The following is a 59,290-nucleotide window of genomic DNA, read 5'->3' on the forward strand; positions in this document are numbered from 1 at the left end:
AACAGAACAAGCCAAAGTGGCAGGAATAGAATTTCTCTTAGGATTTTCTTTACATTTTTTGAGAATCGAGTGCAGCTGGGGGAGGTCTCCAGGCACGCCTTTTCCTGGGCTCACTGACATTGTCAAACTGTCATGGTTTGGGGCAGGTATTCCAAATGAACAGGCCATTCTAACATGAACATTTTTTTTATTTAACCAGATTTCTATTCCACTTAATCAAGAACAAACGCTCTAAGCCCTTTTCATAAACCAATAAGAAATGTTCATAATAAAAAACTGATAAAACCAAATTTCCAAAAAAAGAAAACATAAATTTTATCAAGCTATACATAAAAGCAATAGTTTTAGAACAAATGTACAGAATAACATTACATGTTTCTGTAAACTTGCCTAAACAAAAGAATTTTTAGCAGGCACCAGAAAAAATACAGTGAAGGCGCCTGTCTAATATTAATCCTTTATGGAAATCATTTTGGAGTAGGAAATTCATGCCATCTGTGTGTATTTAACTTTGTGCTAGTTTGCACACATGCTGGGAAGCTGCAACCAATTGTGGCTCACCCAGCCTGCACATGGACACGAAGGAAACTATACATGGTTTCCTTGTAACACATTGGGGTCTGGATGTGGGTGGTGTTATATGTATTACAGACCCTCCAAGTGTCCCTATTTTCCAGGGACATCCCTGATTTAGAGAAGCCACCCCGGATTCTGATTTGATCCCAGAATGTCCCACTCTTCCTTAGGATGTCCTGATTTCAATTGGAGAAATGTTGGAGGTTATGGCGTTATCTGACCCCCAAACCATCTGAAGGCAATCCTGTACAGGGATTTTTTTAATGTTTAATGTTTTATTATATATTTTGGAAGCTGCCCAGAGTGACTGGGGTAACCCAGTAAGATGTGTGGGGTATAAATAGTAAAATTATCACTATGGAATGGTACGTCCCTATTTTCATTGGAGAAATATTGGAGGGTATGGTATTATGGTACATGTGCAGCATGCAGGAACCGCAAAGCAGCTCTCTCCCCCTCCCTCTCTCTCTAAAAAGACATCCTTCAGTCATGTGATCCTGCTCATGGAGCTCTCCAGGGAGGCAGTTTCAAAGTACAGTGGTACCTCGGGTTACATTCGCTTCAGGTTACAGACTCTGCTAACCCAGAAATAGTACCTTGGGTTAAGAACTTTGCTTCAGGATGAGAACAGAAATCATGCTCTGGCGGCGCGGTGGCAGTGGGAGGCCCCATTAGCTAAAGTGGTGCTTCAGGTTAAGAACAGTTTCAGGTTAAGAATGGACCTCCAGAACGAATTAAGTACTTAACCCGAGGTACCACTGTAATTGGGCAGTAGGGGAGGGGGGAGCCGGGAAGGATGTTGAGGATGAAGAAACTACTGAGACAAAAGGAGTAGGTGACAGGAGAAAGTGAGTTTAGGGCAGTGCAAGCTGACCAATTAGGGCAAATGGGACACTGCCCCACCAAGCTCAGTCTGTTGGCCAGATGGCTTTCACCTGCCTGCCTTGTTACTTAAAATCAGATGGTCATGTTGCAATTGATTTGTAAGGAAACCGAGGAGGCGTGATAATCCAGGGTATGTCTATCAGTATATCCAGTACTTTTTTTTTCTTAAAAAATGTTTAAGGGTACTCTCATTTTGACTCAAGAAAATCACCATTTTATAGTTCAAATTGGGGAAAATAAATACAGTAAATGGACAAAAGTGTAAAGATTCACAAAATGTTTAGGGGTATGCATCCCCCTGTGTTCCCCCCAGAAAAAAGCACTGAACATATGTCCCTCTGTACAGTCAGCTACTTTCCCCCAGGATACACCATATAATTTGTTTTCTTCCCCAAACAGCATTCATTTTCATTACAATTTGCATTTTGCAAATGAAAATGCACTGCCATTATGTCTGTCTGAGACAATGTAGTAGCTCAGCAAGGCAGGAGGCTCTTTCAAGGTGTAGGCATTTTTATATTAACATTTTTTAAGGTTAATAACAGTGCATATCTCTGAAGGGCAATCAGCCCAGAATTTTTTTTCACAGGCCTGGGTCTTCAAGTAATGATGGCTTTAGCCAGGGAAAATTCTTCTAATGTATAATTATCAAAGATCCTTCAACAATCCAAGCAGTGAATGGGTCCTCAAAGGGCTTTTAGTCGGTTTTAGAAACATTACAATTCCTCTTCATTTCATAAGACCTACTTCTGAGTTGTGAATGTGCCACAACTTATTGAAGGTAATTATTTGTCACCTCCTGAAATTTGCACGTCATTAATGAAATGTGAGTTAGCAATTTGCTCCTTCTCTTGATTCCATAGAGAGGCAGACACCAGCGCTTGATAGGTTAATGGCCTGGATCACAGATCTGGAGAGAGAAGGGCTGTCATGGAGTTTTTTCTTTTTTAACTTCATGGATATTGGGAAGAAACAGGAGCCTTTTAAGGATGCCAAGTACAACCTCCTGACCCACACGTCCCTACAAGCATGCATTTATGAGGAGCTTCCTGGGGCTCCTAATGCAAAACACTGGGATAAATTCAAGAAGTCTCACCCCAAACATTAAGGGGGAGGAAAAAACTTTTTCTTCATCCGTCACCTCAATTAAAAGCTCCCTGTTTATTTGTCACAGGCAGCTCAGCCCATTTGGGATTTGGAAAGAAGCAGCAAACAGAGCAGTGAGTCTGGATTAGGCTGTTAAAAATAACCTTGCATTTCGCTCTCCCCACATTCCTGTAAGATGCTTAGGACAGGAAAAGCAGACTTAGAAACCAATCCCTTGCATTTAATAACCACTGCATGGGGAAGGCGGGGGCACTGGTGAACGATTTACGGCTGAGAGTTGGGATGGCAAGATTCCTCCTTGGCTTTGGTTCCCATGAAGTTTTATGAACCTTGCGTCTTTGTGCTTGTGACCTCGGTTAGATTGTGAAGATGTCATTGGGGCATGAGACAGGCAGTGGGAGGAAGTTTTATAACTTCACAGGACTTTCCCCCTGAGATCAAACCATGGATGGGGAAATAAGACTCAGGCATCCAACATTTATGGGAAATCATTCCCATTTGAAAATGCATGCTTCTAAGACAGCTGTTAAGGTCTGTGCTCACAAACTCCCTCCAATAAACCCCACGTACTATGATAATATTACCATCTGAAAGTTCGTCTGCCTCGGTTTCAGGAGACATTACTTCTGACCAAGCTAGGGGGTAGGGGAGACAGACATGCCCTTTCCAAGAAGAACCCCCATTCATTAGCTCCTATGGCAACAAATCACAGGACCTGTTGGGCAGTTTGACCGCTTAAGCAGTCTCTTTTTGCAAATAGAGTCACAGGGCTGAAGACACCCCCAACCCATTTAGCCCAATCCCAATCACACAACAATAGTGTTGAGCTCTAGAGTTGGAGATAGGGATTTGAACATAAGAAGAACCTGCTGGATCAACCAAAGGTCTATCTAATTCAGCATCTTGTTTCCCACACTTGCCAACCAGATGTCTATAAGAAATCCACAAGCAGGATGTAAGGCCAACTGCACTGTCCCCATGTGTAATCCCCAGCAACTGGTATTCAGAGGCATCCTGCCCCTGTATCTGGAGGTATCATATAGTCATTGTGACCAGGAGCCATTCGTAACCTTTTTGCTCCATGACTTTGTCTAACACCCTTTTAAAACCATCTAAGTTGATGGCCCTCATTGCCTCATCTTGTGGAAACAAGCTCCATTAGTAACTATGCACTGGCTTTGTTCGCACATAACAAAACCATGGTTAGGCATGTATGAGTAAATCTGCTGGTGCAACTAGAAAAATGTGGACACTGTGCTCCTCCCATGCGCTTGATGCACTAGCCAGAGCTAATACAAAGTTTGGCTTGGCATTATGTGTAAACTCAAGCATATGGTTTGTCTCCCCCAAACAAGTCATGATAAGTAAGCCCAAAACAAACCTTGTTTACAATTGGTTGCTTGTTTGGAGTGAGACAAACCACAAGCCCAGATTGGTACACAATACTAATCCAAACCATGGGTCCCTATAATGCTGTAGGTACAAGAGTTGGGGAAGAATAAGGCAGCCTTGATTTTCAAACTGCACACCAGCAACCTTAGTCATTTACACTTACCCATGGTTTGGCTTAGTATCACATGTGAACCAGGTCAGAGTGTTTGAGGAATTTGATCTTTGTGGATTCTGATTTGAACAAACATGAGCTGCACCTCACAAACTATTGTTTGGACTAAGTTTGCTTTTCTTGAACATTCTAGTGTCATTATCAACTTTTTTTAAAAAAAAAACTTTTTAAAATGAGAGAAAAAACACTGAGAAATGCATATTGAGATTTTTTTTTTAAAAAACTGTTTAAATATGAATTTAAAAAATATTCAGATTATTAATGCAGAAACATCATGGAATGGACTTAAGAATGAACACAGACAAAAGTTATATGGATGGGAATAGACCATTGGTAGCTGGATTGGGTAAAGCTCAGCCCTGTGTGCATATTTTCAGCCTCTAAGCTCAGTCTATTTGTTTGGCATCTGGAACATGTGTTTTCTCTGAAGCTGATGACTTATTCCTAGTGCAGGCCTGCCACCTTCTGGAGAACACTAGCCTTTCAGCTTGTCTTATCAGGTATACAGTACACAGACAGAATACCAGTCAGGCTGACCTACTATGCACAGGGGGGAAATGTGATTTGGAGTAGCCCTTGGTGAGAAGCAGGGATTCAACATACCTGGTGCAGAGAGCAGATTTTTGCTTTGCCACCTGAGGTCATGATAGCAGCTGCATCTTGAACATGATCACTGTTACACTGGACCAGAAAGAGGCCCATCAATTCTAATAATAATTGCCAGCAGCAAATGTGGGTTGATTCACACAGCGCTTGGGCGCATGCTTTGCTGCATATCTTTCCCCCCATTCATTTATATCTTTACCCAACCTGATCTCAATAGTTCCAAGTAGGCGACAACACATTTAAAATATGAATACATATGAAATACTAAATGAAATAGAGAAAAGCAAACCTCTAGCCATGAACATCAATGGAGACAGAGTTTACAGCCCTATCAGGGGCAGCCCCTGCTCTAATATGTTGTTTCAGGACTCTCTACATTTAGGTTCTATACCTTTCAGGGGCGTAGCCAAGGGGGGGCAGGGAGGAACAGCTGCCCCTCCAAGTCAATAAAAATAAATAAAAATACATAGCTAACTGCCTCCCCTAAAAAAGATCCTAGCTACACCCATGATACCTTTAGGTGTCTCTTGACTGCTTTGGGTGAAGTTACAATGCTGCTGAAACTGGCAACATGTCACCATTTTAGCACCCAAAATCTGTGGCCTTGCTCTGCTTAATTGTAGGACTGGTTCTGAACGTCACTAAGAAGCCACCAATATCTAGCGAACCACAAGTGTTTATGTGCGTTGACTAATGGGCTGCACAAAGAATTCCTGTAGTGATACAAAATGGCCACAAGGGACCGACTTCACATATTCCAGACACGATCTGTAATTACAGAGCCTTGCAGACCTGGACTTAGAAAACAGTAAACTTACATTCCACATAATTCAAATACAACTGTTGATATACAGCTCTCCGTTAATAGCACCTGCTATTTTTTATTATTATAAAAAGATCATGCCTTTCCAGTATTGCCTAGTTTGGCTTTTGAGAATGGCTTGAGCCTTCAGTCTCACCATCATCAAATGGATAGACTGGACAATTTATCTGTGCTTTGAGAAGCACCCTCTGTTGAGCAATCCAGGAATGAGAAACCCTTTTCAGCCTGAGGACTTTCTTCCCTTCTGGGTAACCATCTGAAGCAGTGCTTTTCTTCAAGAAAAAAAAGGTGCCTGTACTGTGTACCCTTGAGTACCCCCAGGGGAAAAAAGCACTGATCTGAGGGCTACATACCCAGTAGTGGTCAAGGCCAGTGGCAAAAGTGAGTGGAGCAACAAATGTAAAATTTGCCTTGTAGACTGGTTTCTATGCACACTCACATAGCCCTCCATCCAGACAAGCAAGAGGTGTGATCAGAGTTCAAGGACATGTTCCAGGCAGGAATAATGTATGGGGTGTGAAGCTGGGATAGTGAGATGTGGAGCAGAACCTGGGGAAGAAGGCATGTGGCCTGGAGAAAGCTCTAAGGCAGGCTTCCTCAACCTTGGCCCTCCAGATGTTTTTGGCCTACAACTCCCATGATCCCTAGCTAACAGGACCAGTGGGCAGGGGTGATGGGAATTGTAGTCTCAAAACTTCTGGAGGGCTGAGGTTGAGGAAGCCTGCTCTAAGGGCCAAATAGAAAAGCCACATTTTGCCCCAAGCCTAAGGTTCACCACCCTGCTTTATGATTTACGATAAAGTGGCAACTTCATAAAATATACTATTTGCCATAGAAGGAATGAATGGTTGGTTCTTTTTGTTGTAAGGTCTCAAGTCTTAAAGATGAACCATTTGCTCATCCATTTCATTAGGGAAAATGGTGACGATGGGGGTATGGAATTTTCAAGGGTTTTAATCAGTGCTTTCTTTTTATCAGTGCTATTTTTCTAGAAAAAGAGGTACCGGAACTCACCATCAACCCCTCTTAGAATGGCAATGGCTGAAAAAAAGCCCTGATTTTAATACTCTGAAATGGCATTAAAATGAAGGTTTCTTTGCTCTGCACAGCCTGAGACTTAAGCATAGCTACCTGGTTTTACCTATCCAGAATCCAGCTGCTTTGTGAGGATATGAATAATGTGTCATGCTAAAGCGTCAGTGGCAGCACTTCACAGTCATTTTTGAAAGTAATGCCAAAACTGAATCTTGGTTCCACAGCAGCAGTCTAACCTCATTTGCATATTCTTACCCAGCATCCTCAGGGTTTTGCTTCTCATCTTACAGTAATTAAGAGAGGATCAGTTTTTAAGAACAGCCTCATCCAAGTTATGCTCACAGCAGCAGCGACTGAACAACTCAGGAATACATTCGGGATTTGTTTGCTTATGAAGCAGATTTTGCAGGGTATTTGTCATTGTAACTTTATATTAGAATGGCGGATGTGCTTTTTGCAGAATTCAGTCAACAAATGATAAAATATTTGTATGTTAGTACTCTTAATTACCGGTATATATGATTCTGGGTTTGGGAAAATATAAACTTCCAAAGTTCAAAGGTTTCTTCAAAATTAGAATCTGTAAGTAATAATACATTTTCTGGCAAAACAAGACTTCCTTCAAGAAAACCTGACTACATGGCAAATATTTGGGGGAAATAAATACTATATATTTTTACAGCGATTGGGTGAGGAACATTTTTGTTTGCTAGATAATAGTTCAGAATGGCTGTTCATGACTCTTTTCGGCAGCTAATTACTAGCAGGTGGTTGGATATTTCTGTAGTATGCATTATCCTCTCTATTTTTAAAAAAGAAAAATCAATACTATTTTTTCAAGAGAAAAGTTAATGCTTACATGGAGGGAGGACATTTGCATTAAGACTGATGGTTGCAAAGATGTCTAAACCTTCTCTTTCCAGTCATGCCCTTGGTGCTGCTATGGGACTAAGAAGAAGCTTCCATTGGCACTAGTGGAAAATTCTCCCCCTAAGCCTCATAGCCACATATTTGTCATGATCTTGGCTGGGCGCGGGAGGATTAAATTTGGCCTTCCCTCATGATACAATTCTGATGAAAGTCAGGGCTCCTTGTGCTTAAGTATTGGATTAAGATGCAGAGGGCCTTCTCGGTAGTGGCGCCCACCCTGTGGAACACCCTCCCATCAAATGTCAAGGAAATAAACAACTATCTGACTTTTAGAAGACATCTGAGGGCAACCTTGTTTAGGGAAGTTTTTAATGTTTGATGTTTTATTGTGTTTTTAATATTCTGTTGGGAGCCACCCAGAGTGACTGGTGAGACCCAGGCAGATGGGCAGGGTATTATTATTATTATTATTATTATTATTATTATTATTATTATTCTGCTTCACACATTGTGTATTTAACATAGCATGCACTTAGGCCAGTTGCCAAACTCTATATAGTAAGAATGTAGTTGAAAAAAATTATTATCCTCTGAAAATTTTAGCTCTTTTTGTACAGTCATATTTATATAATTCACTACTTTCTCCCAAAACTTAACATTGTACAAACATGTTTTAAAGAAGCATTATCTTTATTACATCTCCAACAAAATGCTGATCTACTCTCGACATTGTCCTCTTCCTAAAATTTCTGCTAGCAGCTTAGAGAGAAGTATGCAGAAACAGTAGATTCACCATGAGACAAAGCAGAATGGTACCTCGAACGCACTGTTATGTTTTATTCTATAACAGCTGGTTGGGTAGGTGGTGGTTCCCATTGGGAAAATGACACATGCCAGCCTTCTCCAGACTGGTGACCTGCAGGTGCTTTGTGCTGCAACTTTAACCAGCCCCCATCAGCACATGCACCAAGTATTTGGAGAGCACCAGGAAGGCAGCAGGTTGGCAAAGTCTGGCATATAGGAAAGGGTTACTCCTCCACCTAAGCACTCTTGTCTTAATTTGAATTAAACTTCTCTTAAATAAATGAATAACAGGAGGTCCTGTTCACAAATCTCCCCTGCCACAGCTAGCTCAGCACACATCATTCTAAGGGAATATGTGCTAGAGCCAGCACATGCCTGAGGTACACCAGCCTGGAATGAATGTGCTTCTGTTGACCTTACATCTGCCTAAGATTTGGTCCTAGGCATGATGCCCAACTGAGGACATTTGGGAAGACTGCCCTACTAATCATTAAACAGGCAGGATGGCGGATTTATGCTCTCTAAGCTCTTTTAACAGGGATTTGATGTGAACTTGGTTCTGTCAGTTGGCTCTGGGGAAAAGACTCCTCAGCAAGGCTGTTACTGTTCAACGCATGCTTTTTGTTGTTGTTGCCTCTCCTCCTGAACCTCCTCTCGCTTTAATACAGAATAGCCTTAGTAAATCCAGCTCCTTATCAGAGCTGACCCAGTGGAGCTTGTGCTGGCTCTGTCACTCTCTATCAGCCTGGCTCACGCTGCTCCGCTAGTATCTGTGAACTGTGGGAGAACAGCAGTTTCATGATAGGCTTGGAAATGCTATTAATATGCAGGAAGGTTTGTGAGCATAAAGCCCTGTGCTAGCAGCTCGGTTTCAAAGCTCTTCGCTACAGCTAAGAACCTATCCCAATTTCCTAATCCCAATACTCAGTAATTACTCAAACATTATTCTCCTGGCTGGTCTACTTCCTACATTTACCCTATTCTTTCAGACATTGGATGCATAGATCCTTGAGCATTGCCTTTTTTCCTGTGGCAGTGACAGAAACAATCCATGCAATGACGCATCTGAAGGTCACACCATAAATTTGTGCAGTCAGTCAACTAAAACCTCCCCCCCCCATAGCATTAGAAGACTGCTTGCATGCCTGGAAACCTTTTACATCTCTGCAACACTGCCCACCCCTCAAAGACTTCCTTTCACACACACACACACACACACACACACACACACACACATGCACACATTTGTGAGTGAAAATTAGCACAGACTGAGATCAAGCCTTCATAACTCAGATTCTAGCTGGACAGAATGCTTTTACAAACACCTGGAAGAGAAATCCTTGGGAATGTGTTGAGTCAGCGCACCTGAGAAGAGAATGCTGCTGACATATGGAATAGCAATTTGAGGGACATTGAATCAGGCAGCTGAGACAGGCCTTTAGCTATCCATTCCAAAGACCCCCTTCTTGAAAAACTGGTAAGTGAACAGTGAACTTGATGACCTTTAAGTGTCTTGACCCTGGGGTCAGACTCCCCTTTTTCAGGGGATGAGGCTGGGGATTTGTGGTGTGAGAAGGAATTGCCATCAGGGGCAGCCCCAGAAGCATCTAACCGACAGGAAGTACTTCTGCAAGAAGATCATATGGTGCTGGTGTTCCTCTGGGTCAAGGACATCTCATCCCTTTCTTCTGACTCTGAGGAACCCAGTTCAAAAGCCTAAATGCAACTACTAGAGTCTCTCCCACTCAGCTGGAGCAATCTAGTCAGATGGGCGGGATACACATAAACAACAACAATAATGGCAAAGAAGGTTGGACTCCTTTAAATGAAAGGCTCTTCTCAATGAAGGCACAGCTACCCACTCAAACTCCTGTTTAAGGCTTGTTTAACTGCTGCTGGAGCAACACCCGAAGTCTGCTTGCATGAAGTATTCAGCCCAAGTCCTGCCTGGAGCTGTCCATGGTATTCTCTGCTGATCTCATGAGGTTTGTTTGGAAAGACAGCCATTCATGATCCTAATTAATAACCAAGGACAAAAATAAATTCTCCATGCCAAAGTATGATGTAAAACATCCAGAGGCTTTGTCTAATAGCACTACACATACCATAGATTTGGGAACAAACCATGTAATTCTTCTGGTCCCAAAGCTTTTAAACTCATGTCTTGAGGGTAGGTTTGAACTTCAGGCTGCCAATTTCACAGCCATTTGGCTTATGCAAGCAGCCTTCCCTTTAGTGCTATTTCTTTTGCTGCCACTGGGCTCTGCTGGAAACCTTCCCTGCAGCACCCGTCACATCACAGCTGATGGGCTTTTCAGAAATGCATCCCCTGCCATTTGAAGGTACTGTGAGGCAGCCAATGAAACGAACACAGCAAGGGAGCATCAGTTAGTTGTTAAAAAGCATTTCTCTCTCTCTCTGCTCAGACAATGTTTCCTTTGAAACAGCTGCCACTTCCCAACCTCTCACCCTAGATTAATCCCTTAGGGCAGCGGTTCTCAACCTGTGGGTCCCCAGATGTTGTTGGACTACAACTCCCATCATCCATAGCTAGCAAGGCCAGAGCTCAGGGACAATGGAAGTTGTAGTCCAACAACATCTGGGGACCCACAGGTTGAGAACCGCTGCCTCTCCTGCTATATTCCCTAGCTGATACGGCAATTGCAGCTAGCCAGCAGCCGGCCTTTCTCCTTCCTTGACTTCTCTTAGGGACAATTCAAATGGACACCTCCCCTCCCACTGTTGCCTCCAGTGGCTGCTTGGGGGAGGGTAACAGTTTCATTTTTCTTCCCCATGTGTTGGGGAAAAAGCAAGAAGAGTTAGCACATTGATTCACCCCAGTGCCCCAGGAATAAGCAGTGGTGGTGTGTTAATGCTGCATACAATGGGAGAGACCATGCAAGAACCCATACATTAATTCTAGCCATTTATGGGTTGCTCTTCAGTGACAGTCATGGGTCGATATGCTTTGCTTAACCTACAACTGGCCATTCTCTCAGAGGATATACTTCAAGTGGTGAATTAATCGTGACCTGCAGTTGTGACAACACTTAAATTAATGTGCTCCTTGGCCCCCAAAGGTAAGGGCCCCTTTGTCAAGTACAGGAGAGGATTTCAGCTACTGCTCATGATTCTACTCCCACCAACACCCCCTGGTACACCTGGCTGAATTATATGTTTCCATAAATTGAAGATTAGAACAGTAAAAGGACTATTATTTTAGAAGTGTCAAATTTGCTTGATCTTGTCCTGGCTGAAACTTTCCTCTCCTTCTCAAAGGAACAAATCAAGCTTATGCCTATCAGTGTAACTTTCTCAGCATTCTATCTTCCAGCAGAATGCACTTGATCTAAATCGTTCCTTGATGGATATCAGTGCAATGTATTGAAATCTCTTTTTTTGTATTAACTGCCTATTCAGTTGTCAGAACTGCTTTTAAAAGGGGAAGAGGATGGCTCTCATTCATGCAATTACAGACATTTAGCTGACAATGAGCTGGATCTCATTTCTATGCTAACAAGTGTTCATTTACTCATTCATGGACTGGAGCAGAATTACTATTTTTAAGTCCCTTCCAAGAGAAAAGAAATACCATTCTTTAAGAGTGACAGCAGTAAAATAAATGAGTGGGAACTTGGTTTCTTTCGTCATAAAAAATTCAAAAAACAAGCAGAATGAAGTGTGGAGAAATCTGCTGTCCCAGATGCATACCATGTTAAAACATATTTTTTGTTAATTTGTACAGCCATCCATGCCTTACTCTATATAAAGCCTAAGGGCTTCAGTGGTCAATAGCAGCCAATTATATGAGGGCTGTCGAGTTTGTTGTTCTGTGTTTTCCTGCGCCTTTGGTTTAACAACAGCCGGACATATGTATAAAAATGAAGGGAATGCAGTTTCATCTCTATTCTTCATCATTTTATCCCTTTACCTGTCAGAGGCAATGGAACAGGACCAGGAACAAAACTGAGATTAGACAGTGGAAGTCTTATGGGAGTACCATTCACAACAGTCCATTATTTGGCTTTTCTTTCACAAAGACCAGGCCCTATATTTTTCTGCATTAGCAGGAACAATCAATCATCAGTGTACAGGTGAGACCCCTTCCCTTGTTTAAAAATACATCTGGTAGGAGTTGAAAAGCAGGTTAAATTTGCTATGTTTCCTAACCCTGTCCCAATGCATTTCATTTCTATGAAATCAAAAGTAACTTTGAATTAAAGATGGGGCACTATTAACTGTCTTTCATTCCTGTCTTCTGACCAAAGGAAAAGAGCAAAATGTATCACGTTTATTTCATTTTGACATATTCCCTCCCTTTTCAGATAGTAATATTTTTGTATTACCCGTAAAGAGACATTCCCTCCTTGGCTGGTGGGTTTCGTTAGCAAATATTTGGGTACTACTGTCGGGACTGGGCTAACCATTATGCCAAGTATTGTACAGAGCAGGCTTCAGCTACCATAGTTTAGTTTTCTGGCTCACCCCAATGTGAAATGTATTAAGGTCGTTTATTAGGTTTCTGCACTGGGCTTTTAGAAATCATCTCCAGAAACTCCCAGGATGGCTGTGTTCTTCAGGATAAAAACCCAATCTTGAAAGACTTAAACCTTGTAAAGTTGACCTAAATAGTGAAATTTGTGAACATTGTTTCTTGGGGAAGGAAACAAGACCTTCTATCTCCCAAGCAAAGCCAGAAAAGTTCAACAGAGCCTTTGTAACTTATTAATCCTGATATATGTGGTCCAATTCAACTGATGTCTCATGGGAAAAACTACAAAATGGGAAAATAAATTTTCTGCTTGTATATGCTGTTGATATAATTTTGGTTACTGAAAATAAACAAGATTGAAGAAGAAGAAGAAGAAGAGTTTGGATTTGATATCCTGCCTTTCACTCCCTTTAAGGAGTCTCAAAGCGGCTAACATTCTCCTTTCCCTTCCTCCCCCACAACAAACATTCTGTGAGGTGAGTGGGGCTGAGAGACTTCAGAGAAGTGTGACTGGCCCAAGGTCACCCAGCAGCTGCATGTGGAGGAGCGGAGACACGAACCCGGTTCCCCAGATTACGAGACTACCGCTCTTAACCACTACACCACACTGGCTCTCAAAAGTTGTACAAAAGTTGTTGAATGTTTAAATAAGAAAAAATTGAGAATTTACATGCTAAATTGAAATTGATTAATTCAAACAAGGCACATTGAGAAGGGGACTGTAAGAAAAAGACTGGGGCCTAAATTGAATAGTAGAGTGCCTGGTATCTGATGGGCAATCTCATCCTTTATTTCCACACTGTGGCTCCAGACCAAATCATCTGTCAGGAGAGCTATGGCCTGGCCAGGACGCAGGCCTGGCTAGGACACAGGCCAACTGGTAGCTTGACCAGCATAAGAAACAGAATTTAGCCTGAAGTACTGCAAGGAAGTCAACTGACAAGGCAGAATGGGATTAGAAGAGGTTGCTTAGGAGAGGCATGGAAGTTTGGGTTCCCACTTGCATTGTGGGGCACTATCACACAATATGAATCTGCAAAGGATCTTCATGTTTTTGCTTGGGCCTGATGATTCTTACAGGTAACACTTTTTTAAAAGCATAATACCCCTAAATATCTGGGCAAATTATCAGGGCAAATAATTAAAAACTCTCCTCCACAGTTAAGGGAAAGCTAAAGGCCCTAGCTCAGCAGTAGAATATCTGCCTTGCATGCAGAAGGTCCCAGGTTCAATCCCTGGTGTCTCCAGGCAAGGCTTGGAGAGATTCCTGTCTGAGACCCTGGAGAGCCACTGCCAGTTATTGGTAGACAGTAATGAGCTTAATGGACCAATGGTCTTGACTTCCTATGTTCCAGTGTAATACAAGGCTGGCTTGCAATGCTGCCATTCTCTCTTTGCAAGCAGTCAGAGAAAATTCAGCCAGGAAAATCAAGCAGAGACATGGCCTCCTTGCATCTGTGCCCATCTTATACCACCAGGCTGATCCTGGTGGAGAACTCGGTGGAAACAGATGCTCTGCCCCTGCCCATTTGTTTTGTGCCTCCCTGCTTCAGTGCTTCAGGAAACAGAAACATCTGTACGACGGGGAGAAGCAGCAATGAAAAATAAAGGCTGAGAATGCAAAAGGAGTGTGTGCAGGGCGGCGGCTGCTTCTAATTTTTAGAAGACAAGACAGAAGAGTCAATCATTTCTGAGGCTGAGCAATTTTCAAAATCTTGTTTTTTACTATTGCACTAAAAAAAAATGAAACAGGAAGTGGAAACCTATAGAAACAAAGAAAAAAACCCCAAATTGTTCCACAGAGAAGATGGTGCTAATATGTGTGTCCAGGCACACATTGTTCCGCTAAAAAAAAGGGCAGACATTAAACTAACCAGAAGGCGGATTAACAGCAAAAATTAGAAAGGTGGTGCATATATTTTGCACTTTTGCACTTTGTGAGGCTTCATTTGAAATTGGCAATGCTTTCCGCATCTGTGGATAATGTCTCCTTTTCTGCCTGGCAACAGAGTCCCCATGCTTGTTTCAGAGTCCTCATGTTTATCTCCGTCTAAGCCTCCTTGTGCTGAAGGTTGCCAGCTTCAGACACAGAGCAGGCTTTTGAGCCTTTAATATTTGTGCAGTGGCGGTGGCAGGAATTAACCAAAGAAGCAGGATCGCTCATTGCAGTGCTGTGGTAGCAAGAAATGCTATCCTCAGGATCAAATACTTCTGCTGAATACTCTCCATAGCCTCTTCCCAAGGAGAATGCCACCCAAAAGGGAAAGCAGATCTTACACAACACTATGGGATCAGAAAAACCATGGCTTGTTTTGCAGATTCGCTCCTTATTGTGCTTCCCATGGGATTTCTGGAAGTCTGTGTGGAGTGTTTCAAAAAGCTGCGACCCTCTGTTTATATATAAAGTTGCAGTGTTTGTTGGTGTAGAGCTGCTTCGTGCTAGCTTGTTCCACTGGTCATTGGATGCTCCCAAAGGACAGGACATTGCACACCCAGTATTCGTACAAGGTTGCCAAGAATTGAGAATGTAGCCCTCATCAAAGTCGCAAAGTCATTTTGAGGGTGGGGAGAAAGTACCTTTTAAAAAAGGGGAGCCCTTCCCTTTCGACCTCTCACCCTCTCAGCACTCTCTGCATATATCCAGGGACCAGCTTGTTCATATCTGCCGGGGTAGATGACAAGAAGAAGGTTCACTGATGGAAATCACCACATCCTGAGGCTGGGACTCCTGGTGATTGTGCGTCCCCCGAATCTCGCCCATCTCATTCACATTATTGCTGATGCAGTTCACGTCGCTCTTGTTGTTGTTGTCATCAGCGTTGGGACCAAACATCCAGTCTGCAATCAGAACAACAAAATGTAGGAGTAAGTGCTGGCAATGAAAATGGGAAGGGGAGCGAGAGGCTGGTATGGTTGATGTGTAGGAGGAGCAGCTTATTCAGGGTTTGCTTTCTATTTAGCAATCTACCTGAAAAAGGGTATTTATGTGGGGAACCTTAAGCTTGGGGGCTGAATGTGGCCCTGCAGGCCTTTCTATCTGGCCCTTGGAATCCCCCCTAGGCCACACCCCCTCTCCTCAGACCATGTCTTTAACTGGCTCTGTTCCAAGTGCTTTTTGCCTGGTTGTAATCAGTCCTTGAACTCTAATAATGCCTCTTGATTGTCTGGATGGAGGACTTACTTTCTCTCTCTCTCTCTCTCTCTCTCTCTGGTGTTTCTAACTATATTCTCTCAACAACCTCCCTTCTAGGTAGGTTAGGCTAAGAGCGTGATTGGCCTAAAAGTCTCCAATGAAGCTTCATGATGGAACAGGGAATTGGGTGAGTATGTCTGGTTCAACTGTGGCATTTTATACCAGATTGGATATCTATATGTCCTGAAGCTGTTTCACATAGCTAATTGCTTCCTGGGTATTCTAATGTCACACAGTTTCTTGTATTAGTTCTTCTGCATCTGTATCCAATGAAGTAGGATAAGTTTATTGTGGTGCTGCTGGTGTTGCTTTCTGGGTCACAGCCACCGTCAACAGCCTTCCAGTCATGATTTTGGTATTGCTATTATTATTTTAAGAAACACGTAGGGAAGGATAAATTTCCATCCATCAAAGAGGTGTCTTTTAATAATTTTCCTGAGGACAGGGAACTTGAACAAAATAGATATGCTGAGAAATGGAAGAAATTAGTAGGTATACTTTTTAAATGAAAAGAAAGACACTTTACTAACCTAGCACTGAATTGTTTGGTCCCCAAATGTTCACTTTCTCATGGTTGTCTCAGGGCTCCTGTTTCCTTTCTACATGGAGACCATCATCACACAGTGTTTGCCTCATAAAAATAAGCAACCGTTTTGCAATCTCTAATGCAGTTCATGGAATACAAGATACACATAGTTTTAACAGAAGATGTTGCCAACTTCTTCTGTTGGGAGTGCATTTCAGACCACAAAGCAGTGTGGTCATAGTCAGCAGCTGTAAATATTCAGATGCAGCGAGGGAGTTTTGTATCACTAGTGACTGTAGCAACAGTACTAGATATTGCAACAGATACAGCTGGTGTTACATTGCAGCTGTAAGGGAGGGTGTTCACACACAAAAATGCCTCTGAGTACCACTTGTGGTGGCGTAGCACCCACGATGGTCTTACTACTCTGCACTAAGTGGAGTTCTTATAACTCCCCGCTTTCATTACTGAGGGAAAGTGTTTGTACAAAAATAGCCCCACTAGTGTTCCGTGGTCTCTGGTGACATGGCACTTGGTTTCAAATATGTAGGTCTAAGACAAGTCTACTCTGGAGATAATTACCTGTCTGGGCTCACACACCCCCCCACTCACTTTCCTAGGGGACTTACAGCTACTGTAATCTCCCCAAGCAAGAATGTATTGGAATCTCTTCCCTAATTAAACATCCCTGGGGATTTTGAATCCCCAGATCCCTAAGCATCTCCCATCACTCAGCTTTTATTCAGCCCGTCAGCCCTTCTTGGCTGTCTGAGAAAGAGAAAATCTACTCTTCATCTTCCCGAGGAAAGACTGCGGAATGCAAATGAAAGCGAACTGTTAATTCCCAGGGGAAATAAAACCAAATTAGGTCTGTCAGAAGAGACTTGCCACTTGAAGTGTTCCTTGCTGGGAAGTAGCCTAATATTTAGCAGTGCTGGAATGCAACCTATGTGTTTGCTGGAAGTCACAAAGGGATCATGCGGCTGCACTAAGGTCCTGCTTGTGGGCTCTCCCTGGGCATCTGATTGGCCACAGTGAGAACAGGATGCTGGACTAGATAGAGTTTCTTATGTCCTTAAAGCATTGTGACCAGTGGATTTGTGCCCACTGACACCACAAACAGAAAGGAATGATGCTGCAGACATGGAACTATGGTGTTTGTTTTCTATATAACTTGCTTGGTGCCCATTGGTCAGGAGTGACTCAGCCAGAGAGGCTGAGAAGGCAATGGGGTGCTAAAATTTGGAATTGAAAAATTGAAAAGGGTAGACCAGCAGCCAACAGCACAGTAAGGCTGCGCTGCTCACTTGACCTCCATCCAGCTGAGTCACTGCAGCATACCAAGATGTAGAGGGGGAAGGAGCACTGGTGGAGCCAAACCGCTGAGCCCCTCCCTTTCTCTTGCAGCAGCAACTCAGCCAGATGGAGGCTGGTGAGCAATTTAGCCCCACCATGCTATCCACTGCTGGAGTAGGCAATTAGGAAGGGAAGGACATTAACAGTCAAAATGAGAAAAGAGTATCCTGGTCCTGATCATTCACAAAATGACTTGTGATGCTGCTCACCATATAATAACGTTAACCTGCTACAGCAAATCCAATGAAGAATCTTGTGGTACCTTAAAGACTGACAGACTTATGGCATAAGCTTTCATGGACTAAGCTCTGCCACATCAGATGCAGAGTTTTAACTTTGGAGGAGGGAGCAGAAATCTGAAGACTGCCAACTCTAATACAGGTTATTTGTGCACACTAAAAAATATCTTTTGAAAAAGCATCTCCAGAATCTCCCCCAAAGGCAAAATAGAGGCAATGATTTACCAAGAAGAAGTACCAAAAAAGAAAGACTGTTGAGTAAACAGGAACAAAGATAACATATGTATTACTGATATAAAGCTTTAGCTTATCTGTTTTCTTCCATATATACTTAGCCAGAACTTAAGCCAAACCTCCAGGTTCTCCACTAGGGAGATGGCCGTTTTGGTGGTGGTGCCTCAGTCACAGAATGCCTTCCTTGATGATACTTTGTATTTTTTTTTATTTAAGCAATTTCTATATCACTTAGCTACAATAGTTACTAAGTAATATACAATAGAGAGCAATACCTTAATCTCTCCAGGCCTTTTAGTACCATGTTTAGTTCTTGAGACAGATTATTTTAGGGATGTGGCTTTTAGAATAGTTTTATGTTGAATAGGCTGGTTTTTATGTGGGTATTGTAGTGAAGGTAAGTGTTCTAACTTGGTTGATACTGTCTGAAGTTTGGGCAAATTGCCCAGAGGATGTTGTTAATGGCCAATCAATCTCAAAAATACATATATGAAAGGGAAGTGACTGTCGCAGAATAGCAAGTGGCAAACAACCTACTGAGAAAGACAAAACCCATGGAAGAGATGAGAAAATGGTTAAGGATCTCGGTTCAGTTTGCATTTTAATGCGAACCTACTTAATTTTTTTTATAAGATATTTATTAAGGTTTTTTGAAATATTACAGCGAACCGACTTAATTTGCACTTCCTGAAATAATGCATGAACCAAAACACAGCCATCCTTCAAAATCCATAAATCTCAAGATTTTATTATGCTGTTCTTCAGCTGACAAATGTGTACAAAAAACAGTGTCATATTAAAGGATGGTGTGCATAAAAAGACATATCTCAGTGAAAATAATATACAAAAAAAGCATTATATTAGGGGAGAATTGCTTGAAAGTGGGTGTATATTAGGTGAAATTGCATACAGCAATGTGCACCAAAATACTGACAAATTTTCATGAGAACTTTTTTAAAAAAAAGAAACAAACAAATAGTAAACAGATATGGACATGAGGAGAACTGAACTTAAGACTAGGGAAGTGAGAAATGGAGAGAAACTGAAAATGTTAAATTTGCTGACCCCTAAAAAAAGCAGCTGAATTATTGTCAGGATGTAGACAGACGAGATGGAGAGAGCTCTGGAGTGAGCATGGCAGTTCCCATTAAGGAAACGGTCTCCAGCCAGTGCCCTGAAGTGCCAATGCCAAAAGCAGGAATATTTCAGTCTGCTCATTGAAGATAAGGCACCAATTTAGAAAAGGCTCCCGAGAGGCAGAAATGTAGACTTGGTAATAGATTCTAAGTGACAAGATGCAGAATGTCTCTCAGCCACAAAGGCAGGCATATTAAGGATTCCATATCTATGCACTCTGATTGAAAACACACACACACAAACCAAACAGTTCTCTCTGTAAAAAAAGTTGCTTTTCTCTTTGTAGTTTGCATTTCACTCTAGATGTAATTCAGTGACACTTCACTCTGGGAGACCCTGTTAGCAAACTGTACCATATCGTGCAGCTGATCTAGGTTCCACAAAAAAGGATCCCACTATAAATGGAAAAATTACACACACACACACACACACACACACACACACACACAACATAGCAATAATGAAATAGTAATGACAGAGATTAATGATATATGGCTTATTATTGTTTATATTTTGAATTAGATATATATGGGGGCACCATTTTTAAAAAACTGTTTAGGGACTCTAAAGGTCTCAATCCAGCCCTGCTTATATGCAACCATCCTCGCACATCCTCCCACACTAAATCTTTCTTGCAGAGGCTGTATTCGCTAGGAAGATGCCTACTTAATTTCTGAAGTGAATATGGAGAAGAATGCAACATTAATCATATGCTCTAATGGTCCCTATATACCAGGGACCGTTTCTATTTTTCAAAAGGGTCTCAGGGTTCGTCCTTACATTCGCTTGCACCATGCCTAGAACACATGGGTCTGGGTGGTTTTCCCCTTGCCCCACTCCTTTCCAAGGGAAAACCTGCTCTTTAGCGATAGATTGGAACAAATGGCAATCTGGGGAAATCCCAAATTGCTGTTTGATATGATTGAGTACTAAAGAGCAGTTTTGCCCAGGAAAAGCAGCAGGAAAAGCCCTCAGGTAAACCACTCTGCCAGATGTCCCCCCCCCCCAATTTTGGCGATACTTTATTAAAATGTTGTTAGTGTAAAATGCTATGCATTCAGCCTCCTTCCCTAGAATCCCCGGAAGTTAAATATCACACATGTTTTATCTAGTGCAAATGCATGTATATACATGGCATGAACACCAAGGCTACATGCAGGGCACAGCATGTGTACAAGAGAGGGAGGGAGGGAGAGAGGGAGAGAGAGAGAGAGGGAGAGAGAGAGAGAGAGAGAGAGAGAGAGAGAGAGAGAGATAGGGGGTGGTATGGCAGTTTTATATTCAGTGCTCATTAAAACACAATCACAAAGCTGTATGGTTCCAATTGTCTGTGTATAAGTATAGCAGAGTCAGGGCACCTCAGCAGTTATGAAAATAGAAGACTGTGGCTGATAAGCAAAATCTCAGCTAATGAAGTAGAGCTGAGATTATTAGCATGTGGCTACAAACAATGAAGCCTGTCTGTTTTAGAAAGACACATATTCTAACTAGATCATTTAATAGATATCACTTCCATTAATGCATTGGGTAGAGGTAGGGCTGTCAAGATTTATTTTGGCAAAAGCTTCTATGCTTTTACCAGATATCATGTAGAAATTTAGCAGGTAAAGTCCCCCACACCGCCGAGCATGGAGATGAAATTATGACAAAATTTTTACCCACTACATCTCAGCCCACAATAAGAGAAAAGGTGTCTGTGTGGAGGGTGGTGGTGGTTAGAAACAGACTGGCAACATGATTCCCCACCATAGGAGCCTACTCCTAGGGGCTGAGCTCCCTTCGCTCCTCCCCAATAAAATATTAGAGGGGGCCATGCCCGCCAAGTTGATGGACATTGCCATGATGTGTGTGAGCCACGTCTTGTGATTGATGGGGCAGGGCTTACCTGGGCCCCCCAAATATATTATTCAAGTTGGCACCCCTGTTTCCCACTGCATCCGACTCATATCTCCCAAACTGAATAAAGGACGCTTTCCTTCTAAACAAGATTTTATTATTTTCACTCTCTGTCCTATCAATGAACACTGGCAATTGTATTTTTTCCTCTGTTTTCAGAAGACCTTTCAATTCAACAACTGAAATCCTCTGGGGAGTCTGGTTTAGCTCTGCCTTCCAAACAATTGGTTTATTGTAGCAAAAGTCTTGCCCTTTGAAGTGGAGTGTTGTGGAGACTCTGCATATTTACTCAAAGATAAATCCCACTTAGTTTGGCTTACTCCCAGGAAAGGGTGGGGAAAATGGCAGCCTTAGGGTAGAGGTCATAGTTCAGTGAAATAATGCTCTCTGTGTTATATGGGTTCAATCATTGACACCTCTAGTTGGTTTTTTTTAAGATGTAAGGGTGTACACACAGTAACTTGCTTGTAGCACAAAAATGTAATTTTTCCTCAGTCTGGAATAATTCATGCTCATCCTCAACATGCTGCTTTCAGTCTAGATGGATTCTAGATCCTGCTGTCAGCAAGAGTAATTCTGGTTATGCGATACACGTTTGAATGTCCTCCCCTTGATTTGGTTATCCATACAATTTCTTTCCTGCGTGCCCCAAGAGAAGGAAGAAGGAAGTAGAGATTGCAGTATGACTTACACAACGTCATTGGGCAGGCTTAGAGATATACACTCCATTGCTGAGTCCGCCTTCATTTGTTTTCAGCTGTTTTCAAATGGACACACTCCAGAGTAATGGAGAATCACTGCGCAATGAGCTTTTACTTTTGGAATGAAACCAGTTTCTCAAGAAAAGCTTAAAAAAATAAATATATTGAAGTAACTCTAGGTAGTGGGTATGGACTATGCTTTTTTTTATTTATTTAAAGTAACCAGTTGCCATTTATTCTAAAATAAAATGTTTTGTGCATCCTTAGCAGCATGACAAGGGAAGATCTCTGCCTGATGTTCAGGAGAACTGCTGCCAGGTCACAAATGCAGTTTTAAGTTGATGGCCCAATCACTGATTGTATTCAAATACTGACTTGCAAAGAGAGCATCTGCTGCAGCAGGGATGGGGAACTAGACCCCGTCAGCCCCAGCCAGAATGGCCAGTGCTGCAGGGTGCTGGGAGCTGTAGTTCAACAACACCTGGAGGACCACAGTTTCTGCTGCAGGGAAGGACGATCACCTGTTGCATGTTAATGCCAAGGTTTCGGCTCAAAAAGTCTTTAGGATGATGCCGTTCTCAGCCATCCCTGAGTGCTGTCCACCCTGCTTCTTCCTACTCTGCCCCACCAAATCTGTGAAATGGCCCAACTGCCGTTGCCAGCCCTGCATCCTTTGCAACGGCCGTGGCTGTTGCTCCTTCGGCAGTGAAGTTGAGGCTGAATCCCTGTGCAGGCGTATTGATCTTATGAGCCACTGTGTCAGTGTAGCAGCTCATAGGATTAGCCTGCTAAAACGGATTAGTTACTCTTTATCACTCCTCCAAACATCCTCTCTTACGCACAGTCCAACTGGGGAAAGGGTGGGTTCCCCCCACTGTTTCAATTCCGGCCAATGAGCGGAGTGGTGATTCTAATCAGTGTTTGTAATTATAGTATAGATGGAATTGAGGTGTGTGTGGGGGATTGAAAGGGTGGCTGCTGCTAGTTCTTTGGGATTAATTAATCTAGGGTCGAAGAGTGTTATCCTGAGAATGAATAAGCCCTGAAATATAATGCCAATTGAAGTAACTCCCATCTGCGGCTGCTCTCAGCTGACCTCGTTCAGCTCACTGCTCAAGATTAAAAGCTTCTCATGTCTGGAAGAACTCCAGGAAATGGGCATGGGGGGGGCAACTGTGAGCCTGTTGGACCCAGTGCACTTAAAAAGAGATCACTATGGCATTTGGTCAATCTTTTAAACAAGATATCGACACTTCTTCCTGACTTTTCCGTAAGACTCTTTTAGCATTGGCCGCATCTTAAGCATGAAGGATAAGGGAAAGCCCTGGTGAACTCAGGTGGTGGGACAGGAAATCACAGGAAATATACTGGAATTGCACTGTACAAATGCAGTTTATTGTACATAAAGCTGGTGGCACCCTGGGCTCCTTTCAGAGGAAAGATGGGAAATAAATTTTTAAAAATAATATGTATGCCACTGTTTCTAACCCTGATTGGACAAAACTAACAAGGTAGGGTGTCTGGAAAAACCCCAAAACAACCATGCAGTTGTGCTCTGTTTACTGATACTGAGCATTTTTAGTGCTCCCCTGTCATGTTTTCAAACCTTTTTCTAGTCATGAGGGCTAGATACTTTCTGGCTCTGGGTGCAATCTTAAATCCACTAAAATTGCCAGCAAAAATACTCTGCCAGTTAGACATTTTCTTACTGGCTAATCTATGCCTCCTTCCCTGCAGCAGTCTGCAGTAGAACCTCTTGGCTTTAGACTGTTCTGACCTGTTATATCTCCCTGTTTCTTGCTTCCAAAAGGAACAGGAAGTGATGTGGGAGGATGAGTGTTATCATAATGAGATTGCAGATACTATTAAGGTTCATTGACGTCAGTGGCCAAATGTCATTGGGAGCAGGTGGGTTATACCGTGATGGGAGATAATTCATGACCTGAGAAGGCACAAAGATAGGCCCCTAGGTGTGTAATAAAGACATTGGACTAGGTTTAATTCAAAAGTTCTTAATATGGAAACTTGCATAAGGATTTTCCAGAATCAGAGGGACCAGAATGTTAGTGGAGATCATGTAATTCTGTGCAGCTGCCCAAACTACCTTTATGGGGTGAAGATAACACAGTGCTAGTTTTTCAGTAAGGCTCTTCCTTCCTACAGTTGAATAAAATTGACCTAGACACCCGGCGACTATTTGCAAAGCCCTTGTGCTACTCTGGCATAAGACGCACATCATACAATGTATACTTTTTATTTTAAATGGAGGAGGATTTTCACATGCTGAAGACAAGTCAACAGAACTGAACATTCTTTGTATGTTCAGTGTATGTACATTTTAATGCAAAACATTAAAATGTTTCACAGATTCCAGCTGTTTTGGGACTACAACTCCCATCATCCCTAGCTAACAGGACCAGTGGTCAGGGATGATGGGAATTGTAGTCCCAAAACAGCTGGAGGGCCAAGTTTGGCCATGCCTGCATTAAGGCAATTACCTTCCCAGTGGGAAGGTAAACGGCGTTTCCGTGTGCTGCTCTGGTTCACCAGAAGTGACTTAGTCATGCTGGCCACATGACCCGGAAGCTGTACACCGGCTCCCTCGGCCAGTAAAGCGAGATGAGCACCGCAACCCCAGAGTCGTCCCTTTACCTTTACCTTTAACTAAACAGGAGGCTATGATTTAGAAGGTAAGAGAGTTTTATGAGTGAAGAAAGTAATGGCAGACTATCTCCAGTGTAAGAAAGTGTCTTGGTATCTTCTAAGCAACACGAAGATAACACAGACAGAGGCATAGGACCACAAATGTAAATTTAGTCTCTTGCTCAAGCAATGTCTGCAGGGTGACCCAGCCATATTTATTTGGATAGCCGTGAAGTCCAAGCTGGCCTGACCATGATGGCCACTGAAATATCTTTTTCATCAAATTTGGAGAGCAATTATGGGGGTGATATTTTTGAACTGACCTTGTCTAAAATACAACACTCATTGTCTAAGCCTCCTGCAACAGCAAGGAGCTCAAATATGCTGATAACAACATTTTGCACATTGTTCCTGGAGGAAATGCATTAGGCCTGTGTGGAGAACGAGGTTGCAGAATAGGTTGAAGCCAGCCCTAGGTAAACCCCATTAGAGGGTTGCTGACAATGTAGCAGGACCACAACTCAGTGTTGCTGGATCAGAAGCCAAAAAGTCCCTACAGAGAATAAGACAATTTCCCAGTCACTTGTCTCAACAAATAAAATGCCACATGTTCAAAACTGGTTGAAGTCTTGAAATTCAGATTTAAAATTTGTATCTGAAGCCATGTGAACACCCCTGGGGTCTTGCCAGTTTCCATGCTAGAAACATATAGTGGATTGGAGATCACAACAACACCATGTCTGATTTCATTGGATTTGAATTTGCACAACATCTGCAGGAAGACAGCGAATGGTCGACCACAGAAGGATGTGAATTGCTATTACTGTGGTTGCCAAGGACAGAAGCATATTCCTCTGCATTCCCAAATGTTTCCATAGCACTTTGGATCAAGAGATTTCAATTTTGCTTGCAAAAAAGAGCTAGCACAGAAGCTCCGGCAATTGCCTTGTAAGCCTTGCAGACTGTGGGCACGCCTTGCAAACTGAAATTCAGTCTGATTTCGGTATAAACAGTGCACTACAGCAGACCAGGGAGAAATTATATAACGGAAGCCTTTTCTAATTCCAAAGTAAATAACAGGATGGCTTATTTCTTCACAGGCTAATCTGCAAGATGGTTTCCGTGGGGATTATTTTGGGACCTTCTAGATTTAATATGTCATCCACAGGGAGAGGTAATTAGGATGTTGCTAGCTTATACTTAAGGAGATGCTGTTAGGATTTTTCTCTATGAGCAAGGAGAGCAAAGGTACCCTTAAGACTTGTTAGCATCCAAGGCCTTATATCCAGGCACAGGGCTGAGGTCTTTGTTAGGGAGATCAGAGAAAGCTCTTCCTTTGGGGAAGCTTAGGTTTCCAGACAAAGCATATATCAGGCAACTGTCCTCGTCTATTTCTACAAATTTAGTGCGGAGGTTATACAACACCACTGTCAAGTGGTTGTTATCGTGCATATGCTGCTGCAGCTTCACATAACTTTTCTTTCCCCCTCCCAAGTCTTGATTTTTGTTGAAAGCCAATTTGTTGCGCTGTTGCTATTTTTCACAATGTACCCACTTTCTGTGCAGTGACTAATGAAGGTGCACTTTTATTTTGCAATGGCCGTATACTGGCATCTATCCAAACATTGAAGAGATAGGTGCAGAAATGCAGAGGTCTGAAAGTGACCTTAGATGTTGTAATAGTAATAAGTGTTAACTGCCCTCTCCTGCTATGGTAACCTTTGGTGGCTATTGCTTTTGAGTTTATGCCGTGCTTTGCCTTTGTTACAAACCAATAATATTTTAACTGAGCAATAGTTGACAACAGCCAGCAGAAGCAGGATTCAACAGTTATGAATCCTATGGGTTTTATCCATGCTGCAATTTTGCCTGTTCCAGTATAAAGGAGTCAAAAACCACTGCATCTGTAAAAAGAAAATTGTATAACCCTCCTATGCAATTAAGAATGTTATAAGATCAGCTGGGTGAACTCAAAGGGTCCATTTAGTCAAGCAGCCTGCTTTCTGCAGCAAGCAACCAAATCCACAATTGAGATCCAGCTCACCATCATAGACTTCTCCCTCTATTGCTCCCCACCAGCTGGTATTTTGTGGCCTCTTGAGGTGTTCACAGATTACCGTACATTCAAGCAGTGTAAAATCTGTACTTGTGTACACAATAGTAGAGCTGATTACTCATGCAGTTATTCACATGCAACATTCACATGCAACATGGTCTGTGTTCACAACAGTTGAGCTATACAAATCAACAAGCTGTCAATTCTTTCACATAAACACCTCTACAGGTATAGTGTTTGTGCCTCTGTTTAGTTGTAATGAGTGAACAAACCTACAGTCATGATAGATGAAGGCCCCAGGAGGATAAAAAACAGCAGGGGAGTTCAAAATAAATAAGCATGGTAAGGTTGAGCAGATAAAATTATCCACTTTCAAAACATTAGGAGTCATCCAGTGAAACTGGTTCTAAACAGAGAAAATAACATTCTTCTTCATTTAATGCACAATCAACCTGTGAAATTAATTGCTACAAGCTTCGATTGCTTTTTTAAGAAAGAAAACATGCATAGTTGGTCTATCAGCCCCAATGGTCAGCATCTGTAACAAAATGAAGAAGAGGGAATCATACCCTATTTTTGAGGTTCCCAGAAGCAGCTGTCCAGTGGCCTTGGGAGGGAGCATGCTGAGCAATGAGCTTTTGTAGTGGCACACTTGGGAGTGCCACTTCATGACTGTCCACACAGCTACACACCCACACCATGTGTCCAAGGAGGCTGCTATGCTGACTGACTGACCGACTGACACACACACACACACACACACACACACACACACACCAGTACATGCCATACTACCTGATTTTTAGGATCAATACACCCTCTGCTGAAACTGCCAATGCTGCCTCTAAATGCCTTGATGCTTCTTCTGCAAACCTTTCTGTGTGCTTAAAGCTTAATAAATTCACAAATACGAGAGGTCATGGCTGAAGCCTGTCTCAGAGTTATATCCAGGCCTTGATCCCATGTATGTAGGTGCTGATAGTGGTTCCTCAAGGGCAAGAGGGAAAACAGTCTTCAGATGCTCAAACTGACACTTTCAGTGAGCTGAGCTCTAACATCAGGAGAAAACCTCCACTTTTTTCACCTGGTGAGCTTTGCCTCAAATTAAGTCTGGGATATACATTTGGAAAAAACTAAGGTACAGATCATATTACTGACTGAGGGAAGGCCAAAGCAAGCCATAAAAAGGTAACAATTATAATTATTTAGTTAGTTAGTTTCTATACCGCCCTATACCCGAAGGTCTCAGCATGGTTCACATAAAGGATCACATACATAAAATCAAAATACAAACAACCAATAAACCCCCCCAGCTTGCAATCCTTTTCCCTTTTATGAGTCCTTTCTTGGATGACTCAAAACTGATGGCAGCTGCCCCTTATGCTCTTGAAGAGCACATTTTAAAAATCAGCTGTGACAGCTCATGCGGGAAATGTCCTCCTGAGGAGCAAGGCCAGGAGTCCTGTAATTGTTTAACAAATGACTTTATCAAAGTGGCAGGTAAGGAAATAATCCACATCTTTTTGCAGGTACTGTCACAACCAGGCTTGCCAGGAAAATTTCCTGACGTGTCCTGGTTTCCAGGTGTAAAAATGGCATTGGGGGGAATTTTGCCGAATCTGCAAAATGCCAGGGGGAAGAAAGCTCAACAACTTTGTGGGTGTCAGGATTTTTACTCTACAAAAAGTGGCCTTGCTGGAACTTTGAAAGAGGTGGGGACAGGCATTAACTTTGAATATTGAATCTGAAGAATGTGACTTCACCTAACTTCAAGGCTTCAACCCTACTGAAAATCCTGGAAAGTTCAGATTTGGGACTTTTCCTTGTTCTAATGCAGGGGTCGGCAACCTAAGGCCCATGAGCCGGATGCGGCCCAATCGCCTTCTCAATCCAGCCCACGGGTGGTCTGGGAATCAGTGTGTTTTTACATGAGTAGAATGTGTCCTTTTATTTAAAATGCATCTCTGGGTTATTTGTGGGCCATAGGAATTCGTTAATTTTTTCCCTTTCAAAATATAGTCCGGCACACCACATGGTCTGAGGGACGGTGGCCCAGCCCACAGCTGAAAAAGGTAGCTGACCCCTGTTCTAATGAGTGAGTCCAGTGTGAGAGGCAAGGAGGAGGACAGGCTTCCTGTACATTTCACAGAGTTTTATTCTGATCTGCTGATTTTTTTTTTTTTTTAAAACCAAGTTAGTCTTGGCCATTAATTTCAATGGATCTACTCTGAGTAGGACTAGCATTGGATACAACCCGCAGCTGTGCAGAAGCAGAGTTGCTTTTCCAGCTTGTCATGCAGGGATGATCTAAGCCAATGTGACATGTTTGGTCAGCCATTCAATAGATACACTGATTTATTAGTAGCAATTATTAATTTATATTTATTAAATTTGTATTCCATTTTTCCTCCAAGGAGTTCAATATTGTGTACATGGTTCTCCAACTCCACATCTTATCCCCACAATAGATGAGACTGTGACTGGCTCAAGGTCACCCAATGAGCTTTAGGATTGAGTGGGGATTTGAATCTTGGTCTCCCAGGTCCTAGGGGAGGCACCATTTGCAATTTCCATAGTGCCACTGATATAGTGTCACTCTGGATCACTGTAGAAAATTTAAATGGTGGTGTCATTGGGCTATTTGCTCCCACTGCTGTCACCAGGTAAGCTCACTGAGCAGGGCTTCTCAATGACGTGTGCTTTACCAAGGTTCTTCTCAAATCCACACAGGAAAGGGTGTGAGAAAACAAAGGCCCAGGGTGATAATCAAACTGGTTAAGAAAAGGAAGCTCATCTGATCAAAGAGAAGTCATCCAAGTTCTTTGAAATGTAGGGGAATTTTCTCAGGAATGACCACTCCCCGCTTAAAATGGGGGGCGCCCTTTGCGTGGCCCTGGATCTGGAGCGGCCCCATCAGCATAGGCTTGGCTTTGCCTTCCCTCAGGTGGGATACCTGGAGGTCCCCGCCTACCTCAGTCAGTTGTCCAATCCCACCTGGGGGAAGCGTTGCCAAGGAGACCAGGCCAGGTAGGGGGAGTGATTACCTGCCCACACAATAGAGGGAGGATCTTACCTGGGAATCCTCACTTGGCTCCAGAGCTTCTCCCACCCTACCCACCCTCAGTTAATGTCTTCCTTTGCAGGTTAACTTTTCTTCATAGGTTTTGCAGGTTAACTTTTCTTCACAGGTATGCGGGCGCTGCTACGATAAGGTCGCTGTTAAAGGGCCGGAAAGGAATTTCCCTGCATTGGCAGGTTTCGCCTTTCCCGTAGCAAAACGTCACAACTTTGGCGGTATCAGGCCTTGGGCGGAATCCTTTAGTCCATCTTCTTCTTTGCGGCGGCGATACCAGGGTTCCCCATTAAAGGGGTTTCTGAAGGGAGGCTTTGACCGTACGCCGAAAGGTCGTCATTGCTCTCCCCTGCGGCGGCGGCGTAACGGGGGCGGCTATCTCTGCTTGAACATATGTTCTCCAGAGCTGGCCCATCCCCCCCCCCACACTGGATAACCCTGAAGCTCCCTAGGTCCCTGGCCCAGCTTAATTGGCAGCCATTCACAAAACTATCCAGCCACTTCTAGTCTCACACTGGAAATATGTATAAATTGACATTGCAAAAAAAATCCAGCATTGCCGCTAGTTTTATCTATTGTTGTTGTTTAGTCATTTAGTCGTGTCCAACTCTTCGTGACCCCATGGACCAGAGCACACCAGGCACTTCTGTCTTCCACTGCCTCCCGCAGTTTGGTCAAACTCATGCTGGTAGCTTCGTGAACACTATCCAGCCATCTCGTCCTCTGTTGTCCCCTTCTCCTTGTGCCCTCCATCTTTCCCAACATCAGGGTCTTTTCCAGGGAGTCTTCTCATGAGGTGGCCAAAGTATTGGAGCCTCAGCTTCACGATCTGTCCTTCCAGTGAGCACTCAGGGCTGATTTCGTTAAGAATGGAGAGGTTTGATCTTCTTGCAGTCCATGGGACTCTCAAGAGTCTCCTCCAGCACCATAATTCAAAAGCATCAGTTGTATCTATTACGCACATATAAATAATATTCAGATATGCTAAATGGAGAAACAAAATGGCTCTGTTACCTCCTTGGCTCATGGTTCACTTCAAGAATGGTCCACAGTGTTGAATTGCACTCCCACTCTGTTGTTGATATTTTAAGGGAAATTGCAGTATCAATGGCAGTGTAAAATAAAACCATACATGGTTAGAATGTTTGGGAGAGCAGGGTTCGAAACTTCGCTAAGCCACGAAGTTCACTGGGTGACCTTGGGCCAGTCACCATCTTTTAGTCTAACCTACCTCACAGGCTTGTTGTGAAGATGAAATAGGGAGGAGGAGAACCATGTACACCAGCTTGGAAGATAAAAGCGGTATATAAATGTAATAACTAAAACAAACAAATAAATAAAAGTGGCTAGAGATGTGTTATAGCATTCTTCCTCTTTCATAAATCCAGATTAGAATGACTGAAAATTCATTCATACCCCATTTAAATCAGTTATCAGTTGCTTTCAGAAGTTCTAAATACAGTCCTAATTTCACTCACTTAAAGAAAATGTTTCTTATGCAAAAGAGAAGCCTAAAACATGGTGTTTGGAGATAAGGCAGAAAAAGAACAATCCAGCAAGGAGGCCAATGAGAAACTGGATTTATTATTGCTATTAGGAGGGGTTGTTCGTTTAGTTATACATTTCTTACGAAACATGGCCAAGTTTTTGAGCATTTGTAGCTGGATATAAACCAAATGCCATGTCTATACTGGCTGTTGGATGAAGAAGACAGGGGCAGTGTTTACAGGTTAAATTAGTTTTTCAGTAATGGTTCTCCTGCTTTGCTTTACAAATTCTTTGTGCTTCATTCAGCTGGACAGAATTTCCTGCTTATGGTTCTGCTTTCTCTTTTGTATGCAGTCATATTCCCTAGATCAGCTGTATTGTTATCCAAATTCACTGTTGCAAGACAAACTTTTGTTTTCAGTCTGCAGGTGCAAATGCATTCTGAAAGCTCTGTCATCTGTGGAAGGTAGGAAACCATGCTGTGATGAACTCCCTACCGCTTTAGGATTTCTCAAAGTATGGGAACAACATTGCCTGAATTTCTTCAGCATAACATAAATATTTTGAATATTTTCAATCAAGGTTCATTCAAAAATAAGGCAAATCGCTTTCATATTTCCCCCATGGAATTTATGGATAATCCAAACAAGCTTCTGAAAGAAGGGCTCAGAGCAACAGACTGTCAACATATCAACAGTTCAGACCATGTGTGAATTCTCTACCTGGGTGTAGGGTAGGGTTGTTCAGGTTAGTGTTCCTGCATAGATCACTGCTCCTGCCAGCACTGCATTTCACCAATTATGCTTGCTTCAAGAAGTTTGTGAACATTCTGGGAGGTCAGATTTAGTCAGAGCAACCATACTTCATGTGGTTCATACCTAGAACATTGTACCATGATCTCTAATGGACCATCCTTGATGGCTGTTCAGAGTTTGTATGTGTATGTTCCATCCTGCCTTCCTCCAGACAAGGATGGGTGACAGAGGCAGGCAATAATGGTATGGGAAGTCACCCCACCACATGACTCCTTATCAATGTTACTGGAGAGTAACATATAGGCTGCAATACTAAATACAGTAAATACACAACTAGGAAGCAGGCCCCATTATACACAAAGGGATTGATGGATTAGTAGGCACAAATAGGATGGTAATGATAATGTAATTGCCTCATGCCAGTGCCTAGAAGCCAAAGCTATTCAGAGCCCTAGTCCAGATCCATTTTACAACAAACAATCCCTAGAGCAGAGATGGGGAATCTGTGGCTCTCCAGATGTTGAATTCCAATCCCCTGGCTATTGGTCACACTGATGGGTGATGGAGCCCAATAACACCTGGAGGGCCACAATGCCCTCCACTCTGCTCTAGAGCAGGCATAGGCAAACTCTGGACCTCCAGATGTTTGGGACTACAATTCCCATCATCTCCAGCTAACAGGACCAGTGGTCAAGGATGATGGGAATTGTAGTCCCAAACATCTGGAGGGCCGGAGTTCGCCTATGCCTGCTCTAGAGCTTTAGCCAGAATTAATCTGTGAGGGACAGGTTCCTCAAATCTAGCAAACAGTTGGGCTTCAGAGTTTGCTGGCAACTCTAGGCACCTTCTGGTGTGTTTTTGAAATGAGCTGAGCAAAATGTCCTGATGCTTTTTAATGAGAGGTGTCCTTTTATTTGCCCACCTCACAGGGCATATTATCCTATTCGGCATTCATTTTTTAAAATGAATCCAATCTCACTCTGCTCACTCCCTGTTGGCAAAATAAAAAAAATGCAACTTTTTCAACCTTCATCCCTTTCCATAAGTCAGAGACACATTATAAAAGGTTTTATATCCCCTCAAAAGTGACTTTTCTCAAGGCTACGATGTCACTTGGACTCCCTTTGAATTTTCAATCTGAATAAATTGAGTAACCTTGAAAATGGAAAGAAGCGGGTTCACCTCATTTGTTGAGAGATGTTCACTGTAAAGAGCAAAGCAGTATGTTTTAACATTATCTAAGAACCTGTGCATGCAGGTATATTACCTGCCATCTGACTGAAATACACTTATTTAGCAAAGTCTATAAACTCACAATGTATTTATTTATGCCTTAATCCAAAACAAAAAGCCAGACACGTTGTAGCCTTCTAGATATTGGTGCATGCTTTAGCAACACAATTTAGAAACAGCATTAGGTGCAAAGCTCAAATTCTAAGAGGGCCTTTGTGATGCAGAAGGTCTCAGGTTCAATCCTTAGCATATCCACTTAAAAGGATTTCAGGTAATACACTTGGAAAAGACCCCAGCCTGATACTGTCGAGAACTCCTGCCAGTCACAACAGACAATGTTGCATTTGCTCAGAGTTGGGGAATCTGCAGCCATTCGGATGGTGTTGGATTCCAACTCCCATTAGCCTCAGGAAGCATGGACAGTGGTGGGATTCAACAGTATCTGAATGGCCACAGGATCCCCACCGCTGGGTTAGATGGGTGAATAGTCTGACTCTGATAAGGCAGCTTCATATGCTCATATACGGTAGGTATCAATTGGCTAAAAGGCGGGGGCGGGGTGTTTGGGCTGGCACTTGTAGGTCCTCTACCTTCCATCTCATAATCAGTACACTGATTAAATGGGAATTAATTCTAGGGAAAGGCTGCATGACTGAAAACGACCCAACTATGGCAACTGTGTGAAAAGAATTCAGATCGAACTGAGAGTTGCTTCCCACTTCCCTTTCACCTTCTGTCTGATCCCAGAAGTCATTTTATGCAAACTCATTCAAATGAAGATCCCTCTTGGGAGGAAGGGAAAATGATGACTCACCTGACAATGTTAACAAACATCATCTCCCTCTCCCTCCTTGGAGAATTCAGTAATTTGGAGCATATAAATACGAGTAATGCATGTGCTGCCTGCTAAGGAGATGTAAGCCGGAGCGTGTGCTTCACTTTAGCAGACTTGAGGTGCCCCTGAAACTCATTTCCATTTTCTATTTGCATGAGGTGAAAGCAGGTACAAATTTTTGTTCTGATCATAAATAAAAGATTGTGAGTTCCAAAACTCACTCTTTAGCAGAGCTATTATTTCTGACAAGATGAAGGATGTTTCTGTGAGCCCAGTGAAATGAATCAGATTTGGAGAACAGTTGCCATCTCCCAGCAATGAGGGAGTACCTGGTAAGACCTAGAAAAATGACATGAAGCAAGAGCACTCTCTCCCTCTCCCTCTCTCTCACTCACACACACACACACACACACACACACACTCTTTGATTTTTCCTGTTGTGGATTACACCTAATAATACGGATGAATGTCATTAAAATTAAGCATGTTCTGAAGCCTTTTGCCAGAGTTACATCAATAATTATGATAATCACCATCAACATAGCATAGCTTATTTGGAAATAATCTGAATTCCCATTTAATTAATAAGGAAAGTGCATAGAGATCTTGGCACCTGATCAAGGTCACACAATGTCAGCAGGTCCCCTTGGAATCCTGTCAGGTAAGATCCCCTTGCATTGCTCCCAGTCTAGTGCATGCTTGTGTTTTTGCAGAATTAGAGTCTTACACTACAAGCCTTGCAGATGTCCATCTTTGTTTGCACAGTGAATATTATGCCCATCTGATTCTGAAAACAATGTGTTTTTTTTAAAAAAAATGTGTACACATATATGTACATGTTAATCCTTCATAATAAAATGAGACATGACTGTAACACGCTTTATACAATTTGACCTACAACTTATCTATACTTACTTGGAAGTAGGCACTGCTGAACTCAATGGAAATTACTTGATTCATCCTGCTCATTTCTTCCTCTTTACTGATTTAGCAGATTTATATCTGTCCAACAATCCATACATACTGTAGATGTTAACTAGTCAAGGCTTAAAATGTTCAGAATAAGACAACTGAGGAACTAATGTAGTTTAAATGTGACAGGACTGAGCAAGATTATTGAAAGCTCTTTTAAAACGTATTATAAATACTGCAATCCTATACACACTTCCCTGGGAGTAAATCCCACTAAAAAGAGGGGGACGTATTTCTAAGTAAGCATGCTTAGGACTACACTGCACAGTAGATGTTTTGCAACCTTTGAAAACAGAATCTTGATATTTTGATTCCCCTAACTCCAGCACATATGGCAGTAATGTTTCATGTTAATACTCCTTTCTGGAATATTAATTGTAAACAAACAAGCGCGCGCGCACATACACACTCTTACTGATATGAGTGGCTATATGAATAGCTACCATGCATTATATTACCCCATAAGTCAATTAATCAGCATCTAGGAAAGCAAGAAACCCAGTTAAAGATTGTAGTCCTATATTTTACAATGGATCAAAGAAACAAGGTCCCTGCTCCAGAGGATTTGCTGTCTAAAATATTATTCTGATGGTGAAACCTGATTAGGCTTTGGAATTCTGTGTTGACCAGAAGTTGTGTGTCAGCTCAATCACAAATTATGAAGGATTCCCTTTGATTCTACAAATGCTCCAAATGTGGCAGTTCAAAGTTTGAACATTACTATAGTACCTGGTCTTCATTTGCATAATCCAGACCTGTCTGCTGCACCATTAAAAAGGTTAAGGCTCTTTCAGCTAGATGGCAAGCCAGGGATAAAAATTCTGTAGCAAAAGCAGGAAAAATAATAATGGAAACCATTCTGGGATGAACGGAGCATGCTACATGGGAGTGCATGGTGAGATATAAAAACAATGCAAAGATTTAAATGATCTACCTTTGAATAAAGGGAGCATTAATTGTTTCTAACATTATGGATCATTATTACTTAGCCACATTACTTTGCTGTAGTAGTTTTATTTAACAAGGCAGTACATATTAGATCCAAATCCAAACAGAGCAGAATAAAAAACTTGAATCAACACCACCCTGTTCTGAATTAGAGTCTTTTCTGGTGTTTTCTCATGTAACACCTAAAGTACCTTTGAGCATCTTTCATGGTGCCAGCACACATTTAGTTAAGAAAAGAAAAGAGTAATTTCGAAACTGTACGTTATAAGTGTTTTAAGGTTGTTAGCACATCAGGGCAGGGACCTGCCCATATTTTTAAGTCACTTTGTTAAATACTATGTACGTCAATGGCACAACGTAAAACAACAACAAACAACTCAAATGAATGCTTAGGTTATAATTCTACACACACTTATTTGGGAGTAAGTCTAACTGAATCCAATTGAGCTTCTTTATGAGTAGACAGGTATTGTTAGGCTGCAATTCTAACTTCCTGATATTAGTGGGGTGGTGGGTAGGACGACATATATGAACTTATCCTCCACCAGCAGAGAGGAGCATCACTGGCGGTAGTGGTGTGAGCTCTGCCACTCTCTAGAACCCAGTTAGGATTATTCTGCCCATCAACACTGGAATTACTGATATGTGGTGGTGGGGGAGGGGAGAGAGTAGAAACCAATTCCAGCATTCAATCTGAAAATGGACATTGTCACCAATGCTACACACGGTATATAAAAACGTGTTCCTCCAACACTCACCTATCAAATCATGGACAAGATCCTTGATGAGATGCCCAACAATGGCATACGCCACAGCCACCACCACAAGTGCTGCCATAAGAAGGTAGAGCACAGCTTTGGGCAAAGGGATTGCATCCCGAGGAAGAGGTTTGTACTCCTTGTAAAGCTGGTCATTGTCTGAATATGAGTATTGGAAAAGGTGGTCCAGGCCAGTGGTAAAGTTACTGGAATTCATGGACTGGCTGTTGGACAAATAGCTGCCTTGATCAGGATCCTGCAGAACACTCACAACAGAGCTGGTGGTGGCTTCCACTTGCTGTACCAAGTTGAGAGTCTTGTTGACACTGGGGAGGATCTGGGAGAGAAATGTGCTCCAATCTTTTATTGCACTGATGTTGCAAATGATCATAATGGCAAAGGAGGAAAATGGATTTTCACAAACCCAGGAGCAGCTCAATGCACTTTCCCCCCCTATATGTAAACCATCCCTACAGGTAAAAAAACAGAAATCAGCCTGTCCAAGAGCGACTTGCCATTCAAACTTCACATGATTGTCTATGTGGATCCAATGGCGTCACATTATCCTTAAAGCGTAAAAGGTATAAATCCAAATTCTAAAACAAGGAATAGTTCCTGGAAGAGAAGCAGATTTGCCCTTTCCACTTGTCATTGATATTTTCCAGACAACTCTTCCTGATGCTAAATGGGAAAAGATAAAGTGATACAAGCTGGCTGCTGGCTTCACTCATCTGGACAGAAAATATGGAGACCTCAGGATACACCTACAAGAGAAAGGAAACACAAGCACAAATAAACAGAGCTGTGTTAAATGAGGCTTATTTTTCAGTTGCTTACTGTTTGTTTAGCAGCCTCAATGTGTCAGGGGCTGTACTAAACAGCGACCTTCCGAGGACTGAGCTGGTCACACTCATTTCTGCAAGACGGAGAAGAGTCTGCACGCACCACTGCCCAAACTAAAGGACAAAGCGCACTGGTTTGGGTCATCATCGCCAGCATCTAACACAGATAAGCCAGGAAGGCTTTCAATAACTTTTTGAAACCCGAGAATCTCCCGCTCCCCAACCTTTCCTTCATAGGTCAGCGGGACGAAACATTAACAAACCTAAGGCAGGGTCGACTCGAAGGACGCCTCGTTGCCACACACAGGGAATCTCTCCTGAGGTTTGCTTGGAGAGGGAGGAAAAAGAGAAAAAGAAACAACCGACTGCCTCGATTGACTGTCCTCAACTGCCAGACGCCCACAGATTGACCTATGTAGTGGTGCTGTCTAGAGAGAGAGTCTGGACCGTCTGTTTCTCCCCACCTGTAGTTTTTTCCCCTCTCTCTCTGCCTCTCACGCCAAGCGGCTCTCGTCCGCGGAGGAGCTGGCCGAGGTGCTGAACGCTTCCCTCCGAGATTAATAGAGCCGCCGAGGGAGCTCTGAGGATGTCGAAAGACTTAAACCCCGCCGTTATACTTAAATCGGGGGAGGGGAAGATAAAAATGAGACAGTGACATATGATCATCTCTCTCTCTCTCTCTCTCTCTCTCTCTCTCTCTCTCTCTCTCTCTGCCTTTGCTGTTCCCTCCCCTTTCGTCTAATCCCTGCACAAACTCTTTCCGTGCCAAAACATGGGGACTGTATTTGCAAATACAGCAAGAAGTTGGATCTCACCTCCGCTACCAATCCATGTTCAAGGATGCCCAACATTAATGCCTGAGAGTGATTTAATTCCGCCTAGCAAAGCAAAGACTATCTAGCTCCTTGTCCTGAAGGAAGGGGGGAAATACCACGTGATTTTCAAACCCTTCACCTATGAGCCATGGGCTCTTAGGAGAAATGGTAGGGGGTGGGAGGGGGAGACACAGCAACTCTGTACATATCTATTATTTACTGTGTGAAACTCAGTAGTGCTAAACTTCTGGTTCCAAGCATTGATAAAGTTGGGCTGCAAATGATTCTACTCAGCATGTATAGAGGTCTTTAGAATGATACAAGCACTTAAAGAAGTTCTAGCTCATTATTCCTTACAACTATCCTGTAAGGTAGACCAGTACTATTATAAGGAATGAGTGAGAGAACTGTTTAAGGTCTTTCCTCCCACATTCATAGCCAAGCCTATTGTTTAACCAAGGAGAAGTTTCAAAAGGTAAAGCACACACACACACCCCAAACACAAAAGACCACTTTTAGAAGAGCTTACTCCTCCTCACAATTGAAACAAGCTCTGCAACAAAAAGTGTTACCTTTTGCAATCCTATACACACTTACCTAGGAATAAATCCCTTGGAATTCTCTAGGTCATATCTGAGCAGACATGTGTACAATTGCACTGTAAGAAGAGAGGGTGAATCACAGCAAAAGTATTTCTATTGTATTTTCAAAATCTTTCATATCTTAGCATTTTAAGTTTGAACATTGCAATAGACAATCCATGCAAAACTGGTGGAAATGCAACAAGACCTCCCCTGTTGTTGGCAGTGTGTGGGCAGGTTCATGCTGGAGGAAACACCTTTTCAGATACCCTTGTCCCAAACTGTTTATCCAGCATCCTGAACTTGTCTGAGAAGGTAATTAGAAGTTGATATGATGCCAGAATGGTACAGTCAAAAATCCACACTCCTGCCAACAACCTTGCAGCTACATTTTGCACCACCTGAAACTTTCTGACACTTTTCAAGGGCAACCCAATACAGAGTGTGTTACAATCCTGAGGTTTCTGTTCATTCCAGTTTATTGGATATAGGTGAGTACAGTCCTACTTCTTGTTACGTTTGGATCAGGTTACATCTTTTCAGCTTGCGTCCCACAGCGACCCGGAAGTACCAGAAAGGGTTACTTCTGGCTTTCGCTGCTTGCGCATGCACAGATGCGCAAAATGACATCATGCGCATGCGCAGAAGCAGTGAATTGCGACCTGTGTGTGCGCAGACGAGGGTTGCATTCCTTTCAGGTTGTGAACAGGGCTCCGGAATGGATCTTGTTCACAATCAGAGGTACCACTGTATACTACACAAAAAAAGTTCTAAAAATATAAACTATCTTAGTATTAGCAGGTATGCACATAATTAGAAAGTCTTCATTCACAAAGGAGATTTTGCCCTGCTAATCCTGCCAAATTCTTACTCTGCAGAAGGGTTGACCATGTTAGTTCTATGTAGCTTTGAGCATCAGGACAGGGTATCCATACTTTTAAAGGATGAAGGCATCATTGCTTTTGGAGATCTTTTGGTTGCTGCCGTTGCATCCTACATTATTCTACCCATTATATTCAGTGGACTTTGGGTTGTGACCTTTAGCCTCACCTTTTGAAGCAGGCCTTCATTTCCTGCAATCTTGAGTCTACTTTATCAAATCAGTGGAGGAAAATAAAAGCAAATGAAATACGTTTAAAGAGGGATACGAAACTGTCATGGATTTCGAAGAATTTGCAGCAATGTAAATATTACTTTTACCCCAAATCCTATTCTAACAAATCACATAATTCTCCAGAAAGTTTGCAATTTATTCAAAACTTCACAGGTAAGTAAATAGCTAGATCTAGCTGAATGTAACCCTTATCCTTTCAAAATTAAAAATGCATTGGTGATTACTTACCTAGCACTAGTTCATTTACATGACTTTATGTTTACTATTCAGAACTACTGCTGGAAAAACACTGAGTTTCTCCTACAAGAGAATTAGCAGGCCATTTTCATTTCTCCTCTTGCAAATGCAACATACAGGAAGAGCTAGCTCAATTATTCATTGCATACACCTATCTCCATCTCCTGTGTAAAGGACAAAATCTTTATAATCAGAATATTTTCCATTTCATTAAAGGAGTGGGGTGACAGTATTGTAAAAAAAAGATTTGTTCCATTAAAACTTTCCTGGATTACTCAAAATCATAGCTCATATTTTTGCTTCAGTCAAGGGGAAGATTAACAGGGATATGGTTACTGATTTTGATAAATCACTTTAAATAAAAATAATCATAACTGCAATTCTGCCCAATGCCTCTTGACAGAGGAACTGATTACAGAGGCAAACATATTTTCAGGATTAGTTGCTTTTCCAAATGCAGTTGGAGAAACTAAGCTTGAGACTGCAGAAATGGGAAATGAAGCAATATTTATGGGGGTGATTTCAGCATGTGGAAATAAACTTATTTTATTTATTTATTTGTGTGTTTTAAAAAAACAACAACCTGGTGTCTTGCACTTAACTTTCTGTAAACCCAGGAAGTTTATGATAAAATACAGAACTATCAACAGTTCTTAAGAGCACCTATTAGCTTTTATCTCACCAGGGCTAGTTAATGACCCAACAAAGAGGTGCTTTTGTTGGGTATTCCAGGGATATTCCATGAGCGCCAGCTGAACCAAGCACTTTAGTGAAATTTGCTTATTACACTGCAGGATAATGAGTACCTGTATACTGTTCCTGCAACTCTTTTTGGAGAAGACAACAGTGAAAGAAATACACTTGTGTAGTCAACACCAGCATTGCTTGATATCTGTTGGTAGCTGCTCCAAGGACCCATTTCTGAGATACCCAGCACTACTGCAATCCTGTTTAGACATGTGTACAGAAGCCTAGTATGGGAGCCTAGTATATTGGCAGCAGTATCTTGGAGGAAGGAGAAAATATGAGACATAACTTCAGCACTGTACAATCATCATAATGATTTATGGGTTTATTTTAACACCATCAGAAACATGAGGGGCATTATTGCAGGGCATGCAAATTCTCCCAGACAGCCAAGTGTATAGTTCCCAGGTCTCTCGATTCTGAACAATAAGCACTGCCAAGAAGGATAGGAGTTACAATCATAAATTGCTTTCTTTCCTTACTCTTGCAATTTTATTTTGAGATAACTATCTGTCCACCCGGGTGAAAGCTGTCCCTTCAATAGATGGAATTGTTCTTCAAGCTCACCTCTGTTTTCGCACGCCTGTCTTCAATGCCATCCACTCTGGCCAGCCAACCTTCATCTGAAAAAGGTTTCCTTTGCCTTTTGTATACCAGGATGAGATAAGCTTTGGTCCTGGCCAAGGTGAAATTGGTACCAGAGACCTCATTGTTGCTGCTTTGATTTTAATTGTGGGAGGCAGCAGCCCCAGACAGCAAATTGGAACCAGCTGCATTGTCTCTGCACATAAAAGCTTTTGGCGCTATAGCAAAAAGCTGATGAGGGAGTATGTGCTAGGGAGAATGGACTGCCAGACATGTGAATAAGGTTGCCACCTTTCTATAGCTATATATTCAACAGCTTTGCGGCAGGTAGAAATTTGATTGTTTGGGGGTGGGGCCAAGCTTCTCAGCATGGTGATGCTATGACTGGGAAGCTTAATGATTAATCAATTGCATTCGTACCCCGTGTTTTCTCCCATGTATATGGTTCTCCTCTTCATTTTATCCTCACAACTCTGTGAGAGAATGACTGGCCTAAGTGAGCTTCATGGTCAAGTGGGGATTTGAACCCTGGCCGCCCAGGTCCTAGTCCAACACTCTAACCACTACACCACATTGGCTTTATCCAACAGCAAGGAACAAAGATCTTATCTAACACTTTATGAAAGATACTCATAGTTTGGCCATGGTGAAGTCACCACCACTTTGATCCTCTCTCCTAAGCATCGTTGCTCTCCAGACAGTGTGCATGGATGGTATTGTTATGAGGTCACCCTGAGAAATTGCAATGACCCATGGGTAATAAGGCATACTTTTGTATGAGACAGGGCTCTAAATGGTTTAGTCTTGATTGTTTGTTTTCTATACTACAACTCAGTCCTGGATAATTACAAATGACATATTTGAAGTCATAAGACTTTGTCTTTTGGTTTGTTTTGTTTTAATCCCACTTGGTCACATATATGCTGACATTTCTAATGTTCAGAGAAACCTTCCATTGGACTGCTCATCTTACAGTGCAGGGGATGTTCCATCACTACAAAAGGGAGTAATTTGAGGGGGAAATGTTATAGTTCCTGTTCAGTGCAGTATGAATTTTCTGGCATGTTTCCTGAGAGTCACTGAAGTGAATGGTGGGGCTGTCTGACCTTCAGAGCATAGCTCCTAAAATGGTTTATGGAGCACCACAAAATATGGCAGCCTCTTTTATTTCAAAGTGAAAGCAAAATTATTCCTATTGAACATTTGCAAGGAAAATTTGGAAGCCTTCTGCCTGAAAGGAGTGCTGAAATGACAACCTGCAGCCAGCTCTCACTTATTTCATTTTGCTATTTGGGACTGACAAAAACAAAAACATCATTAAAGGCTGAAACCGGAAAGAGAGACGTGTGCATTTGTCTCCCTTCCTGCATTCCTTTGCTGCTAGATTATTCATGCTTTCTCTGGAATGAAGCATGAAGTCGAGATTATAATAACAAATACCACAAAGGACACACTGCATTCAAGATTTTACTGGAGATGAGTCCCCCTCCCCCCCCCCCATGAGCTATGCACAAGCAAGATCCTAATTTTCATTTGCAACAGTAGATGAATGACAGAGTTCCTTTCTCTTCACTGCCTATCTGTCATAAACGAGGCCTGTGGATTTAGTTGTCAATAAGAGAAGAGGAAGCTGTCTGCCACTGTTATATCCCTAAGCACAGCCAACGTTTGATTGATTCCAGGAAAGAATAGACAGCTGCCAATTCTGCCTAACAGGTGGGAATAACATTAAAAGGGAACTGGGAAGTTCTTTCTCCAGGCAATGGAACTGTAGATTCTTTAGCTTGTAATGTGGATAAGACATAATGGCGGCAGGAACTAGAGAAGATCAGATCTCAATTGGTTTATTCATTGTGGCTGAGAAACTGAATCCTGACCCTTAAAGCCTTACCTACTGAGAGATTCTTTAGTTCAAACAGAATCAGATTCAAATTATGGGTATAACAAATTCATATAAATTCTTTTTTGAAATATTTCTTTCTGATTTCACTTTGGAATCTTTGTCTGTTTCAACGAGTGTTGTGACCTTTGAGTAGTCAGAAGAAGAAAAAACATTGAATGGTATTGTGCTAACAAATCCCATCAAGGCAAGGATTTGCACTTGCACAATGGGGCTCCCCCTCACACTTTGTGCACCCTACTCACTCCCCAAATCTGCTCCAGATGGTTGGTGGAATCCCTAGCACAGATTTAGGAGGCATGTGGGGGAAGGAGAGGGAGAGAAAGTTCCATTGTGCAAGGAGAAATCCTTGTGTCGACAGACTGAAAGATTTAGTGCTGCGTCAAATCCACCAATTAATTCTAAAGTTAGTCATACAGTTGGGTCTTCCAATTTAATGCCACATATGATAAATTTGTATTTATGACACTTGTGTTACCATTACCAGGGATGGAGGAAAAATTTGATTCAGTTTGAATTTAAAGGCAAACTCCACACAATCCAAAACAATATAGGAACTGAAGCACAGCCATCCTTGGAAATTTTCACTTTTCTAAATTTTGCGGTGCAGTTCTGCAGCCAAGCAACTGGTACAAAAATGCAGTGCAAAGTGTGCATATAAATGTGTATATTTCTGAAAACAACATACAAAAAATGCAGTACATTTGGTGAAATTGCTTGTAAAAGTTTGTACATTAATCAACTCTGTATACAAAAAAATGTGTTTATTGGGATAAGTTCACACTAAAATGCTGTTGAATTTTCATAAGGATTTAAAAAACAACAGCTCACAAATTGCTGCAGAAAAGTAGAAAACTGAATTTAAGATTGGAAAAACAATGAGAAATTGGAGAAAATGAAGAATTGACAGATTTGTCCATCACTACATCACATTTGGAAGCTTTCAGCAACAGCATTCAGCACAGTGAGACTCTGAGCGTAGAATAAGGATGTGGGGAGAATTATGGGGTGTAGTTCCTGTCTGTGTCTGAGTAAAAGGACATGGCTTCTAGGGGAGAGTACCTGCACATGCTGTCACTCTCCCACTCCTGCATAATAAATAAATAAATCATATGTTGATGAATGCCATAAATTAGATCCCAATCAAGCCTGTATTCTTCTGGGAGTCAGCAAGTGTTAATGAGTGAAGTGGGATTTATCTGAAAGATCAGATAAATTATAGGGTGTACTCAGCGGTACCTTGGCTTCTTACCAGAATAAATAAACAGAGATATGAAAAAAGAGGGGAAATTAGGTGTAAGTGGATTTTAACTGAGTCAGTGGCAATTGCATTTTGCAACTTCTAATTAGCAGAGGTTCTTGACGGAAATGTTATTTACAAGAAATTTACTCCTTTATTTGGATGTCCATGTAAAGTTCCCTTTTCTTCTCTTACTCTATCATATTCGTATTGCCAACCCCCATACCCAGTATATGGCTGATCCTTCAAGGAGGGTAGGGACCACCAAGGCTTGCTGTAGAGTGGTTAGTGACTAAGCATTGGCCCCTCCTTCCAGTCTCCCCCCCAGCATGAGTTTTGATGGCTTAGATCAGGGTTTGGGAACCTCATACTTGAGGGCCTCCAGGCCTCTCTATCGAGCTATCGGGTTTGGACAACACAAATATCAACCAGAAAATTGTTGAGGAAGACCCCAGCGCAACAGACAACTCTTGCATTATTTAGTGTTGGGATTGCACAGATTCCTAGCAAAATACTTTCCTTGTGTTGCTTTGGGGCTTAGAGGGACCTTGGTGGTAGAAAGAATCACACACACCCATTTCTGCATTTTCCATCCATCAATAAGAGGGAAGCATAAGCCACAAGGAAGCAATGTTGCACTGCCGGTTGTTGTTTTTTTTAAGCCAAGAGTGGAACTCAGGTCTCCCAGGGTGATGAAATTGCTGTTCTTATAACTTTAAGAGAAAGTCAAAGGAAGGAAGAAATAACAGGGGAACAGCTGGGAGTTCTCGCTACCCATTATCAGGCTACTGTTCAAACATAAAAAACAGCAGGAGAAAGCTTAAGCAAATTATGGATGTAGGGAAAGAAAAGGACAAATGATTGGTCTTCAACAAGCTGTCATTTGTTGCTGTGTGGTCTCCCTGAGCTAGGCATATGCAAGCAGAAAGGCGACTTTGAGGAGGCTGCACACATCTGAAAACCACAAAGCAAACTTGAGCACTGTAAGGAAGGAGAAAAACAGTGTTAGATACACTAACCCATAAAGGGTGTTTCATTAGTGGTCAGAAGTGCTCCAGCATGATGGCATTTTAATTTTAAGAGAGGAAGAGGAAGAAAACATCAAAACAAGACACAGTTCCTATGACTCTCTAACCAGCTTCACTTATTTTTTGTCTGATTCAGGGCTGCTTTATATGTTGCAATGCATGAGATAAACTCAGTTTAGGAAAACACATATAAATCATGGGTACACCAGAACATGTTCCCTCTTGTCTCCCCACACACCCCTATGGCCCCCAGTCTTTTCTGGAGGATTAGGGGGCATCACAGAACAGATTGTAGGGGTCCGGGGAGGAAGGCTCACTGCACAGACAGAATCCCTTTCACTAATGGAATTACTTGCTTGGATACAACAGTTTGGAACCAAATTGTTCCAGGTTATATTAAAATATATTTTGCATGTTGCTCAACTAACTATTCTTAGTACACATGCTTTTTGCAAATTTTTGAATGTTGTGATCATGCAAGATTCATCAAGCATGACATGCATGATGGGCAGATACCATATGCCCCAAAAGGGTACTGGCTCTAGCAGGAGAGGTATAAAACAACTCCATGTTGGCAATATCTTGGTGAGACTGGGTAAACTGGATTCAGTAAGAATTCTCTATCATAGAGACAAACAGAAACACCTGCTTAAGGGAAACAGAACCAGAAGCAAGTCTGCAAGGTTTGGAAAGTCAACTCCTCAAGAAACTCACTATTCTAGTGAAACCTTTTCCCCATTGCAATTATCCCTTGGGAGATGAGTTACTGTACACAGGCAGAATTGACATAGGCAGTGGACCTATTTCTTCATCTAATAAATTCTGCTGGGGTTCGGCCTGCAATGCAGGTACAGCCCTTAGAAAGCTTTGGAGAAAATGTTGAAAAGCTGGAGGAAGGAAGCATATCTCTTAATCAAACTCTGCTGAAGCTGCTAAACAGCCAACAACTAATCAAGGCTAATCAGAGAGAAATCCCAGCATAGGCAGAAGCACTGATTACAACAGAAACGTGAGTTTGGATCAAATTACTGGGAGAAACAAATGCTCGGGGGAAATGGTACTTTAAACATTTCTTTTTCACAAAGCAGTGTCACATGTGATGGGACAAAAAGTGACAATATATAGTACTCTCATCAGCCACATTGAACACGGCTAATAATCAAGGATGGTGTGTGTTGTAGTGCAGCAACATGTGGAGAATGTGATGTTGGCCATGATTATTAAACCTTTATGAAGTGGCTTCTGTATTTGCTGAGGTTACACAAATATGATGTGGTGTAGCATTTAGGTGGATCGTTGGTGTGATAGCGTGGGCTACAGCCTGCACCTTGAGAGGGGAGGTAGGCCAGTCAAACAAACAACCCTTCCTACTTGTTAACGGTATTGCTGTCACCAAGTAGACATCTTTATTTTACTCTGGCTGCTCCTTTACCTTTCTGGACTTCAAGATACCCAATCTACTCCCAGTTCTGAGAAAAGAGGTATAGCAATTAGATGTGGTATGAATAACAAGGCCTCAGACCACGTGTTTTCCCAAACAAAATATGTTTTTTCTTAAGGTTTCCATAAGGCAGCATTGTCCAACATGTCGATCGGGATCGACTTGTAGATCATGTGATTGTTTCTTGTCAATCTCTCTCCCTTCCCCAACATCCTTTTCTCTGAGGAGCCAGCATGCAGGGCTTCTCTCTCTCTCTCTCTCTGAGAAGGAGAAGCAAGCTGGCGCGAGGCGGGCAGAGGTGTGTGCAGACGGAGAGGCTGGGCAGAAGAGAGTGCACTGAGTGCAGTCATGCAAAGTTTGGGGGCAAAGTGCCATGAGAACACGGATGACATGCTGCTCTACTTCTTCATAACATCTGAGTCAAGAGAGGTTGTGCATGTTCTGGACCATTATCTGGGCACAGTGATGGAGTGGATGAGAGCCATTCTTGCTTTTGCCTGGCTAGAACGTGTCAACATCTCTTGAATGTTGGGGTGCTGTATGTATACAAACCCCTGATTTTTGCAGGGCTGGAATGTAGCGAAGAGTAAATGTTGCCCAGCTCACTTCTGTCTTTGGCCATGCCCATCATTGGCAAGTGGTCCCTGGCAGTAGCTCACAAGGGAACTTGGGATATTCTCTTAAAATAAGAGACTCCTAATTGATAGTAAGACATCATTCCTGTGGAAGCTTGAAAACTTTTTTTTTGTATGCCAAAAAAGTCCTTGAATATGTCAGAAGAAGCCTATATGTCAAGGGTACATTTATTTAACTTTATGACAGAATTCTTGAAGGCTTACATTAAGGAAATGGATGGAGAGAGAAGACCAAGTGCCATATGCACAAGCAACTGGAAATTGATTACCCCTCAGCTATGAATAGGAGGAGGTAAGGGGGACCCCCCCCCCAGGGATCTAAAGTACAGCTTTGAATTGATGGCATGAAGAGCAACAAAGAAGACAGAATGATGATTAGCACTCTGAAAAAATGTGTGCTGTGTTTGGTTTTTCTTTGTATGCTTAAGGTATGCACTTCCCTCATTATGCATTCTTACCCAGATCCCGCCCCTTCGCAGGAGTCACCCATTTAGCTAATGAACCTGCATAAGGCATGTAAGTGACACACCCAGTGAAATATCTGAGATTCACTCTGGGAATTCAGATTGGGCATGGCACCTAATTCGCAAGTAGGTTTACAAAGCAATCTTCTACACATCGACTTGCAAGTAAATTCCATTGAGTCCCTATAGGATTGCAGCCACAGTCATGTATTGTTGGCTCTGATATGATGCAAGAAGAGGCATGGTTTGATGGGGTTTCCTGTCTTCTGCAGCAAACTCCCTTGCTACCAAGTGGGTATTTTACAGGGCACTGGAATACGCCAATGGTCCCATCACTGCGGCTGCGTTCAGTGTATCACCCCCACTTCCCATCCCTGACAGTGGGTGAAATGAGCAGTTCAGCTTCTTCGCCTTCTCCATGCTCTGGCTCACTTTCATCCCTGCCCTGCTCTCCTCTGTGATTTATCTCCACTCTTTTCTTGGGCTGGCTTTCTCCCATAGAAATCAGTGATAACTGATGGGAGAATCATATTTGCATTCCAATTTACAGTCATGTACTCCAATCCTCACTGAGAAAATAATACTTTCTATCCTGTCTTTCTTCCCAAGAGAGTATAGGATGGCTAAACAGTGGTACCTCGGGTTACATACGCTTCAGGTTACATACGCTTCAGGTTACAGACTCCGCTAACCCAGAAATAGTACCTTGGGTTAAGAACTTTGCTTCAGGATGAGAACAGAAATTGTGTTCCTTCGGCGCGGTGGCAGCAGGAGGCCCCATTAGCTAAAGTGGTGCTTCAGGTTAAGAACAGTTTCAGGTTAAGTACGGACCTCCGGAACAAATTAAGTACTTAACCCAAGATACCACTGTATAATACCTGAAAAACGATATAAAAAAATAAAACTACTGAGAGTATAGTTTTGCCATATACAACAACAATTTCCAAGGCTGCTAAAATCCTTCTACACTTCAAGTACCAAGTGCCTGGGTGAACAAAAGTCCATGGTTCAAGAGGGGGCCTGTCCATCTTGAGAGGCTTTTCATGGAATAAGAAACTTTCCTTTCATTAACTTCCTTAACTTCTTAGGATCCAAGGCAGAAAAATGTACACTATAACTTGCTCTCCTCTAGAATTATGTACCTATTTACACTCCATTCCATGAACATTTTTCTGCACTCCAAATCTGTTACTATAAAATCACCGTTTGTGTCAATTCTAATACGGTCCTTTAGCACAGGCAATGAAGTTACTAAAGTTGCTGCTGACTTCCATTGCCGTTTAGTCAGTCAGTCTATTACAGCTGCCACCAGAATTCATTTGCATTTCCACAATTGTAGTCCTCTCATTTCTAGTGGGGGAAACTCAACAGCTGACATCTCTGTTTCCAAAGCCAGCTTCATCTTCTTTACCTTCCATTCCTCAGCCTCTCTTAGGTGAACTCCTGCCCTTGGAAAGTCTGCCTCCCTGCTGTGTGTGTGTACAGTGAACAAAGTTCACTGAACTACTTCAAAAATATCTGAACTACACCTGAAAGTCATTCCCATAATTGCTAGGCAAACTAAAGGTGTAGAACTTTGAATGATTTCTAGTTCATATTCAAATTTATCCCCTCCTATCTACTCTTCTCCTCACCCAGTAAGAGGCCTGGATTCTTAACATTAATTTTTATTTCAAGAAGTCAACCAGACCTCTATAAAGAAAAGTATAAAGCAAAATGTAGAGGTGACATTCTAAGGCTTATTTGGAAGATATGGAGGTGATGCTGCTGCTATGGTTGTTTAGTCACTGATGCTAAAAAATCAAAAGGAAGCAATGTGAGGGATTTCCTGTATCTTCCCCTGGAAAAGATTCACTCTCTTCCAACCTTTTCTAATATCGAGATACATTTAGGGGGAAAGCTTCACCTGTTGACATTCTGTCTGTCGGACATCTTATTACTTGTGTGTGACCCCTGGTTTACTTTTGGACCCTATACTTGCAGTTTGTAACATTCTGAATCCTGCAATTGTTTTGGCCAAGGATGGACTTTCTATGAATTAAAAAGTACATTTGGATGAACTTGAACTGAGCTAGCTCATTTTGTAAAAAGACAAACTGGAACTGGAACTAGTTCCTATTTGGACAACATGAACTTTAAAATGAGCTTTCCAAGCACCGATTCCAGGTGAGGTCTGAACAAGGCAAAATAAAGTGGTGGTGGTGCCCCTTGTGATATAGACACCAAACTTCTACTGATGCAGCCTAGAATTGCATTAACCTTTTTAGCTGCCACATTGCAGTGCTACTTCACGTTCAGCTGAGATGTAGAAGAACCCTTTCACATGTACTGCTGTGCACAGATATTGCTCTACAAAACTGAGCCAGAAGTAGATTTCACTGAGTTAAACACAGAATGGGTTGCAGCAGGAACCTTTGGTTGGACAGAGGTGCTAATCCAGGTAGATTTCTTTTAAACTGATTTTGAAGGAAATAAGAAGTGAACTATGCTTTACTGCGCTCTCAGCATTATTTGTGCTTTTCATCTCCTAAAAACTGCAAACAAAACAAAACAACCCAGATACTTTCCAAGAAAATCTGACTCTTGGGAACATTTAATGACCTTCTAATAAACAAAAGAAGACAAAAAAGTTCCTTTATTATTGCCTTTGTATGGAAATGAGAGATAACCAATCAAAGTTGCTCACAAGGGAAAGGAAATGTACAGGAGGAAAACATTCTCTGGAAAAGACAGGGATTGATTTTTATTTTTTTAATCCAACAGTCCTTCTACCTAATAATTATCTGCTTCAGAAACCCAAGCTAGAGAATGACTGTTGTTTATATGCAAGAGAGTTGCAGTGAGTAATGAAGAAACTTTGTAATTACATAGATCTTTTCTTTCTTTCTTTCTTTCTTTCTTTCTTTCTTTCTTTCTTTCTTTCTGAATTAGCAATGTTTAATGTACAACTGTTGTTGACTGGGTGACCTGCCAAGATTCTGGCTAGTCTGACTCTCACAAGAAAACGAGAATTTTCCATTATGAAATCTCTAATTAATAGGAGATGAGGGCTGCAAAGGTTTCTAATAACAGACTCTGCCTACATCTCACATGCACAAGCTACAAATTATCAGTTTCGGTCATGACTCAGCTGTCAAGCAACTCAAGAGAATTAAACCTTGTTCAGAAAATGTCCTACTTCTCTGCACTACAGACCCTTTACTTGGTCTTAACCTTCTTTCCCTTTTCTTTTACCATCGAACCTATCAGGTGTTACTAAAGATGTTCTTTAAGAAGTACAGTTCATGTATGTGGGGAGGGGGCCAATCAAGCAAATAGGTAAATCAGCTAAATACAAAGTACAAACTTCTCAGGTGGGTAGCCGAGGTGTAAGTATGTAGCTGTAAGAAAGATTAGCCCTTGAATTAGTTATTCACTTTTATAGCCTCAGGATCCTGGAATTAGTTAATTCCTCTCTCTCTCTCTCTCTCCACCCCCCACTCCGGATCTGGGGGAGCGGTTAGGTTGAATTACTTGTTTCGTCTCATTTTCTTTAAAAAAAATATTATTATTGCATTTGTGCAGTGTAGTCATGGGTGGAGTTGAACCTATTACAACTGATCTTTCTGCTCTTTTCTTAAACACTTCTAGGAGGGAGTTTGCCCACCTATTTTGTTCTTCTTTTCTCCCCATCAGATGTTTTCCTCTAGCACAGCAGTAACAAACATGGCGCCCTTCAGATGTTCCTGGATTGCAGTTCCAACCATGCCTGTGAGGAGATTTCACCCCTCCCATACCCAAGAATCTCCTGATCATCTCCTGATGGTCTCTGCTGACTCTCCAGAGAGAAGGAGGCGTGTCCTGCCTATCTACTTATTCTGCCCAGCAACATATCTGTGTGTGTGTGAGAGAGAGTCAGTCAGTCAGTGTATCGGAGAGAGTGAGAGTGTTAGAGATCCTAGAGATAAGATTGCTGCTAAGAGCAGCTGCAGACTCTCAGTGTAGCATTGATTTATGCTTAGAATATTCAGCTCTGTATATAGTTTTGTATCATAGTTGTAGTTATAGAATAAAAGGAAGATATTCTACAGAGCTGCTCTCCGAGTGGTTTATACTCTGCAAGACTCTGCAAAACTCTGCTGTGCAACGACTGTATTATTGAGACAGTGAATCCGGTGCTCTCAGCTCTAAGCTGTGAGTCCACAGCACTGTGACCTGTTCCTGTGAGAAAGGAGGTCTCTGGCGGTGCTACCCAGCTCGCCTAGCCCAGTCGGGGTTGAGGTGCAAGAGTCCAGTTGGTGCACTGGCTCTAGGGCGATGCTGACATCCTGACCATTGGCCATGTTGACTGGGGCTGATGGGAGTTGGAGTCCAACAACATGGGGAGGGCACCATGTTGGCTACCCTTGCCAGAGGTGTTAGGAGGCTCATTTGGAGAAAATGACAATCTCTTCCATGAACATTACTTGATGTAAATGAGACTACAAGTAACCATCATTGAGAGAGGCTTAAGAATAAAATACTTACCTGTCAGCAATGTACTTTGCAAAATGGCCTAGTTCCCCATTACATAGCAACCTAGGTGGCATTCTTATCCCCACTTACATGGAGATGATTCCCTCAAAGTGGGACTTACTTCTGAGCAGACATGGTTAGGATTGCATCCCTAGCTGTCGTGTTTTGAGCATCTTCCATGCACACAGGCTGGTTGGTTCTGTCTTGTTTGAAATCTCTCAAAAGTTTTCTTTCCTGGATTGTGGAGGCGTGGTGGCTCATCTCTCTGGGTGCTCCTTACCTGCCTGCTGGACCTGCCATGTCCTAATCTCTTCCATTAAGGTATATCATACTCACATGACCATGCCTGATGGGGTGACCCTCCCCCAATCCATCAACCCCATTTGCTGACTCCACAGGACTAGAGGGGGAATGAGAAGTTGTCATCTACTGAATATCATGGATGAGCCTTTCTCTTCACAAGTACTGTAATTCTGAGATTCCTCTTTAAGATTGTCTGGACTAGATATTATAGATGGTGCACTCTTTTGCTTCTTCTTATGCATTCTATCTGTTCACCCCCTTATATATCCATCCTTGATCTTAATAGCTTCCCAGTTTGAAATCTGGCTTTTCACACTATATTTTGACAATGTTTCCCTTGTGTGTTGGACTGCACAATCTTTCCCCTGTGTGTTGGCCTGCACTTTTTGACACTATATACAACAACACTATATACTCCATATATACAAAGGGAGGTAAAGAAGAAACAGGCTGAACTTCTACAATGGTAACTGGGAATTGGCTGGTAGTTGCTTCATCACAGGCAGAAAATTAACCCACAACTCCCATTGAGTTCCTCTTCTTCAGGAGCTAGGCTGAAACTGAGAGGTGGTTGCAGATGTAAGTGGGAGATTCCACACTGGCCTTGCCCTCAGGGCAACCTGGCACTTGTCCACAATTCTTCTTTTAACACTCTATTACATACATGGAAAAGGTTGTTTCCCCTCTTAGTTTTCTCTCCTGTAAGATTAGAACGCCAAGTTCCTTTGATCTTTCCTGTTTTTGTTGTAATGGATTCTGTTTCCAACATTCAAGTCCTTCTGTGGTCTACAAAGCTCTGTGATGTCTCTTTTGCTGTTTCCTTATTTTATGTAAGTTGCCCCATAATTTTAACATATTCCCTGCTTTCTTGAGATCTACCTTCCAGCCCTCTTCAGAAATCAATGCATGGAAAGCGTCCTAATGTTATTCTGATCGTGTTCTCCTTGGCACACTAGACAACCTGGCGCATAATACCCCCAAGGCTACATATAAAACAAAACAAAGTTTCAACACAGCATGCTCACTCCTTCCAGACAGAAATGATTGAATCCTAGCCTTGGTACAATCCCACATCCAATGCAAACCTAAGTCGAGTTAGCAATGAACATTACTGCCTTGTGGGGAAGAGTCACGATCAAAGACAATATGGGAACTGTGTTCTTTGATGTTATGCTCTGGTTCTCAGCTTCTTTCCCTCCCTCAGTTCTCCCTCTGTGTTTTCTAAGAAAATATCCTTCATTCCCTCGCCTGCCCCTGCCCCAAAATTATGATATTCTTACAGGTTGCTTTAGCATGTGATCTGCTTGTTACTGAGCCTTCAAGGGATAAAAACAAGGATGTTACAGACTGCTTTGAGCCACAGTGTTTGTCTTAAGGTATTTCCTAAGTTATAGAATCATAGAATTGTAGAGTTGAAGGGGATCCCAAGGGTCATCCAGTCCAACCCCATGCAATGCAGGAATCTCAGCTAAAGCATTCACAACAGAAGCATCCAGGACAGATGGAAGCTGAAGGTGATAAAGCAGCCCAGTTGGTGTTGTTTTTCTTCCTAGGAACATCTTCCTCCCCCACCAAAAAAATAGCAGGACCTTGTCTGGAAATTTTCTCTCTTTGTGTATAAGAGAGTATCTTTAAGGAATTGGGTGCAGGGTGATCTCATGATCTCAGAAATCTGATTCCCAGTTCCAGTTCCTGATGGAGTCACAGTACCATTTTTAAAAACAACAACAACAACATATTTGTACTGATACTTTCAAAGCAGGAAACAAACCTGTAGCTTTTGGAGGTTGAACTCCTACATGCTCAGGACCGTTTACAAGTTGGAGCAGCATAGATAGAACAGAAAATTACACCTGATGGTACTGTAGTGACAGGAGACCATATCTTTGTCTTTACAGTTCCTGCATCATAAGTTTACTTTAAAAAGAGATTTTCATTTGTGTGAAGTCTGGTTCCTGCCTACAGGAGGTTGACAATTAGATCTTTCTGGCAAATACAAGGATTAGTGCTGTGATCCTTTCTGCAACTGTTAGGGTCAGGAGGTTAGCTGTTCTGTACAGGTCACATAGGAGAAAGGAGCTTTCACCAGGTTCACAGATAGTTCATGGGGAGTAAGTTTAAATTATACATATGCCAGCTGTACTGATGTACTGATCATGATGTGCATGATCCATACTGATCCATACTGATGTACTGATCATGATGTGCATGATCATGATGTGCATGATCCATAGAAGTAAATTATTGTTACAGGAATTGTGACTCCTTTTCTACTACCACCAAACTTGAATTATCTACTTGAAGGAGAATCCTTCCAGTAGCACCTTTAAGACCAACTAAGTTAGTTCTTGGTATGAGCTTTCGTGTGCAAGCACACTTCTTCAGATAGAAGAAGTGCACACGAAAGCTCATACCAAGAACTAACTTAGTTGGTCTTAAAGGTGCTACTGGAAGGATTTTTTTTATTTTGACTATGGCAGACCAACACGGCTACCTATCTGCTACTTGAAGGAGGAATTTGAGCTATTTGCTATTCAGAAGGTGGAGGAAAGCAGGAAGAATGGAGAACAACCTGTTCTGTGAGAGCTATAGAGATAGTGCCCCATCAATGGCTTGAGTTAGGAGTCCACAACTCTCAGGGTCCTCCAGAGTTCGCTGCACTAGGAGCTATCTCTACAAGCACCTGAACCTAACTGAAGCCTTATCTATGTTGGTTTACTTACTTAGTAAACATCAGCCAGGAGATGACTGGCTGGCTGCAAAAGGGTCCTCACCTTACCTGGCACTCCTGTGGGGCTGGGGAGATGCTAAGGAAGGCTCCTCTTCTGAATCAGAGTAATTTTAAGTATTATTATTTAATTCACGCTGAAATGAAGAATGCCTGTGTGTATTACTGTATTACTGAAGGCTTTTACATAGAGATTTCTCATGAGGCTATATTAAGCTCTCTGAACTCCTAGATGGGTTGATAATCAACCTGTTATTGTTCCCTGCTAGCTCTGATGAGGTGTTTAACTTTAAATCACATGAAGCTTATTGAATTGCAAAATTGCTGTCTTGGAAGGGTGGTGGCTGTTCTTTTGTTACTAGGCTCTTTGGGAGAAGGATGTGTAATTTTGGTGAGTGAATACAGCTCCTGGCAAAATGGAGGCTGTAAGGAGAGAGACCTTTGCTTCTAGGTGTGTTTGGAATTATCTTTTATTTCTTATAAGATGCTGGACATGCACAACATATTGTATGGAATTATTTGTATGTATCTTTGATGCTTTTGTTCTGTTTTGAAGAAGGTTCTGCAGGTAAGGTTTTGAATCCATCTAATGGTCTGGGCAATGTTTTATTCTAAAAGGAGTCAGTTTTTATACACCCAGTTGCTTCAAGCTGCACAATATTAATATCTGCAGTATGGAAGCATCCTGAGGAAGAGTCACTTATTTCATCAAGGATGGCTCCTCCTCCTCTAAGTGAGTCCAATGCACAGTGGATTGTCCCTGATAGTCATGATGACAGAAGGATGTCAAACACATGCACATAGTTCCCTGGTCCAGTGTCCAGCTACTCTCCAACCAGAACGGGATTGCCCTCGCACTGTTCCATTCCTTCCAGTCAGTGATTTACAGCTCTGTGAGGTCCTTGGTACAATGCCATGTTCTAGCCTGTTCTCAGCCTGACACTGATTAATTACTCTGCCATGACACTGTCTGCTTTTGCTAATAAAACCCTGGTCCGCTCATCTGGAGTTTTGTCAGCTGAGATGTGCTTGCTTTAGTTTATTGATTGACTAATTAAAGATGGTTCTTGCTGAGACAGGCTCTCCTAAAGCAGGGGCAGATTGCTTTTGAAAGATTGGAGACAGGGTGGAAGGAAGGTAGATACACAGGACTCTCACGGTCAACGTAGTGGGATAGTGGCCGATTCACATATTTAAACCTGCATCTGTCACAATCATGGAACAAGTCAAGGTGAGGATGTATTTTAAGGAGCTAAAGGGGCAGATGGGGGAGGAATGAATAACCCTCCTCCTGGCCACTGCAGCTCTCTCTCCTTCAGCACTTTTGCCCTCAGCAAGTTCATTTCCAGTTGAGAAGAAAGTGATTCAGGAGGAGAGATTGCATAGAACTAAGCCATGTCCTCACCTGTGCATACCTTTCTCTGTTAAAATCAGGTGCCAGCCATGCATTATACATTATACATTGATTTTGTGATCTGCCTGTGACACTTCTATTTTGATGCTTGAGGCAATACAGAAGACCCATCTTTGTTGGCATGCTGTTGCTGCTGCTTGTTGTCTGACACATTATTCAGCTTCTCTAGCAGTAATCCACATGGAAAAGAAGATTTAGCATTTGCCTTTCTAATTGCAGTACAACATTGTAATACGTTTGGGTTAAGACTAATGGGTTTTCTAAAACCTGTGATTCTGGAACTATAAGATGGGCTTTCTGCAGAAAATGAGACTGCTGAAATAGTTAAATCAATTTCTTTCTTAAGTAAATGGTCTAGCCAGGTCTGTAAAGTATCTGATTTTATAGAATCATAGAATTGTATAGTTGGAAGGGACCCTAAGGGTTATCTAGTCCAACCCTCTGCAATGCAAGAATCTCAACTAGAGCACCCATGACAGATGGCCATCCAACCTGTGCTTTAAAGCCTCCAAGAAAGGAGAGTCCACCACCTTCTGAGGGAGTGCCTTCCACTGTTGAACAGCTCTTACCATCAGAAAGCTCTTCCTGATGTTTAGTTGGAATCTCCTTTCTTGTAACCTGAAGGCCTTGGTTCAGGTCTTATCCTCCAGAGCAGGAGAAAACAAGCATGCTCCATCTTCCATGGAGCAAAAGTGGGCAAAAGTGTTGCCATTAAAACTAAGCAGCTGGAGATACTTCTGGAAGCAAGCTGAAGGGGACATGTCTTTCTTCCTCTGTCCCCTGACTAGAAGTGGTGTCATCAAGATGTGTGTGAAAGAAAACAATAGCCAGGCAGTCTTGGAACTGGACACTGAAAAACAGAAGCCTGATTTGCTCTCTGTGAGCACCCAAAGGTATGGTTTACATTTCCTTTCTCTGTACCATTAGAAGATGGTGTTCCTTTTTTGTAATTTAATGACACGTAAATTATATAATTTAAGTAACCAGCTTATTTATGTTCTGTTTTGGGGTTTTATGTGGGTCCTCTGTATGAGTCCTTTGCTGTGAGTCCCTTCAGAGATCCTTAAGAAAGATATTTGGTAAACATTTTTTTAATGAAATAAAAAATAGTTGCCCATACAAAGGAACCCAGATGCTGATTTGATCCCGGCCTTGCTGTAGAGCAAAACTTACTCCCGATGTAAGTCTTATGAACTCCCAAGTAAGCTTACATAAGATTGCTGCACCCTATGGCCACACTAGTAATGTTTGCAGTGGTTTATAAAAAAAAACAAAAAGGTAGCTGATCATGCTGCATAGGAATGTCAAGTAATTGCTTGGTAGCAGTTCTGTTTCTAATTAGTTTTCTAAGTACATAACAAGGTGCTGCTTGAGCAATACGAATGTAGTTGACCTTTGGAGATATTGGAGTGTACTTCTGAAATGCCAGGCCTCTGCAGGAGCATGCGGAGGATAATTTCTCTGACTTCTTTCTGCTGTGATGGTGCTCAGAGTGGCAAGAGCAGGCGAGGAGTGGGCCTTTCCCAGCTCAGAGAGTTGACAATGTAAGGGACGTGTCAACAACAGTGCCTCCCTTGAGATGTACTTCAGAAATATTATTAAATAAGGAAGTGGAAGATGGAGTGGCCTTCTTGCGCTCTCTCTCTCTCTCTCTCTCTCTCTCTCACACACACACACACGTGCTTAGAGCAAACTGCAAGAAAGAGAGTTATGTTGTCTAGCATCTATTTTGCTCTTCTAGGTGCAGCCACTTTTCATTTGTCTTAAACTTCAACAATTTGTTCTGGGAGCACCTGAGTGAGTTCATCTTATCTTGACACAAACCTGCTTTGCCAGCTGTTCTGTCTTCAAGTTAAATGCTCTTGTGTTACTTGAGATCCCATCGTTTCCTTCCATGGATCTTGAAGACTGTGCATA

General features: G+C 42.2%; 1 protein-coding gene and 1 long non-coding RNA gene across 3 annotated transcripts; one reads left to right on the top strand and one right to left on the bottom strand.

Moving 5' to 3' along the window:
- Nucleotides 1–13,389: 13,389 nt before the first annotated feature.
- LOC308479223 (uncharacterized protein) lies at nucleotides 13,390–38,342 on the bottom strand. 2 transcript variants are annotated; one of them, XM_081009673.1, is made up of 3 exons: nucleotides 37,911–38,342; nucleotides 36,806–37,569; nucleotides 13,390–15,600 (listed from the first exon to the last, which is right to left on the bottom strand). In XM_081009673.1, the coding sequence occupies exons 2-3, from the start codon at nucleotides 37,194–37,196 to the stop codon at nucleotides 15,419–15,421; spliced, it is 573 nt and encodes a 190-aa protein (XP_080865799.1). In that variant the 5' UTR covers nucleotides 37,197–37,569; nucleotides 37,911–38,342; the 3' UTR covers nucleotides 13,390–15,418. The 2 variants fall into 2 exon arrangements, with proteins under 2 accessions (XP_080865799.1, XP_080865800.1); XM_081009674.1 differs by lacking the exon at nucleotides 37,911–38,342 and having other exon boundaries at nucleotides 36,806–37,612.
- Nucleotides 15,519–21,950, top strand: LOC308479224. Its single transcript, XR_013987560.1, has 3 exons — nucleotides 15,519–15,627; nucleotides 16,013–16,082; nucleotides 21,885–21,950. It is a non-coding gene; the product is annotated as an uncharacterized lncRNA (long non-coding RNA).
- Nucleotides 38,343–59,290: the final 20,948 nt, after the last annotated feature.

This window comes from Podarcis pityusensis (genome assembly GCF_964106645.2).
Source record: "Podarcis pityusensis genome assembly, chromosome: 6".
NCBI lineage: Eukaryota > Metazoa > Chordata > Lepidosauria > Squamata > Lacertidae > Podarcis > Podarcis pityusensis.

Bases quoted from the DNA above. Each gene is read 5' to 3' on its own strand.
- LOC308479223 (XM_081009673.1), bottom strand. From the start codon at position 37,196: ATGATCATTTGCAACATCAGTGCAATAAAAGATTGGAGCACATTTCTC. The intron at 15,601-36,805 runs GTGAGTGTTGGA...TTCTGATTGCAG, and splicing joins TCTTGTCCATGATTTGATAG to ACTGGATGTTTGGTCCCAAC.